A 70,969-nucleotide genomic window follows, 5' to 3' on the forward strand; every position below is an offset into this window, starting at 1 on the left:
CTTGTGCTGGAGGAAGATACCATCATTAGCTGAAAGTGATCCAGAGGTCCCAACCTGCATTTATCTATCGCCTTTTGGGATAATTTCCCCTTCTCCCTCCTCTGTATAAGAGAGGACTGAGGAAGTCCCCTGAATGGTTAACTACTACTCACTGATTTCCTTCTAAGAGATTTCAGTCGCACTAGTTCCCTTTTTGTATGTTAGGTTATAAAAGGCCATCAACCAGGGACGGACAAAAGTTAAACAGAACTTTATTCTCAGACATTATAAATAGCAAAGGGGTTCTTCTTTCAGTTTCCTTTTAACACTCAGAGAAGGTACCGGTATAACATAGGCCCTTTCCCCACTCACCTCTGTCCGAGGGTTGCTGCGAGCAATTCCCGGCGCGCGCAATTCCTGGCACGCGCCCAGGCTTCCCCACGACCCCGCGCGGGGTCATCAAAAGGCGCCTTTTGAAAAGGCGCCAGGAATTGCGCGCGCCCAGGGGGCGCAAGAGAAGCAGCGTTGGGGCGGCTGCGTTCTCACTGCCCCTGAAGTGGGGAGTTGCAGCTGTACCCCGCGCTACTTGAGGAGAGTAGCGCGGGGCTTAAGGTAAGTGGGGAAAGGGCCATAAATAACTACATAGAGACTTGTTACAGTCCATTTGCTCTTCTTAGATATAGTAAGTATATCAGCCTCAAGTATCAATCCAGGACAGGAGTGTCTGAGACTCTCTGCCTGACCACTTAGGTACAATCTGTACATCTGATAGAAGAGTACTAAAGGACAGTACTGAAATTCTTGGTTCCCGTAGAGAGTAGCTTCACCCCAGAAGTATCTCAAATCATGGACTTTCACCGAGATATATATATATTTTTGGCATTTGAGTGTTTTAATCTGACAAGTAAATAAATGTTTTTACTTAAATACGCTACATTCTCGAACAGATCAGAAGCTCCATACCTGTTTGCCATTTCAAACCTCATCTTGTCAGTGCAGCTTCCGCAAATATTCCTCCTTAGCATCCTCTACAGTAGAATCTTCTACAAAGTCTACGACGTGCAGTGGTGGGATTCAGCAGGTTCGCACCACTTCGGCAGAACTGGTTGTAAACAACCGGTTGTTAAATTATGTGAATCCCACCACTGATGACACGGCTATACATTTCATTTCATTTCATTTTATTTTATGATTTTACATTTTATGTTTTTATTACTATTGATTGTTTCCTGATTGCTTACTAGACCTATATGACAATCATTAAGTGCTGTACCTTATGATTCTTGACAAATGTATTTTCTTTTATGTACACTGAGAGCATATGCACCGGAGACAAATTCCTTGTGTGTCCAATCACACTTGGCCAATAAAGATTCTATTCTATTCTATTCTACATTTGAACACTATATTCTTACCAGGATATATCTCCATCGCCATCTTTATCATATTCATCAAATGGCTGCTTAGCATCTTCCACAATATAATGCTTGAAAGACTGCTGAATCCATGTACTTAGCTCAGCCTCTGAATCGAAGTCAGTTTTCTACACTGTCTAGAGCCCTTCAGGGGTTTGTACACCATCCAGAGCCCTACGGGGGTGGGGCGGTATATTAAATATGATTAAATAAATAATACTGGTTGTTGTGGGTTTTCTGGGCTGGGTGCCCGTGGTCTGGTAGATCTTGTTCCTAAAGTTTTGCCTGCATCTATGGCTGGCATCTTCAGAGGTGTACCACAGAGAGAAGTCTGGTAACATTCCAACATTCCTCCCCACATTCCAATCAGCTGTTACTATGCTGATGGTTTTGTGTGCATCAGGTGGATCCATCACATCTTCCATGAATATTTCTCAAAGAACTTTGCATGGTAAAATTGGACACCTACCGAAGTGATAACTCTAAAGTTAAAATGAGCCCAGCAGCACCTTCAAGACTAACAAAATTTGTACCAGCAGGAGCTTTCAAGAGTCAGCTCACCTCAAAAATTTATGCTAGGATAAATGTTGTTAGTCTTTAAGGGGCGACTAGGTTCCGATTTAACACTGAGCTGTGTTTGAGCTATCCCTTCGGAATGAATTCCAGGGCTGACACCTGTCAGATCTGCAGTTCCTAAGGGCAAAACTCTTGCTAAGTGGCATGGACTCAAATCAGATACACCCTTTTAAGACCAGGAAAGTTAATGGGCTTAGTAGAACGTAACTGTGTAGGACTGCAACCCTTTGTTTCCCCATGGTTTGTTATTTTTATTTCTCCCAAATAAAAACCAAGGTTTTCCTGCTTTGGCATGTAGGCCTGTTTTTTTTGTTTTAATAAGTAGGGGGTTGCACCTTTTAAGGGGAGAAGGGGAAGGATTTGAGGGCTCGTTGTGTTAGCTGGGATGTTTGAACTGTTCTTGAAAGCTGCCTTGAACCAAGATGAAAAGTGGGACATAACTGTTTTAATAAATAAGTAAAACCACGGAAGGAGGTTAATTCATATGCCAGGTATGCTGGGAAGAATCATGTGTTGTATCGCAAGGTATGCTGGGAAGAATCATGTGTTGTATCGCAAGGCTACTGATTATCCCCTATCAATAAATGATAGTTATTAGAGGGTGGGTGGGGCAGTTTTTATCTCAAAATTCCTCCCCACATTCAAATATTTCAATCATTGAAGAAATGCTGAGCTGGGTTACATTACAACTGCTTCAAATAATATGCCTAACCAAAAGACTTGGCTCAATGGTCTGGAATTACCACATTTCCTTTCTGGTTTTGGAAACCTTACTGGCTTTGCATATCTTGTGCTAGCTAGAAAGTAAACAACTCCTCCCCTTACTAATGCAAAACTTTTTAAAGGTCTCATGTTTTGGCTTTAAAGAAAACTTTTCGATACTTGAAATATTCTCCTTTAAGTTAGAGATTTTTTTTTCACGATCATGGCAGATCATATAAAAGTGCCTTTCACCAAAGGCAAAGGTTTGACGTAGCGGATCATTTTTATCTCCTGAAAGGATTGGAAAGTCAGGTTTGAAAAGACAGGGTGTTAGCCATGAGCTAACCAGCCTTTCGTCATTGGATGGAAAAGACATCTTTCTAGCTGGAAAAGGCTGACCTGTTCTGAAATTGTGTGTGAGTAAAGTTCCATCAGAGAGGCAGTGTGGCTAAGTGGTTAAGGTGTCGGACTAGGACAGTGGTGGCGAACCTATGGCACGGGTGCCAGAGGTGGCACTCAGAGCCCTCTCTGTGGGCACGCGTGCCCAGAGTTCATCATGTGGGCGGGGCGGAAAATCACACACACCCCACGCACACATCTAGGCTGGCCTGGGCACAATTCTTTACCTGGGAGTAAGCTCGGTTGCTGGCAATGGGGCTTGCTTCTGAGTAAACTCTCCTAGGGTCGTGATTCACCCATTTGAAACGTTTCATGGTTGCTTCACCAAGCTTACTCCCGAGTAATGCATGCCTCGGAGCCAACTGCCTTTTCTAAACTAAAACCTCAGCATTCAGGTTAAATTGCGGTGTTGGCACTTTGCGATAAATAAGTGGGTTTTGGGTTGCAGTTTGGGCACTTGGTCTCGAAAAGGTTCGCCATCACTGGACTAGGACTTGTGAAGTCCAGATTAGAAACCTCACTTGCACACACTCTCTCAGCCCTGTGATCAAGTCACCTGGCTTTATGTCTTCTCTGACGTGAAGGTCCTCTATGACATTTTCTCCATATCTGACGTATCTGGATGTCCAACCCCTTAGGAGAGAGAGCCTTTACCCTAGCTAGGTGTGTGGCCATGCTGTCTGCTGTTCTGGAAGGCAGATAAAAGATCACTTATTCTGAAAGATTATGTCCTTGTGCTACAGGTGAAGTTGAGATTATGGGTCATGTTTTCTTCCGCTGCCCTTTTTATAAGGAGATAGAGGCAAAGATTGTTCTCCCACTCCTCAACAAATTTCCAGCCTGTTCAGACAAGGTTCACTTAGAAAAACTGCTAGCCGACGAAAATCCCATATCTTGAGGCAGGTGGCAATTTTTTGTGCCTATGTAATTAAAACTTGTGGATAGCTGGGTTGTACTGCTTGTTATCGTTTAAGAGAGGTTTTTGGATTTAAATAGTTTTATTGATAAACTGTATTTTTCTTTTGTTTTTCTAAAGATTTTACAGCCAGTTTATAATTTCATTGTTTTTACAGTTCTCCTTGAATGTCTCCCATTTTATTATTCCAGAACTTGGTTTGTTTATCCAATGGTATTGGTCTGTGATGGTAAATAAATAAATACTAATATGCTCTCAGCCCTGACCCTCGCTAGTACTTGGATGGGAGACCTCCAAGGAATACCAGGTGATCGCAAACCACCTCCAAATGTCTCTTCCCTTGAAAACCCTACAGTGTCACCATAAGTCAGCTGTGACTCCACAGGAAAAAAGTACCTTCAAGTCATAGCTGCCTTATGGAGGTTCTCAAGGCAAGGGAGGTAATTTGCCATTGCCCTCCTCTACATAGCATCCCTGGACTTCTTTGGTGGACTTCTTCTCTTCTCTTTAGTGGACTTCTTCTCTTATCCAAATACTAACTAGGGCTGATCCTGCTTATAAATACAAAATACAAACTAGAACATTATGCCTACTGACCACAGATATAAATTACAAAGGAGGATTAAAGTGGACGTGCAGTTTTAATAAGTGACTGGTGCTCTTATGCAAACATTAATAGACATACGTAACAATAATAAAGATACAGCAAAAGAAAACTGGTGGCAGTTTGGCAACCAGAGAAAGGTTGCATTGAGGCACAAGAAGACATCTCTTAGCCCTTAATTATTCCCTGAGGAAAACATGTGCAGCAAAGATAACAGACATCTCTCATGCTCTGCTGCACAAAAGTTGTAAGACTTCAACAGCTCACAGCATGAGACATAAATAGTCCATTTAAAAAGTTGTTTTCATTGCTCCAGAACGCAGTCCACGGTTTGAAAGTTGCGTTTTCGTGAGGTCTCTTCAGTGGCGGACTGTCACTGCTGCTTACAACTTAGGACAGTGGTGGTGAACCTTTGGCACTCCAGATGTTATGGACTACAATCCCCATCAGCCCCTGCCAGCATGGCCAATTGGCCATGCTGGCAGGGGCTGATGGGAATTGTAGTCCATAACATCTGGAGTGCCAAGGGTTCACCACCACAGACTTAGGAGGTCCACAAATAATACATAAACATGGGAACGTATTTGTTTAAGTATAATGAAAGACATTAAAGATACTTTTTTGCTGCCCAAAGATAATATGAAACATTTGTTCAAAACAGACAAACACTTATTTGACTGCTGGAAGTAACTTACATTCTCTAAAACTGGCTTTACGATCACATGGAAGGCCACGGAGAGATGACAAGTGCCATCATGTGGCTGAGATGTGTCTCTGCACTGCTTGCCACAGACCTGTAACTTTATCAGAAAGTGTAGGAGTTCAGGAATTTTGTGAAATATTGCTCCATAATTTATCTTATAGTGGGTGGAAACAGATAATGTCATTATGATGCAAGATTCTGAGACCAAGTTATTCTAAAGTGAATTCTACAGCTGTAGCTGCCAGAGTGCCAGACACTCCTTTGAGTGTCGTGGGTTTGCTGGGTTGTTTGGCTGTGGTCTGATAGCTTTTGCTCCTCAGGTTTCACTTGCATCTATGGCTGGCATCTTCACAGACATAAAAATGGTGTGAGTGCAGCGTAACAAGCAGGGAAAGAAAAATGGAACACGTTGCACTCTGCTGCTCAATTATTTACTCAGTGTAAATATGCAAAAATCATGCATGAATCTAGCCAAACATAAGTGAATATAGTGCTAAAATCTTATATAGCTGTCCGTTCCTTCAGGCTTCACAGAACAGAGAATCTGAAGTGCATACAGAGACCCCATGCTAAACGTTGAATCTGACAAGGGTTGATGCACACAAATGGAAACATAATACTGTATAGATGTGTATATATGTATATCTTGTTGTAATACTGTTATGTAGGATTTTAGCACTATGTTCACTTATGTTGGGCTAGATTCAGGCATAATTTTTGCACATCTTCAGAGGCATGTCACAGTAAGATGCAGAGGTGTATCTAGGCAAACTGGAGCCCAGGGACAAAACCTAAGTTTGGTGCCCCCCCCCCCCAATATGGGCAGCCATCCTCCCCCACCATGACCAAACAATGATTTTTTTGCACCAGCTCACAAAACACCTCCCACCCCCAGCAAAACCTACATGGCTCTCTCCCCACCAACTCTCTTTCCTAATTTTGTCCTCACACCAACCCTATGAGGTAGGTTGTTAGCCTGAGAAACAGCTCCATGCCAGTGCAAGTGGGTATTAAGCATGTAAATCTCTCACAAATCACCTCCAGCAAAACATTTACCAAACAAATGTCAGCATAATCTCTCACAAAACACCTCCAGTGGAATCCACCCCCAAACAGCATCACTTTCAATGGTGTTTAAGACCAGATTCTCCTTTTACATCCACCTTAAAGAAAGAATCTGGGGTCCCCAGTTTAAACAACACTGAAAGTGATGCTGTTTTGGCGTGGATTCTCCCACACCCTGAAACAGCATCACTTTCAGTGTTTGAACTGGGGACTTTAGATTCTCCCTTTAAATCCATGCCGAAGGGGTTGGATTTAAAAGGAGAATCTGGGGAAATTTGGGGGGTGCCTGCTGTCAGGGGTGCAATTGTTCAGCTAGCAGCACCAAAACTTCAGGGTATCTTTAGGAGACACTCCTGATGATACCACCCAGGTTTGGTGAAGTTTGATTCAGGGGATCCAAAGTTATGGACCCTCAAAGGTGTAACCCCCATCTCTTATTAGCTCCCATTAGAAACAAGAGGGATGGGGGCACCCCTTTGGGAGTCCATAACTTCACCTAACTTGGGTCTCCTGAAAAATCCCTGAAATTTTGGCGCTGCTAGCCTAAAAACTGCACCCCCTGCAGGCCAAAAACTGAAAAAACACAAAAAATGCAAAAAACACAAATGAATCTGAAATGTTCTTGTAGCCCTCCACTGGGAGTAAGGCCTGACATGGGGTACCCTTAATGTCCCTTAGGCAAACTAAGGCTGACCACTGGTAAGATGTGTTTCTCTGCGTGGCACATCTTGCTATGACATGTCTCTAAGTATACCAGCCATAGACACGGACGAAACGTTAGGAGCAAAAACTACCAGACTACAGCCACGCAGCTCGGAAAATGCACAACAGCCAGTTGATTCTGACCATGAAAGTGTTCGACAACATATTGTCACTCCTTTGTCACAGGCGTTACTGATTCATGGAGATAAATCCTAGTAGGGTAGTTTAAGTAGTCTTGTAGCAAAATATGGATCTTGTGGCAGCTTGAAGACTAGAGCTTATATTGCAACATATGCTTTGTTGACTTGAGACCACTGAATTAGATGCACTTAATTGGATGTAACTAAAAGGTAAGAAGAAGAGGAGTTTGGATTTATACCTCATGTTTCTCTCCTGTAAAGCGACTCAAGGCAGCTTACATACTCCTTTCCCTTCCTCTGCCCACAAACAGATGCTTTGCGAGGTAGGTGGAGTTGAGAGAACCGTGACTAGCCCATAGTCACCCAGCAGACTTCATGCTGTTCCTCCAGCTGTCCGGGCCCTGCGAGACCTCAATGAGTTCCGCAGGGCCTGTAAGCTATTCCACCGGGCTTTTGGGGAGGCCAGCCGCTGATACCCCCCTTTTTTTTAACAACTGGGGCCCTGCGGTTCCCCTCTTAGAGGAGTTTTAGCTGTTAGACACCATCTGTTGTTTTGAAATGTTATATTATGATTGAACGCTGTCTTTTAATGTGCGCCAGTACTAAATGTTCGGTGTTTGTTTATTTATTTACCTGTTGTTTTTTGTTGTGAACCTCCCCGAGCACTTCGGGGGAGGGCGGTATATAAGTTTAATAATAAATAAATAAATAAAAATGTGTAGGAGTGGGCAACTAATCCAGTTTACCAGGTAAGAGTTCACCGCTCATGTGGAGGGGCGGGGAATCAGACCTGGTTCTCCAGATCCGAGTTCACCTGCTCTTAATCACAACACCATACTGGCTCTACAGCACTTGTGTACCTTTGTTTCTTGTAGGGTTGGCGTTTACTCACCCCCAGATAAAATCTCAGACCGCATTTAGAGGAACAAACCTTTCAGACGTTGTTCTGAGCCAAAGTCCAGAGATGTCTTAATTCCCTTTTATTGCACCATCTCTCTACTGTCACTGAGAGCAAGTGTGGTGCAGTGGTTAAGAGAATCAGGTTACTTATCTGGAAGACCCAGATTCGAATCACCACACGTGCCACGAAAGCTTACAGGGTGAGCTTGGGCCAGCCAGTCATCCTCAGTAATTTACCTCACAGGACTGTGGTTAGGAGTACAAAATGGAAGAGAGGAAAATGATGTTAGGCCCTTTGGGTCTCGATTGGGAAGAAAGGTGGGGTTTAAAGGAACTGAAGAAATTATGAAGAAATTCTACCATGCTATCCATGTACTCATTTCCATCCCTTGTAAACGGCTGCAAAAAAATAGCAGAAGAAACTCTTTATTTTGTATTGCAGAAGCACAAATGCGTCTTCTTGGCGTTCTGAATCTAATGTACTGGGGCCTGTATAGTCAGACCAGTGTTTCCCAACCTTTTTGATGTCGCGGTATCTGCAACCTCGCTCTTCATATCTCAGGGTTCCCTTGAGGTTCGTTTGATTTTTTTATTTTGCATTTTTTAGGGTTTTTTCTGTTTTTGGCTTGTAAGTGGGGACAGTGGTAAGCAGGGGGAGGGGAGGGAAAGCAACATTGACAGCCGTGTTGTTTGCCTAAATTCGGCATGGACTGGGGGGATTTAAAGGGAGAGCTCCCTTTAAATCTACCCCCCCCCAAATCCATGGCAAATTTAGGCAAATAAAACAATGCTGTTTTTCAGTGTTGTTTAAAGGGAGCCCATGAGGCTTCCAACCCCCCCCCCCTTCAAAATCCATTTTATTCTGGGGGGTGGGGGTGGCAGTAGCATTGTCAAGGTACCCCTGGGACGTGCTCATGGTACCCCAGGGTACCACAGAACCCTGGTTGGGAATCACTGAGACAGTTGAAATCGGAATGAATAAGCCCATGCCTGGAAATTCCAGGAGGGAGGAAAAAATACTCTGAAAGAACAGGAAATGCTGTGAAGGACGAAAGGGAAAGTACATGTTACAAGGCTGTTGAAGTGGATGTTTCAAGGATTTACATTGCAGGGGCGTTGAATTCATGTGTTTCAAGGATCGGATGTGACATAAATGTGACTTGGTTGGGCCGGCCTCTGGGGAAGTGGTGGGGGGACTGTTGTGGTTGGCCCTAGTACAGCACTGTGTGTGTGTGTGTGTGTGTGCGCGCGCCTGGACTGGCAAGCCCACAGCAGAGCGGGGTGACAGCCTTGAATAAGACTTGATTCTTCTAAGAACATAATGTTTGCTTGGACCTTCGGACTGCGGTGGTTAAGGCATGCAACGAATAAAATTTCTTTTCTGTCATCCAAGGCCTAAGTTTTACAAGTGTAGATGTTCGTGAAGAACGTGTTCAGGCATCTGTCCACAGAGAAAAGTAGTTCCAGGTTTGTTATGCAAGCGTGTGTACCCAGAAATTGCTATGGAATCCAGTCCAGATCTGGGTTTCACTGACTAGTATTGGTTTGTAGATGGGAGAGGCAGATTGCACGTGCTGCAGCAGGTGAGTAGGGGAAGGGCTTCATGTATACACACTCTTTTCTCCCTGCATTGTGGAAATTTGAAAAACCTGTACTACTCTTTCTGCCCCTTCCCTTTTTGAGTCGCTTACCTACACATAGTCAAGTGACTAATGGGAAGGCACGTTTTAAACAACGATTTCTGCTCCCCATCACCCTGCATGTACTTTCTAATAAGCAAGACTTCTGGCTGTGGGTCAGATTCAGGACAGCCAAACAATCAGACCTTTGTATTGTCGAAGGCTTTCATGGCCGGAATCACTGGGGTGTTGTGGGGTTTCCGGGCTGTATGGCTGTGATCCAGTAGCATTTTCTCCTGATGTTTTGCCTGCACCTGTGGCTGGCATCTATGCCCGAAAATGCCATTTATGCCAGCCACAAATGCAGGTGAAACGTCAGGAGAAAATGCTACTGGATCCCGGCCATACAGCCCAGAAATGCCACAACACCCCCTTCAGACCTTTCATGTGAAACAGACAAAAATATAAATACAGAGTTGTTTGTGGTGTGGTGGTGTGCAAATTGTGTATGGTGCCTGCCTACCCAATAAGACATCTACCAGCAAATAATCATGTTCTAGAACACTTTAAGCTACCGGTAACTATGCCTCATGTCTGACAGGAGCGATCATATGCAAATTTGTCACAGCCTCTCTGATATACAACATTTTAGTTGAAAAGAAGAGTTGTATAGAGTTAGTTGCAGGTAGCCTCTTTATTAGTTATCCAGGCCAGAATAAGAAAACAGGGTGCTCATCAGAATCTGGGACTAGAACAGTTGATGATGAAATAGAATCGGTATGAAGTCTACACTGTTTGTAGATGTAGTATTTTGCATGTTACAAGCACTAGGAATCAGGGATTAGACCAGCTTCCGTGAATGTGCATTTGACCTAGATATTTCCACAAATCCTTCAACATAAATACTTCTGTGATGCACTTGTGGTAAGCACCTCTTCTATGCTTAAGATTGTTCTTTACCCTACACTTGAATGAATGCCTGATGCTTACAAAATGTCCATCAGGCTGTGATTATTTTTCCTGCAAACTGATGACCTACGAAACTTGAAATGTCAGAAATTCAGGAGGAATTTATTTAATCCATTAGGTCCTCTTCTCTGTACACACTTCTTCTTTTAGCACCATAAACTGAAAGTCAGATGGAGTAAAACTCCAATGGGGACAATTCTGTGGTTTTGTGCACTGGTGTTACAATCTGATGGAGCCCCTATTGGCCAGGTGCAAGTAATTTAACCCTCGGGGTGACTTTCCAAGGGTTCGGTGTTCTCACTTATTGTTCTGCTTTTAGGTTTTGTAACCATTATACACTTCATTGGGGGCTTTGTGTCTGTGTTCACTGCTGTCAAGTTGCTTCTGACTTATAGAGGCCCTATGAGTTCGTGACCTCCAAAATGTCCTATGGTTCAGGTCTTGCAGACTGAGGGCCTTGGCTTCCTTGATTGAATCAATCCATCTCAGGTTGGGTCTTCTTCTTGTCCTGCTGCTTTAAAGTGTTTCTCACATTGTTGCCTTTTCTAGTGACTTTTGCGTTGTCTTTGCCTTTTTTTTTTTCTGTGTCGTTTCCCATCAGTGGGTAAAAGCCTGCTGGTTGTCTACGGCGCAGTTTCTGGAGCTCCATTTCTCAAAGCAGCTAGTCCTACATGCTACACCCAAAGAAAACATGCCCAGAAGTACTTTGGCTTTAGATAGACAAACCAAATGCAAGACCACCGTAATGTTTTCTCCCCTTGGGGAATGTCATTTTGCTTAGGCTTAAAAGCACTGAGTTCAAAATGCCAGATGGTTTGGAAAGCTAATGTTGTGATGTAAGCCATGTGGGGTTCCCATTGCAGAGAAAGGTGTAGCAGCAATGAAGCAAATAATATAAATAAATAATAGTTTCAGGGCAGGCGGTTCTCCTTTGGGGTGCGACTTCTTATATCCAGAAGACAGAACCGGCAGTGGCAAGTGGTTGGGAAGAAAACTTAGATAAAAGTTGCACAAGTAATGGAAAAAATATTTAGAGGCAAGTTGCTCCTCAGAGTCATTAATTAGCTTTATATAATCTAATAGCTTTGTGGTATATCAAATTATAAGTAATATTAGAAACTGACAATTCTGTTGTATCTGTTCATGCAGCGGCCCCATTGTGTTTCTTCTTTCTGGGCTTTGCCCTTCTTCACGTACCTTCCGACTGAACCAAATCACGCTGGATTGTCACCTTTGCCAAATTACAATCTTGGAATAATGACTCCAGAGAGGATTCTGAGCATTAACCTTTCTTCGGCAGAAGAAGCCATTTCTGAAAAGCGTTGTATTCAGCTTCAACGACATCTGCGCTCATAAAAGTCAGCTGAATCAGCCTTTCATTATGGTAAAATATGTTTGAGTCCTGAGTTGGAGGAAACAAAATATGGGGCGTTCTAGGGAAGAGTCCAAGGGGCTTACGTGTGTGTAAGGCACTGCAATTTATTCAACCAGGTGCCCCGGCTAAATTTGGAAGGCTAAATCCATTTTCTTGTTTTTCTCATTGTGCAGACAAGACACGCCCGCACACCCCATTATTTCCTCTGATTGTTATTTACTCTTTACCTGAGGAACATGGTATTTTGTTTTCCAATATTCAGGTTGGAACAAGATCCCTTCACACTAGCAATAGAAAAATAATAATTATAAACCCTCCTTCCAGTGCCTGGAGAGACATGTGTATTGCGTGTCAAGGAGAGGAGTGTGTCGGAGAGTAGTGGAGTCTCCTTCTTTGGAGGTTTTTAAACAGAGGCTGGATGAACATATGTTGGGAGTGCTTTGATTGTGTGTTCCTGCATGGCAGGGGGTTGGACTTAGTGGCCCTTGGGGTCCCTTCCAACTCTATAATTCTGTAAGGACTAGTGCCCATTAACAAGAAATCCTTCAATTAAAAATTATATATGGGCATATGTGTGTGTGACACAGAAAGTATAAGTCCTTTTTCTTACAAGAATGTTCACTTCGTGGCATGATCTTTCAGGAGGGATACATCCATCTAGTACAGGGGTCTGTGATTGGCCATGCTGGCAGGGGTTGACAGGATTTGTAGTCTATGAACATCTGGAGAGCCACAAGTTGCAGACCATAAGAACATAAGAAAGAGCCTGCTGGGTCAGACCAGAGTCCATCTAGTCCAGCACTCTGCTACTTGCAGTGGCCCACCAGGTGCCTTTGGGAGCTCACATGCAGGATGTGAAAGCAATGGCCTGCTGCTGCTGCTGCTGCTGAGCACCTGGTCTGCTAAGGCATTTGCCATCTCAGATATGTGGCAGCATATTCCAAACACCAATCACATGGTGTGTGTGTGTGTGTGTGTGTGTGTGTGTGTGTGTGTGTGTGTGTGTGAGAGAGAGAGAGAGAGAGAGAGAGAGAGAGAGAGAGAGAGAGAGAGAGAGAGAGAGAGAGATCTAGCACAGTGGACCTCTACAATATGGCTCTAAGATCTTTGATTTTCATCTCCCCCACTACATTAGTGGTGGTGGAAATTGCCGTCAAGTTGCAACCAATTAGTGGCAACGCTGTTGTGGGTTTCCAAGGCAGGAGATGTTCAAAGGTAGAAATGCTGAACTCGCTTGGTGGCTTCCCCATCCAAGTCCTAATCAAGGCCAACCCTATTCAGTTTCTGAAGCTGGGTTAGCCTAGTTCATCTAGGTCAGAGCCTCCACCCTAATTGCTCTCATTAATTAGTTGCCATTATACCTCACCCAGATTTATTATGCCAGCAGCAGACTCTTCATCTGGAATCTCCGTCTCCTCCACATGAAACCTGCTGGGTGACCTTGGGCCAGTCACAGTTCTCTCCGAACTCTCCCAGCCTCACAAAGTGCCTGTTATGGGGAGAGGAAGGGAAGGAGCTTGTAAGCCACATGGTAGAGAAAGAGGGCTTAAACACCCAGTCTTCTTCCTCTTCAGATTTCTAAACTCTTAAAATATAGTGTATACTTTTCAAAAGGAAACCTCTGCCATCCTCTGCCATGGAAGCCTGCCTTTCCCTGCCCCTGATCTGATGCATTACAGGAGTTCTGCCTGTGTTGTGATGCTGTCAGCCCGTATAATTATTTCACATAGGCTTAGCATTGAGAAGTCTGAGTTGATCCTGATGTAAATTGCTGTGCTTTAATCTCTTCTCTCGTGGACATTCTGTCTAAGAGGTAGATGTAGCTATTTAAGCAATATTTTAAGGCCTTTTGATCATGTTTGGAGATATTCTTCTGTTCCTGGAAGTTCTACAGTCTTAGCTTCTAAAAACAAAACTGCTGACATTTTTTTGTATTTAACAGACAACAATGTTTATACTTCAAAGCTGTTAATTGATGCTCAGCTGATTGTAGTAGCTTCGTTGTGTTGAATACCCAGTATTCATTACACGCTCTTTTTTATTCATAAATAATTATCGGTCTGGTGTTGACATCCAGTGAGGGCTGGTTCAAATCAAGCCAAAGGATATTAACTAGGTCAGTGACCAGGGATCACTGTTGGAGACATGGCCCCTGTGGATACCATGGTGCCTGCCGGTTTGATTCCTGGCACTGCAAAAACAAACAAACAAACAAACAAACAAACAAACAAACACAACCCAGCCCAACATTCTTCTGCTTCATTGGAACACAAGTTGCTTCAGAAGAGCCCCAGATGCATCACTTTTCCATGTTCAGGGAGGCAACACAGCCTCCTCCATCATAAGATGATGCATTTGGTAGTAGGCCCCTGCCCCAACCGGCAGTTCTTTTGCGATGGACCATGTTCCATATTTCTAAAAATGTCCACAAGGTTGGGGAGACTTCTATCCCAGTGCACTACAGGGGAGAAAAGGCATCTTTTTTCCTGGTTTGTCCAGTTATCCCTGAAGTGTAGTAAAAGTTAAAAGTGATGTGTGGTAGTCTTAAGCGAGAGGCAGTCCTACCCTTGATTGGAAGACCCGAGCACCCCAACCTAGACCCTTTTAAGTCTCCCTGAGGGAAGAAGGGAGTAACAGCAATGCTGGATTTAGAATGAAGGGAGGCTTTAGCTATTCCACTTGTGAGGTTCCTCCCAATCCCGCACCCTCATGACTAGAGGAAGATGGGGTCCCCAAAATGGGGTCCGCTTCAGTGAAGTCCTGGAAGGACAAAATCAATACAGTGTCATGATCCTCTAATGTTTTAGCTTGGGTCCTGCTATGTTTCTAGCTACTGGGAGATTCTGGCTCAAATGGCCTGGGAAAGTTTGTCTGTGCTTTGTTGTCTCATGCAACTGTAGGGGGGCGGAATGAAACCCCTTAGCCCAGTGGTTCTCAACCTTCCAAACGGCGTGACCCTTTAATACAGTTCCTCATGTTGTGGATAAAATTATTTGTGTCTTGGTTCCTGAGACCATCAGAAATATGTTCTCCGATGGTCTTAGGCGACCCTTGTGAAAGGCTCGTTTGACCCCCAAAGAGGTCACGACCCACAGGTTGAGAACTGCTGCCTTAGCCATTATTGCTGTCTGAGGAATGTGTGTGTGAATGCACGTGAACTCCCTTTTACACCCCTCCTTCTTCTTCCCTATAGGAAATGTGTGTATATGTATGTTTTCTCACGTTCAGAGAAGGGAAAGGGTGGGTCTGATCATCTGATGTGTCTGTGCGGGGGGAATATAATCTTTTGCTTGTAATCTTCTGGCCAGTTCCAACAATATGCCCATCAGCTGTTCATGTGCTTGTCATCAATAAAACAATAATTCTGCTTCTAAAGTTCTCATTCCTGTCAGTGAGCAAGTTTAGGGTTGTGACATATGGAAATCAACGTTCACACTGAGTTGTTGCCTTAAGGCAGTATGGAGTGCAAGCAAAATTACAGAAGGGTTGTTTGTAAAGGCCTATGATAGAGTCACCAAAATTACGGAAGGATTGTTTAGAGACTACAGGGTGTTACGACACCCTGTGTCGCAAAGGCCTATGACAGTGTCAAGGATACTACACACAACTTGGCCGGAGGCGGCCCAGATTTTGAGGCCCCAGGTGGCAGCCTGCCGAGTTTGTAGGTAAATCCGGCACTGAGCAACAGAAATATAACAAAATCTTCCTTCCTGACTGCAATCCTTAAAAGAAGCTGCTATTGTGTTTGCAAGATGGACATGCCTCCTGACCTAATTCGTGCCTGCTGGGGGGCCAGCTAATCTTGGGATTGGAAACCACCCTGAGGCAGGTCCCTGCGTGGATTTTTCACAGGTGGGAGGGGAGATGCATGTCGCAAGTCACAAAGTGGGACAGGTCCCGGCTCGCGACACGCATCTCCCCCTCCCACGTGTGAATGCACGACCTCGGGAGGGAGGAAGGCGGGGCCGGCATAGGCCGTCCTTCTTGGAAGAGGCGGCCATACCTGCCGAGCACCTCCCTCCCTGTCTGCCTCCCCCGGGCACAAGCGGACTGGGTCGGAGCCCGGGAGGTCGCTCGGCCATGGCGGTGTCTCGCGCAGAGCGCTGCGCTGCGCGGGTGCTGCGCCTGGTGTCGCGCGCTTTCGTGGCGCTGCTGGGGTTGGTGTCGCGCGCCCCCGCCCTGGCCACCCCTGCCCCCTTTTCGCCCGCTGGATGCCCCGGCTCGGCCCCGCGCAAGGCCCGCTGCGTCCCGCCGCCCTCCGACGAGCTGCTTTTCCTATCCGGGGTGGAACTAGCGCGGCGAATCCGGAGTAAAGCGGTAAGGGGCGCAGACTGGGTGGGCCTTTGGGAGAAGAGAAGCGGCATTGACCCGTTCTGCAGGGACCCTATAGGGAGACAGCGACTCCCTGAGGCTTCCGGGAAATGTAGTTTAGGAGCCGGCGGTGTCCTGCACTTTCCAGGTCGGGGAGGGGGGAAGAAATTCGGATTCTCGCCTGAAAAGTTGGTGTCGGTTGGTGGAGGATCCTCACAGGCCTGGATGGCTCAGGACAGTCTGATGTCTTTGGTTCAGGGGTATCCAGCCCTGCCCCTCCCAGGTGTTTATGGACTACGATTCCCATCGACCCCTACCAGCATGCCGATTGGCTGATGGGAATCGTAGTTCATAAACACCTTGGGAGGGCCAGAGTCCCATCCAAATACTAACCAGGGTCAAATGAAGCCAAAGGATATTAACTAGGACAGTGACCAGGGATCACTAACCTGGATACCTTTAAAAGGGGCTTGGACAGATTTATGGAGGAGAAGTTGATTCATCTTGATCCTCCTTGATCTGAGACTGCAAATGCCTTAGCAGACCAGGTGCTTGGGAGCAGCAGCAGCAGAAGGCCATTGCTTTCACATCCTGCATGTGAGCTCCCAAAGGCACCTGGTGGGCCACTGCAAGTAGCAGAGTGCTGGACTAGATGGACTCTGGTCTGATCCAGCAGACTAGTTCTTATGTTCTTACTGTTGGAGAAATGGCCCCTGTGGATACCTGGTGGGATTCATCAGACTCGCACCACTTCGGCAGAACCGGTTGCTAAAATGGTTCTTGTAAACAACCAGTTGTTAAATTATTTAACAAATACAAATACAATACCTTTAATGGCATATAAATTATTTAACTCCCACCATTGGTCAACCTTGCTTAGCTTCTGAAGCTAAGATCTAAAGCAGAGGTGTCCAATTGGCCATGCAGGCAGGGCTGATGGGAATGAGGCAGTGGTGGGATTCAGCAGGTTCGCACCACTTCGGCAGAACCGGTTGTTAAAATGGTGCTTGTAAACAACCAGTTGTTAAATTATTTGAACCCCACCACCGGAACCGGTAGTTAAATTATTTGAATCCCACCACTGGAATGAGGGCCAAGGTTGGACACCCCTGCTTTAGATCTCAGAAGCTAAGCAGGGTCGACCCTGGTTTGTATTTGGGTGGGAGATCAACAAGGAATACTAGGGTTGTGACACAAAAGACAGACTACATCTGAATGTCTCTTGCCTTGAAAACCCTACTGAGTCACCAGAAGTCATCTGTGGCTTGATGGCACTTTACAGTCACATGTTACAGACCTGCTGAGCTGAGGCAGAATGTCTTTCTCACTGCCTTTGAACTGAATGATCGAAACCATTCCTGAGCTAGGGTTGCCAACCTGTAGGTTGGGCCTGGAGTTCTAGAATTACAGTGATATCAAGGCTACTGATTCAGTTCCCTTGTAGGGAAGGGCATCACCAGTTATCTCCTTCCCCAGTCAGTGTGGTATAGAGGTTAAGAGCAGCAGATTCTAACCTGGAGACCTGGGTTCAATTTCCCGTTCCTCCACAAGAAAACTACTGGATAACCTTGGGCCAGACACAGTTCTCTCAGAACTCTCTTGCAAGGTGTCTGTTCTGGTGAGGGGGAAGGGAAGCTGATTGTAAGCCACTTTAAAAGTAGAGAAAAAGCAGGGTACAAATTCTTCTTCAGTCACCACCCCCAAGAATTTGAGACAACAGTTGGCAACCCTACATTCCTTCCTTCTATCTTGAAATGGAATTCCTATGGCAGGTCACCGCTTTCTAACGTTTTGGACTTGCTACACTTTCAAGATTAAGATTGCCTTGGATAAGTGAACATTGCTAATAGTATGTTTAGGGTGGTAAAGAAATCCAGTCCATAGTATCCTTATCTGTGATTGATCTCTGTTTACATAGATTAGTTCTCAGGGAGAAATTAGCAGCTTTAGAGGATCAACTTTATGGATTAACATCCCTCCTGATCTCCTTTCCTCCTTAGGCACCACCCCCAAATCTATAGGAATTTCCCTTCCTTCAATTGGCATCTTGAGTCCCTAGAGAGCAATTGCCAGTTGGTGTAGAAATACTTGATAGCATTTTCTGACTCAGTATAAGTTTGCTTCATATGTTCAATCTGTAGTATCTTTAACTGAAGCAGGTGCTGGGAAAGATCTCTTGCTGCTAATGTAGGCGTCAATAAGTTAACAATAACAACAACAGTTTTTATTTCCTATAAGGTAGCTTCATACATTCAGCCATGTTCTTTGTACATGGCTTCTCAGCAATTTTGATAAGGCTCTTGACCGTTCTGCATGCTGTTTTCCATTTCTGGAGCCTTGCAAAAATTAAACATTACATACTTCTTAATTTTCAATAATGTATTTTGCAGCATTCACAACTGAATTTTTGTTCTCATTCCTTGTGGAATAAGGCCTTCTTAGAGCAGTGGTGGCGAGCCTATGGCACTGCAATTCCAGGGGCTGATGGGAATTGTAGTCTATGAGCATCTGGAGTGCCATAGGTTCGCCACCACGGGCTTAGAGGAACCTCAGCAAAAGATCTTGTTTTGTAGAAACTTTAATTGGCTGTTCCAAACTTGTTTAATTGTACTATAAACTTGTATTGATATCAGTTATTTTGCTTAAACGTCTTTCTTGATCAGCTGTCTGGATATTTATCCTACCTCATTACTTTGTTTCTTTGTCCCCCCCCCCCCCCCCCCGGAAGACTGGCACCTACTACTTTTCTCATGGTACGTTAAGTGTAATGACTAATACTACACCCAGACAGTTACCATTGTGAAACATTTCTGACAGGATTTGTGCCAAATCTTTCTCTGCCTCAACTCCTCCTGCCCTTCCATTGTGTAATTTTCCCTATACACACACTCGAGATGATTTCTTTTGCCCCTATCTGAAGAAGTGAGCTCTGACTCACGAAACCTGACATTGACATAAACGTCGTTAGTTTCTTAAGGGGCCATTATAATTTAGTTTCATCTCGCCATTCCCACTTTTTCTCAACTCTCCTGGATCAGTCATCATTTTGGGGCTCTGTTGCTAAGGGAACGTTTGTGAAAGGCTCAATAGGCATGTTCTGACACTCACTTTGTTCCCTTCAGATGTGGACAAAGCCATCTGTAATCCATAGGAAATTCATTATGAATGGAGTTTGCCTGTATGTGGGGGTGAGGGGAGGGAAGCGCGTTCAGTTTCAAAACCGGGCGTTTGAAGATAAAAGAGACTCTGGGAAGCTGCAAAGGGCTTTATTGCTTTTAATGATAGGGTAAAGTTGTATTGTGGGATAAAATGCATAGTGTTGTCTTGCTTCTCGTATCCCGTTTGCCATACTGGAAGAAACGGAGCAGGATGATGCTGGGATCTAATTGAAAACTGGCATGACTCTCCTGTTCCTTCCAACTCCTTTAATAATTGAAACAACGCGTAGACTTTAATATAAGACTACAGTGTGTTTGAAGTACTCCACAAACAATTCCCGCACAGCTAAGGTAGATCAGTGTTCTTTCCATATTGCGGGCAGGTGGCTGAGAATGAGAGCACGCCTAAAACAACCATTCACAGCAGAGGAAAGATTCAGAAGAGGAGCTCTCTGGCGCATGGCTCGGCCTCTCAACGGCTTGCTGCATCAGGTTGCCAGATCCCCCTGGCCACCAGCAGGGGAATATGGTGGGAGGGTTTCCAGATCCAGGTTATAAAACTCTAGTGCGGTGGTTCTCAACCTTCCAAATGCCGCGACCCTTTAATACAGCTCCTCATGTTGTGGTGACCCCCAGCCATAAAATTATTTGTGTCACGGTTCCGAAGACCATCGGAAATATGTGTTTTCAGATGGTCTTAGGCGACCCCTGTGAAAGGGTCGTTCTACCCAGAGGTGGGATCCAGCAGGTTCCTCGTGTGTTCCCCGGCGAGTAGGTTACCACCACTGTGCGTGCCGCAGGGTGCTACTAAATTGCGATTTTGCCACGCATTTTTGCCTTAGTTACGCCCCTCCTCTCAGCAGTAGCGCGCAGAACTTGAAGCAGTCTAGCAGGAGGTCCACCGGTGTGCGTGGCAGCCTGCGCCTGCGTGCATTCGTTTCCCGCCCAAGGACCAGCACAGTGGCTGTGTCCTTGCCACAGCTCCGCCCAGGAATGCCCCGCCCCCGTAATGCCCCGCCCAGCGCCATTGGCGCTACGCCACAGTTTGAATCCCACCACCTTGGGAACCTGTTACTAAAATTTTTGGATCCCACCACTGGTTCTACCCCCAAAAGGTTTGCGACCCACAGGTTGAGAACCGCTGCTCTAGGAGATTTGGGGGGATGACAGGGACCTTAATGAAGTATGACGCCATAGAGTCCACCCTCCAAAGCAGTCATTTCCTCCAGAGAAGCTGATCACTATATTGTTGAAGGCTTTTCACGGCCGGATTCGACTGGTTGCGGTGGGTTTTCCAGGCTGTGTGGCCATGGTCTGGTGGAACAAGATCCACCAGAACACGGCCACACCGCCCGGAAAACCCACCACAACCAGCTGGTCTCTATAGTTTGGAGCTGACCTGTAATTCCGAGGGATCCCCAGGTCCCACCTGGAGGCTGGCATCTTCAGTTTTATGTGAGATGCTGGTGTGATATTTTAACGGGGACATTGCGATGGGAGTGTGCCAGCGGTCTTCCTTGTTTTGCTCCATTGCCCCTGCAAATATCTGTTGTCCACCGTTCAGTGTGAAAACTGGCAATCGTTTTTGCCGCTAACTCTGAACAAGCACCAGCCGTTCAGTTCACCTTGCCCCAGGTGTCTTTGTGAGTGCTTAAGGTGTGATGACAAATAACAGCATTTTCTGGCAGCTCTCCTAGGCCTCCTTGTCATGTTCAGTTTGTCACTCACCTAGAGTTGGATTGGGAAACACCTAGAGTTTTTGGATGCGAAGCCTGTGGAAGGCAGGCTTTGGGGAGGGGGAGACTTCAGCGGGGTCTAATGCCATAGAGTCTCCCTTCCAAAACAGCCATTTTCTCTGTCACTTGGAGATCAGGAGATCTCCAGGTAAACTGATCCCTGTCACCTGGAGCTTGGGAACCTTACACTCATCCCATGCCTGATTTCACAATTGAGACTCTGACCTGGAATAAAGAGACTAATAAAAACTTGGTTCCATGTACAAGAAGAGAGGGATCTAGAATCTCTTTTGTTTATGAAATGTGTCCAGTTGCTTCCCAGCATCCAGCATGCTTTGAGGCCAGATAAGAGGCCATCACTTTTACAAAATGTAGGCTTTGCAGCTGTGACTCCCACCAGGTGGAATCACCTGTCTGACAAGGTCAGGAAAACTTCTAGGCTTCCTTCTTTCCACAGGGTGTGTAACAAATCACCAGGAGGGTATTTCTATAAAAGGAATTAGGTGTAGTTTTAACCTCTGGGTGAAAAAGAAAAGGATTTTTTGCTTTGCTCATCAGCTGTTTGGTGTTGCTTTGTAACTTTGTAATCAAGCTTTATTGTGTTGTCTTGTTGTACATACTGTGGTATTTTTATTGTTGTCCATTTTTCATCATGTTTTATTGCATTGTTTGTTGTTAATACATCACATCATTTTTGCATTTCCCCCTTGATCTTACAGTGAAGGTATTGCCTTTATTACAGTTTTAAAATTACAAAATCTGCATTGTGTCTCAGCCGCAAAGACAAACAATAAATTAATGACTTAGATAAATTCTTATGAGGACTGCAAGTATAAAAAGATTCTACTCTCAGCTCTGTACAGTGCGAGTATTCATAGTCCTTCTAATTACTCTGTTATTCCAAACATTTAGCGTTTGTATAGATAATACCAGAGCTGATGAGGGGAGGGGAGTGGAGGGTGGGGGTGGGGGCGAAAAATGGACAACTACACAATAAAAATACTACAGTATATACAACAAGACAATGCAGTAAAGCTTGATTACAACATTACAAAGCAACCCCAAACAATAGATAATGAGCAATGCAAAAATTCCTCTTTTTTTCCATCCAGAGGTTAAAACTACACCCAATTCCCTTTATAAAAATACCCTCCTGATGATTGGCCATGCTGGCAGGGGCTGATGGGAATTGTAGTTCATGAATATCTGGAGTGCCATCGGTTGGCCACCCCTTAGATGCTGAAGCTGTTTTATGCAGGAATGCTGCAAATAGTACCTCCTCTTTCTGTTTCACAGCAGCATTCCAAATACAACTATAGGAATGTTGCTGGTGAAATCATGTATCTCCTGTACATACACGGGAAACTTCTAAGTAGTTTCCAAACACAGCAAGTTGTAACTTTCCAGAACCTATCGGACTGGCACATTGCATTCCTAGAAATGCAAAATTGCTGGAGATGTTGAAGCCGTGAAAAGCAAGAAAAAAAACCTGGGGAAAATTGATATTTATTAATGTTTTTTATTTTTGAATTTATATCCCACCCAGTCCCTGAAGGGCTCAGGACGGGTTACAACAAGCTTAGAACATTAAAATATGGCTCTTAGCTCAAACTGGCTGAACACATCATTAGCAGCCAGCGACCGATGCTGGAAAATTATACCCTTCTCACAGTCAATGGGAGGCAAACCTTTTCTTGCCCGAAGTATATATGCAGTACTTTCTAACCAACAAACTTATTTTGCTATTTCAGCAACATAAAATGTCAGTCACAACTGAGCATATAACACTGTACTGTCTACTTTACTTAACAGAATTTAGGTTTTGCAACAAACCTCTGAATATATCTAATATTAGAGAATTGCCGTATGCTGTAACCATTGCTACCTTAGCACACCTTACCCTTCATTTTTGCCATCTAAGAGGCAGAGAAAATAAAAGTTGAAAATAGAAAACAATGTTTGTAATAGAGAAAAGAAAACACATTCTTTGGACAGAAATGTCTCACACAGTCACAATAACACTAGCAGCAGGTTGGGATGTCAAATTTTGTAACTGAAAAAAAATGGAAATCTTCATTAATGTTTTGCTGATCGTTTCACATTAAAAAAACCTGTACATTGCATGTTTAAAGTGAATAACACCTTGCTTGTGCACTCCAACACACGCCAGCTGGGTGACCTTGGGCTACTCACAGCTCTTCAGAGTTCTCTCAGCCCCACCTACCTCACAGGGTGTTTGTTGTGGGGGGGAAGGGAAAGGAGATTGTAAGCCCCTTTGAATCTCGTTACACAAGAGAAGGGAGGGGGGGTATAAATCCAAACTCTTTCTTTCTTATTTATTTATTTATTTATTTATTTAATCATTCAAGTATTTATTTAATCATTCAATTATTTATTCAATTATTTATTTATTTATTTATTTAATCATTCAATTATTTATTTATTTATTTATTTAATCATGCAATTATTTATTTATTCATTTATTTATTTATTTAATCATTCGATTATTCAATTATTTATTCAATTATTTATTCAATTATTTATTTATTTATTTATTTATTTATTTATATTTTGTTTATATTTTATAACGCTTCCATCCCCAGTGTAATCGCATGTACAACACATAAACTTTCAATACAAATATAAATAAAATTAAAACCCCGGAAAACAAAGTAGTAAAACAAATGTAAAGTCCACGAACCCCTTGTTTTTAAATCCTCCACAGGAGGGAGGGAACGGCGAGTCCCATTTGGTGGAAAAAAGCCCAGATGGCTGAGGGCCGGTGGGGGCACTCTTCAGCTGCTGGTTCCCTCCAAAATTCGGCGGGCCTGGAACAACTCACCTTCACAGGCCCCGGGCGGAACTCACCAAGGTCCCGCAGGGCCTGGACAGTTGGAGGAAGAGCGTTCCACCAGGCCGGGGCCAGAGCCGTGAAGGCCCTGGCCCGTGTGGAGGCCAGCCGCAACAGGTCTTCTTGTTGTTGTTCTTAAAATATGTTGCTCATTTTAAAGGAGAAAAAATTCCACGTGAGACCTTTTCCCCTTTCAGAGCATCTACAGGATTTTTATCAAGCACAACACATCTGCCGAAGTGCTTCTTGCTGCTTGACCATTGAGGTTATTCAGGAGAGCGATCTGATCTTTATGCATTTTCATCTTGTACAATTTTGCCTTCCTTATCTTACGGGAAGTGAACTGTCCTATTCAGGAGTTGTAAGCCTCCTCCCACAATTTCCTTCTTGTGGCTGGTTTCCATAAGCCTGTCAGGAAGTGAAAATGAGAGATCCTTGCTAACATCTTCCTGCGTTTGTGGTATGCTTCGATGGCTGTGTGAAGAGGAATGTGGTGTAAACAGAACGGAAACTGAGCCTGTTCATCAAAACCACCCACAGGATGCTGTTGATTGTTGGGAGGAGAGACCGTTTTCCTGGCAGACATTTTACCATGAACACAAGAGCTGACTTTTGAGAACACCCTCTGGGACCTAGGGATCGTCTCAAAGCAGATGAAGGCTTAAGGAAGCTAGTGCCAAGCTACAAGGGAGCAGTGATGGATAACAGTGAGAGCATGAGCTACTGGCCTCTTCCTGAAGTCCATTCTTATCAGCATCTCCACCTTCCCTATCTCTCCACTCATCCCATTGAGGGTGTGTTTGTGTAAAGTGCTGTTAAGTTACAGCTGATGCACAGTATTTTCAAAGCAAGAGACATTCAGAGGTCTGCCGTTGCCTGCCTCCGTGTGGGATGGGAGAGTTCTGAGAGAACTGTAACTGGCCCAAAATCACCCAGCAGGTTTCATGTGGAGGAGTGGGGGAATCAAACCTGTTTCTCCAAATTAGAGTCCAACACCCTTAACCGCTACACCTTCTTGCTTGGTGTTGTCAACCTTTGCCTAAATGCTCAGAATGTAGATTTAGTTATTACTTGGTTTTATTGGCACACTGCATTTTGAGCCAGGTATTCAAGTTGGTGGGGTAGGAGTCATATGTTTCCCTCACCAAACAGTGACACATATGGTAAGATACACTGAAAAATAACGTCTGGCTCCTGGCTGAATGGGGGTCTGCGCCTAGCTCTCCCAGGGCTGCCTCCAGCACTTTTTATCTGCTATATCACATCTTTTATTTGATAAAAAACAAAGTATTAAAAAAAATGCTGCCACTCTCTAAACTAGCCAGCCAGGTAGGGAGAAAAATATATATTTCATCCTTTTCTGATCCCCTGCAGGTGACGTGTGTAAATGTCATAGAAACTTTCATTGGGAGGATCAAAGAAGTCAACCCACTGATAAATGCCGTTGTCAAGGACAGGTGAGCCAGGAAAGAAAAATCAGTCTTCTGTCCAACAGGTTTGGCGTTTGGGAAGATGTGTGGGTGGGTGATTTGTTCGCGGTTATTTCTGGCTTTGAACTATTTTGTTGGCACACTCCCTTGTCTGAAAAATGCTTCTGAGCACTCTGATGGTCACACTTTGTGCAGCAGCTCAGTCCGCCCCTTTCGTACCATTCACGTAACACTTCTCGGGCATTTTGCTGACGTTGAACATTCTGCTTTCAAACTAAGAACATGAACATTCTATTGCTGGATCAGAAAGAAAATTAAGAACAAGAGAAGGGCCCTACCGCGGGTCATCGAATCCAACATCCTGTCTCATGCAGTGGCCAACAAACCACGTACAGTGGGGTGTTGTGGGGTTTCTGGGCTGTACGGCTGTGTTCCAGCCCGGAAACCCCACCACACCCCTGTGATTCCGGCCGTGGAAACCTTCGACAATACATTAAACCATGTACAGTTAACAGTTTTTATTAATCACACTTATGTCAGGTGGCTCATTTTGGCTGCATAGCTCCAGTTTTTCCATTTTCATTGCATTTTGCAACAAACTCTGTGCAGCAAAACACTGACGATGGATAATATGACAAGCATGGTTATAAAAACTGTTAGTGGAAATCGTGAGGGCCAGATTAAGCCCATGGGCTGTATGTTTGGCACCCATGGCGTAAGAGGTACATTTTCCCCTTCAAACAGCGCCACACTTCTTTTCTGCCAAAAACTTCTAAAGCTCTGATCCAGTGTTTCAGCCAAGAACTGGTGCAGAACCACACACCTCCTTTGCTACAAAGCTGGGTATGTAATCCTGTGTTTTGAATTCTTTTTTTGTTGGAGATCAGGAGCTGCTCTCTTTGCCATTCAGAGAATGGGTCTGAAGATGGGGCCGGAGTGTGGTGACTGCATCAAAGGAAAGCCCCATTGGCTCTGGCCCCCTTTGACTTGCCTTCCTGCCTCACTGCTGACTGAACCTGAAGAAGAAGCGTGTCAGGATGGTGGGAGTGGGAGAGACTGGTGGCGGTGCAGTAGTGGGACTGCGGCTCAATGATAACCAGAGGTGGGATCCAGCAGGTTCTCACAGGTTCCCAAGAGTAGGTTACTAATTATTTGTGTGTGCCGAGAGGGGGTTACCAATTGGTGATTTTGCCATGTGGTTTTTGCCTTAGTTATGCCCCTCCTCTCAGCAGTAGCGCGCAGAACTTGAAGCAGTCTAGCAGGAGGTGCACCAGCGTGCATGGCAGCCTGCGCCTGCGTGCATTCGTTTCCTGCCCAAGGACCGGCACAGTGGCTGCGTCCTTGCCACAGCCCTGCCCAGGAATGCCCCGCCCCCGGAATGCCTGGCCATGCCCCCGTTGTGCCCCGCCCATCCCTATTGGCGCTACGCCACAGTTTGAATCCCACCACCATGGGAACCTGTTACTAAAATTTTTGGATCCCACCACTGGTGATAACGCATCTCCTTTTCATGCAGAAGGTCCCAAATTCAATCCAGTTGAAAGGACCAGGTAGCAGGTGGTGTGAAACACCTCTCCCTGAAGCCCTGGGGACCTTGATGGATGGATGCTCTGATTCAGTGTAAGGAAGCTAAGCTTGGAGAAGCAGGTTGAAGTTCAGCTGGGGACTGACTACTTCTCTTTCTCTTCCTGTTCTCATCCAACCATTTGCTGTCAGGTTCGAGGCAGCCCTGCAGGAGGCTCATCAGGTGGACAAGCTGCTATCTGAAGGCCATGACAGTGAAGAGTCACTGCGGGAAAAGTTCCCTTACTTGGGGGTTCCTGTCACCATCAAAGAGGCCTTTGCGCTACAAGGTACATTATTTTATATAGCCTTCTTCACATACCATTTGACATCCACCTGCAGCCTTTCCTGTCTTGCTTCCATCCTCTCATCTCACCTTACTAGTGACTCACCTTCTTTTATGAGTGTTAGAGGGAGGAGCCTGGCTGGTGGAACTCACCTTTCTTCTCCTTGTTATTTGCATTTCTTAGATCAATGTATCATAGTTCTTAATTTCCTACTACATGTTTATCCCGCCCTTCCTTCAGGGAGCTCAAAGTGTGTCCACAATTCTCTTTTCCTTTCTTATGTTTTTTTTCCCCGTGTGTCAGGTGAAGGGAGCACAAAACTCAGCAATGAGGGTGGAGCTTCAGTAGCCAATAGGAGCTGAGTGTTGGGTAGTGGAGTCAGTTGAGATGGAACAGTTGAATTTTGTCAGGAGATGACAGTTGAGGGAGCTGACCACACTAAGGCCCTTTCCGCACGGGCATGAGCGGGGGTGCGTCGGCATAAACAATGCCGACGCACTCACACACACACACCCCAGACCGTTCACACGGACGGTCTCGGTAGCAGTGCAGGCGGCGGCGCGGCCTTTGCACATGCTGCGCCACCCCTGAATGCTGTACCTCGTCTCCTGGCTTCCGGTGGGTTGCAGAAGCCAGGGGCCCCCCCCCCCCCCCCCCGCAGGCTGGAGCATTGGCTCTGGAGTTCATTTTCGCCATCCCTGGGGCACTCTATTCCGCCTGTGCAGAAAGAGTCTAGGAGAGATGGATAAACTCGTGCCTTGGGAAAAGGAGTTTTCATTAAAACTACAGTCCTCAAAACACCTTCCAGGAAGTAAGCCTCATAGAATAAAATGGATCCTACTTCTGAGTAGATCTCCTCAGAACTGCTCCTCTAGTTAGTTTATACCAGAGGAGTCCAACTTTAGTGCTTTAGGTGTTCATGGACTACAATTCCCATCATCCACCGCTGGATGGGAATTAGGGGCTGATGGGAATTGTAGTCCATGAACATCTGAAGCAACTGACCATGCCAGCAGGGGCTGATGGGAATTGTAGTCCATGAACATCTGAAGCGCCAGAGTTGGATACCTCTGCTTTGTATGTTCCAGGGAACTAAGTAGAAAACATGCTGCTGAGTGACAGAGGCTATATTGTGTAATTTATGAATCAAGGATATTCAGGGAAGACATTTCCTGGCATCAATAGTTGTTGTTTTTAACTGATGACACCTATTATAATGATCTTGGTTTAGTTTATTTTGCATAAAATAAAGCTTGATCTGTTTTTCTTTTCAAGAAAAATCTTCCTGCCTTTCTGCCACCTTTCTACACCTTGGCCATAATCGTAGACAAGATCTTTATCCAAGCTGAAGACTACTCCAAGAACTATATTCCTGCTGATTATCCTTAGTGGGTGGGGACATAGACAGGAGTCACACTTGAGAGTTAGTCTGGAGAGAGTGTTTATATAAAAGGATGCATCTGAGGAATGTCACATCTCACAAGAAGCCTGTGAAGTAGGTAAGATTGAGAGTGGGCAACTGGTCCAAGACTGTCCGTCAAGCTTCATAGCATAATGACAGTTTGAACCCAAGCCTCCCTGATCCGGGTCCAGCAGCTTGACTACTGCATCACATCACAGTGGGTCCTGCGTTACTTTCTTCCTAAGCCTTTTTTGTGGCACTTTCATCCCTAAACTTTGTCACACACATCCTTGATCTCTTCACCTGTGCTCTGCATCTTCCTAATTCCACTCCTGCCTTGTTTGCATGAGGTTATTTGCCACACTGGCATTCCTGTGTTTGCGTTTGGTTAGTGTGTTTGCTGGCTATTTGCTGCTCCAGCCTTTCTCTCATCTCCTTGCACGTTCTTCTTTTTGAATGCTTTGGAAGATCCCTCCAATTTTACTGGCTTGACCAGGATGAATGTTGATAATCTTGGCTTTTTAAAAAAAAATAACATTTTTTTCAAGTGTGCAGTGACCTGTGTTCGGTCATTCCAAGCCATCTGACAACAATTTGGTTATGACAGTTGCATTATATTAATTGATTTTTAAAAATTATTTTATTTTATTATACTTATCTCCCATACATCAATGAACAGAACATACAGAGAACATTCCATGCATCAATTATCATACATCCAGTTCAATTTTTAAAAAGATGGGGGGGGAAAGAAAAAAGGACCCATACCGTTACAGTTTGTTATATTTGCTGCTCCTAATAATATATTCATAAATTTGTGCCTATTACTGTCCAGTTTATTTGCACAGTAGTCTTTTGCTCAATGAGCCATGTGGCGTAGTGATTTAGTGCTTGCACTGCCACACGGTCAGGAGTTCGAGCCCCCTGTGGGTCAGATATCTTGGCAGCTGGCTCATGGTCAACTCAGCCAGCCATCCATTCCTTGGTCGGTAAATGAGTACGTAGCACATAGCTAGGAGGTAAAGAATAGCCGGGGAAAGCAATGGCAAACTACCCCACAAAAACAGCTTGCCTATGAAATCACTTCTTGCAGTGGTACTCCAGGGTCGGACACGACTGAAGGGGAAACTTTTACCTTTTGCTCGGATATATCTTAAGATACTTTCCCCCACTCCTTTGGTTTATTTCTATTTTAATACATAATAATTGGGAATCAGATTTCCGCAAACATCTCCTGGACATTACTTTCCTCTTCACTGAAATTTCCGCAGAGTCATTAACTATATTGAAATGAATATAGTCATTATTTATAATCTAGAACTAATTTTTTTTTAAGTAGCATGGCCACACTTCTCCAAAAATTTGTTTGTGGTCACATGTCCCAGTAATTGCATGTTCATTCTGTTCACTTTGGAGTGTACAGTTCTCATGCAAAGAGTGGCGAAGGACATGCTTTTGAAACTCAGCACCCCTTTCACAAATCTTGTGTTCCCAGTCCTAAAATGAGCAGAAATACAGGTATATTTGATGGCCAAAAACTTAGGGCATTTATTTTCAGGCTTTTCTGGCCTCATGATCTCCTTCCCTGAAACCCCACTTCGGGGGTTGGGCGGTCTATCAAGACCAATGAATGAATGAATGAATGAATGAATGAATGAATGAATGAATGAATGAATGAATGAATGAATGAATGAATGAATGAATGAATGAATGAATGAATGAATGAATGAATGAATGATGGCTGGAATTTGAATTATTTGATTCACAGTGTTTTATCCATAATGCAATACATACGCAGACTTCTTTGCAGTAACCTTCAAAACATAAGTACTTAAAAAGAGTCCTGCTGGATGAGATTTGGGGCCTGTCTAATCCAGCATCCTATTTCACATAGCAGCCAAGAAGTTGCCCTGGAGAGCCAGCAAATAGGGCAAAGAGACCAAGGTGTTCCTGCTTCCTAGCACTGGATTTCAACATCTTTTTGCCTGCCCATTATCCTAACCAAGTCCATTATTGGATCAGTTTGCACACTGGAGTTAATGAGCCTGAAATTCCTGAAAACTTGGAAATGCCTTAACTGTTTGTCACCAGCATCTAAATTTGGGTCTTCTTTACGCTTGATAAGGAGCAAGAGTTATTTTGGAACTGCCTTTGTCCTATCAAGGACTCGGAAATGAGTTGCAATGGAAAACCTTTAATGGCTGTTGTAGGTATAGTACATCGAGTCTACGTACTCCTATTCTAAGTGGAAGAAGAACATATTTTACCAGGAACTCAGCAAACACTTTTTTAGAACTGTATGATCTTTCCCTCTAGTAATATTTTTTAACTTTGGCTGTAAATGCATTTCACCATGCCTAATTACTGCACAGTTACAACAGCTTCCTTGATTATAATGCAGCCCTTTGTTTGAATTACTGTAGAATGCTCCTGTTATAATTGGCAATAATTTTATATTGAAGACTTGCACGTTGTAGAATAGGCAAGGTGTAATTATACCTGAAACTCTCTTTAAAATATCCCTGTATTGCACAGCTTTCCAATGACTACCAGATTTTTTGCATCCATCCGTCCGTCCGTCCGCCCATCCGTATTGCCAGTTTTTTTATGACTTTCTTAAATAGCAGTTCTGTATTCTTTTGTTTCTGTTTTTCTGTCTTGAAGAGGTCTTAATCAGTGCTTCCATGGCAGAACGGGGATTCAAACCGAGGTCCAACACCCTAGCCATTTTACCACACTGGCTTCCTCTGGAGTGCAGAATGGAAGATGTCAAATCTTGCGTTTTCAAAGGTCCCGCCCACCACAGTCTGTACTCCTTCTGTTAGCGCCTCTCAGTCCCCATTTCCCCTGCTGTGCTACTGAGAGGCTTTTAAAAATTGTAATAAACATTAGTTGTGGTTCTGTCATAGCAAAGCTCCACAGTGAAAAGGGCTAGAGAGTGTCTTTAAAAAAAACCTGAGAATTCAGAGGAACTAGTAAAAATAGACAGTTATAACATTATTTCATTAACTGTACAATACTTGGTGTAGTGCAGGGGTCTGCAACCTATGGCTCTCCAGATGTTCATGGACTACAATTCCCATCAGCCCCTGTCAGCATGGCCAATTGACCATGCTGGCAGGGGCTGATGGGATTTGTAGTCCATGAACACCTGGAGAGCCGCAGGTTGCAGACCCCTGATGTAGTGATTAACAGTGGCGGACTCTGATTTGGAGGACTGGGTTCGATTTCCCACTAGTCCACATGAAACCTGCTAAGTGACTTTGGGTCAGTCACGGATCTCTCTGAACACTCTCAGCGTGTGTGGGGACAGGCAGTGGCAAACCACTTCTGAACATCTCTTGCTTGAAAACCACTGTAAGTCAGCTATCACTTAACAGCGCTTTCCTCTACCACAGAACCATCAGAGACAAAGATTTGTGCCTTACGCAGAATCTGAGAACAGTGGTGATATATCTGTAACCTGCTGTACTAAATGCCAGTTTTAGGCAGTGGTGGAATTAAGTGTAGAACTCTTGTTACCTTTTTTTGGAGACAGCTACTTCTGCGGGCTTCAGTCTTCTTCATCTGTGGGTCTCAGCCAATGCATAATCTTGGCAGCTCTGCCTCATTTTACTTTTTGCTTCTCTTGTCGTGGTAGGGATGCCCAACACCGCTGGCCTGGTTAACCGCCGCCACATAATCTCTACCACTGATGCCACAGTAGTGTCACGGTTGAAGCAAGCTGGCGCCATCCCACTTGGTGTGACCAACTGCAGCGAACTGTGCATGTGGTATGAGTCAAGCAACCTCCTCTATGGCCGATCGAACAACCCATATGACCTGCAGTGCATCGTGGGAGGCAGTTCAGGTGAGTGGGGTGGCCCCCTTGGGAAGCCTGTGCTTGGGTTTGCTGGATGAGCTGCAGTTTAATCAAGTCTCCTGAGAGTTGACTGAGTATGGGGCAGGTGAGACTGTGCGATGGGTCACACATAGGATGATACAGGTAGGATACAAAAAGCAAATTCAAAACAATCCCCAACGAAAATAATAATAGAGAATCTCTGCTATCCTTTAGGGTGTATAATTTCTGGTAAAAACTTGGCCACCAATTCACAAACTGCAAGATCAGAATTATTTCGCAAGTATAAGAACTTTTGAGTATCTGATATCCTGTCACAGTTCAAGAGAAGAGCATTTCCATATTTTCCCCTCATTCCCTCATATTTAGTGCAATGGAAGAGGGAATGGGCTAAACTTTCCAGTTGATTTGAGTGACAGGAGCAGAATCTCATTGCACCCTCTATTTTTTGAAATCTACCATACAGCAGTGCTGAAGGCTGAACATTGAACTGAGCCATTGATATGGCTCTCCTAAGGCCAGGGTTCAGCATTAGGCAGATATAATCTGCTATGTACCCCTGTTTGAATGGTATCAAGGAGCTAAGGGGTGAACATGCTGCTGCAAATAGGTTTTGAGATTCTGTTTCTAGTAATCTTTTTTCCAAACTGTTGTAGGCTTCAGCAAGGGGCAACATACCCAAAGATTCAATAGAAATGCGAGGGGTGATGAAGACCAGAAGGTTCTGTGTACCAGAAAAGTTCTTAAAGGACTCAAATGTGAAATGCTTGACTGTTTATCTCATGTATCAGGGGGCATACATTGAAAATGCTGGGGGGAAGAATTAGGACTAATCAAAGGAAACACGTCTTCATGCAATGTGTAACTAGTATTTGGAATATGCTGCCACCGGAGGTGGTGGTGGCCACTAACCTGGATAGCTTTAAAAGGGGGTTGGACAGATTTATGGAGGAGAAGTCGATCTATGGCTACCAACGTTGATCCTCCTTCATCTGAGATTGCAAATGCCTCAGCAGACCAGGTGCTCAGGAGCAGCAGCAGAAGGCCATTGCTTTCACATCCTGCAGGTGAGCTCCCAAAGGCACCTGGTGGGCCACTGCGAGTAGCAGAGTGCTGGACTAGATGGACTCTGGTCTGATCCAGCAGGCTAGTTCTTATGTTTTTATATGTAGTGTGCCTCTAAAACTGGCCTCCCTGTCAGAGCCCTGGAGAATAGGAAATTAACACTGGCGTTTTAAAAGGGGTCCAGAAGATGTCTATCAAATTACAGTCCAGTTTGCTTTATGTCTGTTTTGGATAAGTCAGCAGAAACTTACTGAAGATAGAAATGTTAAGCACGGGGTAGAACAAAACCTGCTGCGGGTAGATCAGCCTGGCTTTAACAAAGCACAGTCCTGCCTTATTAACCATTTTGAGTTCTTCAGAAGGGTTAACGATTAAGTGAAATAAGCAGTGCAGTCCCACAAGGATTAGATGGGTCATGCTTAGATGCTATTCAGTTTGATCTGGGGAGTGAGTGAGTGAGTGGTGTAGTGGCCAAGTTGGCAAGTGATACCACAATTCGTCAAAATGGTAAAAACCCAAAAAAGGTTGTAAAGAACTCCAAGAAAGTCTCTCCAGATTTGGTGAGTGGGCAAGCATATGGAAAATGGAGTTCAATGGGGCTGATCCAATCATCCTTTGGAGAACCTTCCTCCAGGTAAGCTGGAGGAAAAGCCCCTTATATTAGAGACCTTCTCTTTATGCTGGAAGAAGTCTTCAAAGCTTGGCCAGTAGAATGGTCGGAGAGGGGTAGGATCCACCACGGTGCAGTTAAGCACAAAAAGAGGCATGTTGGAGTAAAAAGTCTTGGTATATGTATTCCACCATCCATGGATTTCACACATGCTTCTCCCTCTCCTACTTCAGTTCCCTGACACACACACACCCCCACCCCCCCACCCCCCCACCCCCACACACAGCCCCCGTTTTATTCCTGGATCCATAGACCTCAGGAACAGCATGGAATCAAAGTAATGGTGACATCATCCTTGCATATGGGGCTGGAACTACAGAACCTTTGGACATGTCCTCCGGTATTGCCCACTCTATAAAAACCTTCCATCTCAGTATGTTGCTCGCATCCTGCCAGCTTTACCTGGAAGAACCAAAGAATCTTGCATTTCTTTGCTGCTTGCAGACTCCTCCTAGGAGAGAACAACCCACGTTGCCAAATATTTTGGGTTTGGGTTTTGTATGGAAATAAATGTTGACCGACATTAAGCTTGCATGTGCACGAGATAATTGGGAAAGCAGATTCTGCGTGCAGTGGTTGCTCCATTTTTGTCGTGTGCTGCTCCATCAGTCTGGGCCTTGCTTCCTTACAGGGGGAGAGGGCTGCATCCTGGGAGCTGCCGGCTCGGTGATTGGCGTCGGCTCAGATATCGGAGGCAGCATCCGGATGCCCGCCTTCTTCAACGGCGTCTTTGGACACAAGCCCACTACAGGTAGCCAATAGTCAGTTCTCAGTGAACATTCTTTTAAGGAACAGAGAAGTTCCTCTTTATGCTCTAATCTTAAGCAGTGAGACCCATTTGCTTTTGTTCAAGAGCCTGAAGTTTGTTTTTTTTAAAAAAAGGTTGTTTGTTAGACTCTACTTGCACTCTTTTGCCAGGGAAGTTGCGTCAGAATCGTGTGGTTACACTTGTTTCTGTTCTCACAAGGTTGTTAGGTTGACACAGCATCCCCTAGCATGCTTCCGGGCTGAGCAAGGGTTTGAATGCAGAACTACCTGTGCTGAATCTTGTGTTCTAATCTCTATCATATTCAGAATTCATATTCAGAGGCCTTTATTAGGCATATACAGCACAGGGACAAAGAAGTAAACCCAGTAAAGGACAGTGTGAGTAATGTGAACAGAAGCCAAGGGAACCTAATCCAAACAGCGCAGCAGAAATTTGACTACATTTTTGCATTGGTAGGAAGGTCATTGAAAATGCTGGGGGGAAGAATTAGGACTAATAAAAGGAAACACTTCTTCACGCAACGTGTGATTGGTGTTTGGAATATGCTGCCACAGGAGGTGGTGATGGCCACTAACCTGGATAGCTTTAAAAGGGGCTTGGACAGATTGATGGAGGAGAAGTCGATTTGTGGCTACCAATCTTGATCCTCTTTGATCTGAGATTGCAAATGCCTTAACAGTCCAGGTGCTCGGGAGCAACAGCCGCAGAAGGCCATTGCTTTCACATCCTGCCTGTGAGCTCCCAAAGGCCACTGCGAGTAGCAGAGAGCTGGACTAGATGGACTCTGGTCTGATCCAGCTGGCTTGATCTTATGTTCTTATGTCTGAGAACCCGACAGAAGTGAAGGCAGAGAAGTCGGGCCTACAGCTGTTGTACTTGGGCAGAAGAGCAAGGTGTGTTCAAGGGAGTCAGTATAAGAAGGGCGGAAAGAGCAGTGTCTACTCATCCCTGTCCAGTGCTGGATCTCAGCATTTACTTAGATCCGAAGGCCCTAGTCTGTGGGGTTCTCTGATACTCAGCTTCACAGTTCAGCGGATCCTAGACATTTTCATGGAGGACCTATCCTGTGTTCTAAGTACAACTTTTGTAGCAGTGGCCTTTTTTGAAATTGTGTCCAGGTTAAGCTTGCAGTTGTACCCAAAGAAGTCCTGAAATAGCTGAACTTTTCTGCCGGTAACAGGTGAATCCTGTCTAGTTCTCCTCTTCCCCTCAAGAACGATGCTGTGACTTCTTGCCAGAGAATGCCAGTCAAACTATGTTCGAAAGGTTATACTTGGTTGCAGAAAAATAATCTCTGCACCTTTGTGTCTAGGCATCGTTCCCAATGAGGGCCAGTTCCCTAGCGCCGTGGGCATACGTACAGATTTTCTGTGCACGGGGCCCATGTGTCGATACGCAGAAGATCTGGAGCCTGCGTTGAGGATCATGGCTGGACCAGGAGTTGAAAAGTAGGTAATCCCTCACCACTGTTTCCTGTGTAGAGAAATCCCAATATCACTTCGAGGATGTACAAAGTTCATTTTGGTACCTGGCGTTGATAATGTTGGCACTTTTTGCCATTTTATTGCAGAAAGCCTCAAGGTGAGGGCACACTTCTCATTGGTGTGGGACCTTTCGATAGGGTGTTCCACTAGAAACAGCGATAATAACTAGATGTCTATTGTAAAGACACCGACATTAATGGCGCTGGAATCTGCCTTGCTAAATTGTGCATGAAATTTGACAGAGTGATTTAGAATGGTTTGCTAGCACTTGGTCAGGCAGGAGTGTTTAGAAATGCTTTGAGGAGGAGAAGTAGCGTGATTGATTACATTATGCTCCTCTGTACTAAGAAACCAAGTTAAAATCTTCGTTGTGGAAGACCGCACAGACAGCAATAATTTCCCCCTGATTTTACCCATTAATTCTTTTTATCCATTGAGTTCCCCACAGGAATCCCTTGCTGCTGGATCTGAGCAGGTCATTTCACCTTGGTTTTTGTAGTCACAAGTTGTTGTTAGGAAATTTCAGCAGTTAATTAGCTCTAGTGTTTGAAGAGCTCAATCTAGAACTGATAGACCTAGATAAAGCCCCAGAGATTATTCAAGCATATGAAAATCTAATAGTCAGTTGGAGAAGTTGACATCACAATCCAGGTCACTGGCAAACCATTTAGCACCTTGTGGAAATGTGAGCTGAGCAGCAGTGGCGTAGTGGTTAAGAGCAGGTGTACTCTAATCTGGAGGAACTGGGTTTGATTCCCTGCTCTGCCACTTGACGTGTGGAGGCTTATCTGGGGAATTCAGATTAGCCTGTGTACTCCAACACCAGGTGTCCTTGGGCTAGTCACCGTTCTTCTGAGCTCTCTCAGCCCCACCTACCTCACAGGGTGTTTGTTATTGGGGGGGGAAGGGAAAGGAGATTGTTAGCCCCTTTGTGTCTCCTTACAGGAGAGACTCTTCTTCTTGTTGTTGTTCTTTAAGGAAAGTCAGTGCAGAAGACTCCTCCCTGCTAATCTGTTGTTTCCTTTTTGTTCCTGCCCAGATTGAAGCTGAATGAAAAGGTATCCCTGGAGAAAGTAAAATTCTACTTTATGGAGCATGACGGGGGTTCCCCTTTTGTTTCCCCGGTGGACAAAGAAATTCTTGAAGCTCAGCAGAAGGTAACAGGGAGGTCATATGGGGTTATTCGAACACTGGCGCCCAGTCATTCCAACGGGGTGCCTAGGCAGAAGTTTAAATAAATGGTTACTCAGCCTTGGTGAATTTATTCTCCGTATGCTCTTACGTACCTTTCACATTTTGGGTTCTGTGCTGGCCTGAAGCTGAAGAGGTAACAGATGGGAAGATGTGAACAGACTGAGGGTCTGCTGTGCCCTGTGACTTTTCGCTATAGGAAATCCAAAGTGGTGAACTTGAGGGAGGTCCTGGACCACACCATCTTCTGAACTACGGGACCAACAAAAGGAAGCAATTAATTACTGAAGGAGAGATGGGCTTGTGGGATTCGCTGCTATGGGATGTGGAAATGACTGTTAGTTTAGGTGGGCTTGAAAGGGAGCTAGAGAAATCCATGGGTGACTGGTTCCTTCATGGGGGAAAGGGCTGTGGCTCAGTTGTAGAGTACCTGCTTGGTATGCACAGGGCCTCAGGCTGGTTCAATCCCCGGCATCTCCAGTTAAAAGGATCAAGTAGGTGATGTAAAAGATCTATACCTGAGACCAGTGGTGGGATCCAAAAATTTTAGTAACAGGTTCCCATGGTGGTGGGATTCAAACTGTGGCGTAGTGCCAATGGGGATGGGTGGGGCACGACAGGGGCATGGCTGGGCATTCCAGGGGGCGGGGCATTCCTGGGCGGGGCTGTGGCAAGGACGCAGCCACTGCACCGGTCCTTGGGTGGGAAACGAATGCACGCAGGCGCAGGCTGCCACGCACGCCAGTGCACCTCCTGCTAGACTGCTTCAAGTTCTGTGCGCTACTGCTGAGAGGAGGGGCGTAACTAAGGCAAAAATCACGTGGCAAAATCACCAATTAGTAACCCCCTCTCGGCACACACAAATAATGAGTAACCTACTCTCGGGAACCTGTGAGAACCTGCTGGATCCCACCTCTGCCTGAGACCCTGGAGAACTACCGCCAATCTGAGTAGATAGTACTGATAAGCATAAGCATAAGCATAAGCATTTTATTGTCATTGTGCACGCACAACGAAATTTACAGCAGCATTCCTCGATGCACACAATTTCAGACTCATACAATTTCAGACTCATGCAATTTCAGACTCATACATCATCATCCTCCACCCATCCCTACATAGCCCCAAATACATCAATATGAAGCAGCGGAGTTTAGCATAGCCACAGCTCTAGAGTAGAAGCTGTCTCTAAGCCTCTTTGTCCTAGTTCTGAGGGCCCTGTATCGTCTGCCAGATGGTAGCAGTTTAAAAAGAGAGTGTGCTGGATGAGACGGGTCCCTTAGAATATTTTGGGCTTTATTTAGACTTCGGGCATTATAGATTTCTTCCAAGGAGGGGAGAGGGCAGCCGATAATCCTTTGTGCAGTATTGATCACCCTTTGGAGCGCCTTCCTATTCGCCACTGTGCAACTGGAGAACCATACACAGATGCAGTAGGTTAGGACACTCTCTATAGCACAGCGGTAAAAGGACACCAGAAGTTTTCCATCTAGTTGTTGCTTCCTTAAAAGTCTCAGAAAGTACAGTCTTTGCTGGGCTTTCTTAACCACCGCGGTAGTCTGTACTCCCCAGGTCAAATCCTCTTTAATCATAACGCCCAGGAATTTAAAACTAGCCACCCGCTCCACTTGATCTCCATTTATAGTCAAGGGCTGAATTTCTGAGCTATTCCTTCTATAGTCCACTATGAGCTCCTTTGTCTTGTTAGTGTTAAGAACCAGGTTATTTTCCCTGCACCATGAGAGCAGTCGGTCCACTTCATTCCGATAGGCAGACTCATCCCCTCCAGAGATGAGCCCCACCACCGTTGTGTCATCAGCAAATTTGATAATGGTGTTACTATGATAGACAGGAGTACAATCATATGTATAAAGGGTGAACAGTAAAGGGCTCAACACACAGCCCTGTGGCGTTCCCATATTTAGAGTAAGAACTGAGGAAACCCGATTTCCCAGTCTAACCCTCTGGGAACGTCCAGACAAGAAGTCCCTAATCCACAAACAGATTGAATGTGAGAGTCCAAGATCCACAAGTTTTGTCACCAGTCTTTGTGGCGAGATTGTATTAAATGCGGAACTAAAGTCCGCAAAGAGCATTCGCACATAATTCCCCTGCTGTTCCAGATGCGTCAAAGCTGTGTGGAGGCTAATGGCAATGGCGTCCTCCGTAGATCTATTAGTCCGATATGCGAACTGATGTTTATCAAATGTATCTGGAAGGCAAGAACTAATATGCCTATGGACCAGTTTTTCAAAACACTTCATGATGATGGGGGTGAGTGCCACTGGTCTATAATCCTGAAGATTGTCAGCAGGAAATCTCTTTGGTAGTGGAACAATGGTGGAAGCTTTCAAACAAGATGGAATGGTGGACTGGGATAAAGATCGATTAAAGATCCCAGTAAAAACACCAGCCAGTTGGTTAGCGCATTCCTTTAACACCCGACCGGGAATACCATCCGGTCCAGCAGCCTTCCTTGGATTCACAGCCCTCAAAACTTGCCTCACCTCATGTTCCTCCACAGTGAGGTGTGAGCTGCAATCACCTGGTGGCTGTGTGTCATCTCCTTCTGATAGACCTGTTTCAAAGCGGGCAAAAAAGTGATTTAGCTCCTCCGCCAGAGAAGAATCCCCATCCACAGAAATGTCATTGTTTGGTTTATGGTTGGTAATTTGTTGAATTCCCTGCCACACCTGCCTCATGTTGTTATTATTAAAATAATCTTCAATTTTTCTCTTATAACTCATCTTGGCTTGTCGAATGCCTCTCTTGAGACTGGCTCTCGCCGCACTATACTTTGCCTCATCACCAGATCTGAAAGCAATATTCCTGTCATGCAAAAGTCGCTGAACCTCCCTTGTCATCCAGGGTTTATGGTTGGAGTAAATCCGGATGCGCTTATACACAGTAAGAGTGTCTGTGCAGTGGGTGATATAACTCAGAACAGCAGTGGTATACTCCTCCAGATCTGGGTGGTAGAAAACATCCCAATTTGTTGTCTCAAAACAATCTTGAAGTAGTTTAGAGGCATCATCAGGCCAGGATTTTACAGTCTTTATTACAGGCAACACCCGCCTCCCAAGTGGAATATATGCTGGTGCCAGAAACAGTGATAAATGGTCTGACTGACCCAAGTGTGGTAACTGTATCACCTTGTAGGCATCCTTGATGTTGGTATACACTTTATCCAATGTATTGGCTCCTCTAGTGGGGCACCTGACATGCTGGTAGAGTTTAGGGAGCACTGTTTTTAAATTAGTATGATTAAAGTCTCCTCCTATAATGAGCACAGCATCAGGATGCTTTTTCTGCTGGTTTTCAACAATGTTATACAGAGAGCTCAAAGCTATGGCAGCATTAGCATCAGGTGGAATGTATACTGCAATGATGATAACCACACTAAACTCCCGTGGCAGATATATGGGTCTGCATCTAATAGTCATACTTTCCAAATCCCTTGAGCAGTGACCCCCTGTGATGCTTGCATTAGTGCACCAGCTTTTGTTCACATAGAGATTTAAACCCCCTCCTTTATGCTTCCCAGAATCTTTACTACTTCTGTCCTGCCGGAAAGAAGTGAAACCAGATAGTTCAACTGCTGAATCGGGAATGTGTGAGTGAAGCCAGGTTTCTGTAATTAATAAAACACAGCTGTTCTTGCCAAATCTGCTCTTCACAATTTGTAGCCTTAATTCATCCATTTTGTTGCTAAGAGATCGTGCATTAGTAAGAAAAATGCTTGGAAGTGCAGACTTGAAACTACACCTTCCCAGCTTAGTAAAAACACCAGCCCGGCGCCCTCTCTTCCTCCTTCTATCCCGCCTTCGTCTCAACCTCCTACCAGGAATTGTAATCCAGGGTTCCCCCGGGGTCCTAGCTGCCTCTGCCGGTATATTGTGAAGACATATGAAATCTTCCGTAATAGCCATTTCACATTTCAGTCCAATTTGTATTAAGACTTGCCGACTATAAAAACTCCTTGCTCCACGTAGCATGTTTAAGAAGCACAAAAACACAGCACAAAAACACAAAACACAAAACATCCACACTACATCGAGGGAAAGCAACCAGATCCAGATGTATCAAAGGTCTGATTCGGTATAAGGCAGATCAGCATGATGAACTCTTGGCTGTGATAAGTAAACATGGAGGTTTCAGAGGCAAGTCAACCTTTGGAGCTTGGAGATGACTTGCCAAGTGATGAGCCCCATATAAAATAATCTCCTTTCAAGTATGAGTCAGCCCTGTCCTGTCAGCAGCCCAAAGCTGAGGGGCTGGCTGCCTTCCTCTGCCTCCAGTGGAGCTGGGTCAGGATTATTTTGCTCTGTCCTTTCTAGCACAGCGGGAAGGAGCAGCTCAAAACACCTTTTACAGCATTGTTTTCCTTTGATGGCAATATTGCCATAAGCTTCTTGGGTTTTTTTTAAAAATCATTTACAAATGTTCAGACACTGGTCAAGTGTTACAGGGATACAGTACTAAGCAGAAAGGCTCATTCCGCACATGCAAAATAATGCACTTCCAAACTGCTTTCAGTGCTCTTTGAAGCTGTGCGGAATAGCAAAATCCATTTGCAAACAGTTGTGAAAGTGGTTTGAAAACGCATTATTTTGCGTGTGCGGAAGGGGCCAAAGTTTTGTCCATTGGTTGAATCAGTCCAGGTCCATAAACCGATCAACTCAATGAATGCAGCAAAAGGCTAAACCAGGGGTAGGGAACCTGCGGCTCTCCAGATGTTCAGGAACTACAATTCCCATCAGCCCCTACCAGCATGGCCAATTGGAACATCTGAATTTTTGGCTTTTGGGAGAGGCACAGGAGGGGAAACACCCCCCCCCCTTTAAAGCCCGTACACAAAGTTGGCAATTAGGCTTTTTAATTTAACCCCCCCCCCCTCTCCCCCACTGTAAACTTACCTTAGCTGATGCTCTGCCGGACTTACAGGTGGGTTCTGCTGGGCTGACAGATATGCCCCCCACCCTTGCTGGGTTATTGTGGAAGGAAAAATCTCCTGGGTTTTGCTGAGCATCCTGGGGTAGGAAGCAGGGACACATTGGATTGGCTTGCAGTCTGGGATGGCAAAAAATTCTCCCGCACCTTCAGCTACCTGGCATTGTTTGGTTGGACTTGGGTTCTGTTAGGCTGCCAGAGTGTGCATGGGTTTTGCTGAGCCCCTTCACATTGGATTGGCTGGTGGCTTTGTCTGGGTTGGCAAACGTGCCTTCTGTTTTGACTTTCTTGAGATGCGTTTCTGTTTTTGGTTCTGTTTTTTCAGACAGTGGTTCTGTTAGGCTTTGCAGTGCATTGGTTTGTCATTCTGCTGGGCTGGATTCTGGCATGATTCAGCTGGACTTGTGCTGGCGCTTGGGGTAGGAGGCAGGGGCCAGTTCTTGCTCTCAGACATGCCTCTCTGCTGTTTGCCTGGAGGTGAAAAATTGGAACCAGTGAAAAGGCAGAGGCTTGCGAAACCTCTTTGTTCCATTTGCATTGTGGGCTAGGGGGCTGTTTTTCAAAGTAGGGGCACCCGAACTGCAGCACAGTGCTGGTGAGTCTCAACATTTGGGTTGGGAGTCCAATTATATGAGCACCCGAATGGAAGAAAACTGGGTGCCCCAAAAATTGAACCTTCATCTTCCATTGGAAACACCATTGGCTAGATGGGGGTGCATAAAATTGGACCCCGCTGACCCAAACTTCACCAGACCAAGGGGGTCCTTCTAAGGAGAGTCACCTGCAGTTATGCTGCAAATTTGGTGCCTCTACCTTAAAAACATCCCCTCAGAGCCCTCCCCCCCCCGCAATCCTCGTAGACTTTAATAGAGTAGAAAGTTTTCAGACAGCCAAGAAGAAGAAGAAGAAGAAGAAGAAGAAGAAGAAGAAGAGGAGGAGGAGGAGGAGGAGGAGGAGGAGGAGGACAGGAGGAGCAGGAGGAGCAGGAGGAGTTTGGATTTATATCCCCCCTTTCTCTCCTGCAGGAGACTCAAAGGGGCTGACAATCTCCTTGCCCTTCCCCACTCACAACAAACACCCTGTGAAGCATGTGGGGCTGAGAGAGCTCCAAGAAGCTGTGACTAGCCCAAGGTCACCCAGCTGGCGTGTGTGGGAGTGTACAGGCTAATCTGAATTCCCCAGATAAGCCTCCACAGCTCAGGCGGCAGAGCTGGGAATCAAACCCGGTTCCTCCAGATTAGATACACGAGCTCTTAACCTCCTACGCCACTGCTGCTCCAAAAGAAAAAGTTGAAAAGGTGGGGAAAAACCCAGGGATTATTGGGGAAGGGGGCCTTTTCCAAAAATGTTCAGGTCCAATAAATCCAAATTTGAAAAATGTAAAAAAAAAAATTATACACCTCTAATTGTGAACTTTAGACCACTGTTCGCCACCAGCTGGTAGGTTCCATCAGACCAGAGGAAAGTCAGTTTTCCATTTTGTTTAAAGAGAAAATATTGCGAGCTTTCTGAAACATTACTTAGCCAAGTGCAATTATTCTTTACAAAATAACCACGGTTAATTCGTTTGTCTGTGTTTCTATATACAGGGGCTTGTATGTGGATACTCAATGTATATATCTTTTAACGTATTTTAACTGCTTTAGTTAATTGATAAACATTTTACTGTAATTTATAATGCCAACAAAGGCTTCTGTCTGTCAAAGAGGAATTCCAAATGATTTCATCTCTATGTCCTCCGAGCAGAGGATTCCTGGAGGCCATTTGTGAACTAGTGTGACACATTTTTCAGAGAATATGCATCTTTTAACACTAGAGATCTGGTAGCAGTAAAGAAGAGAATACCCCCTCACATGCCCAGGATTCCTTTCCATTGCTGCTGAAAAGCCACAACCTTTTTGCAGTGGCATATCTACCTAGGGACAAGGGGTACCCCATGTCCCCGGGCCCCACTCTTCTGGTCACATGGGGGGCACAAAATCAACCCTCCACGTGACCAGGAAGTCCTGCTGCCTCATCGTTTTTGCGTACCTCGACCCTGTCCATGTCAGTCGAGGCACGCAAAAACAATGAGGCAGCAGGACTTCCTGCTGCCTCCAAGCACCCTCAACCCGCCCCCTGGACTCCCCCTCCCTTCCTCCCCCCTGCCAGCTGGGCTCCCAGCCAGCAGCCTGCAGTGTTTTCTGACCTCTCCTCTGGGCAGGCCAGAAGAGACTGCAGTCCCACCCCTTCCTGCTCCCCAAGTCCCAGCCCCAGTGCTTATAAAAGCAGGTCTCTGAGGCCGGGACTGCAGTCTCTTCTGGCCTGCCTGGAGGGGAGGTCAGAAGAGACTGCAGGCTACCGGCTGGGAGCCCAGCTGGCAGGGGGAGTCTGGGGCAGGAGGGAGGTGGGCATCCTAGACCTTGCCCATGTCGAGGGCACCGGCAGTGGGGGATGTCCCAGAGGCCTGGGGGGGCGTCCCGGAGACAATTTGTCTCCAAGCGCCATTTACCCCCGGTATGCCTCTGCCTTTTTGTATGCTTCTGGGACCTAGAGGAAGGGCCTCCCAGACGGAAAGCTTGCCTTTGCCTGTTTCAGGCCCGGGACTTTTCCATTTCTGAAATTAACCCTTGTTCAGCTGTATTCGTTCTTTGCCTGCTGCCTGCCCCGATACTCGAAAATCATCCTCTTTGGCAAAAAGTGTTATCTGCCTCGATGACCTTTATCCCACAGGGTCCCTTTCCCTGCCTGAATCACAGTTTCTATTGAAGGGCAGGTAGTGATCTGACACCTCTTCTCTCCCCCCTGTTTTCAGGTGATAGAAAATCTGGAGGCTAAACTGGGAGTTGAAGTTCATCACTTGGCAATTAGCAAAATGAAGTATTCGTTCCAGATCTGGGCGACCTTGATGTCTGTAAATTCTTCCAGCGATGGACAGGTGAGTATCCTGCAGTCCAGAGACACCCCAAGCACGGGCCTCCTGGACTTCTCCAGGAGTGGTTCTGGAGGCGTCTTGTTCCCCTTGGGCAGACCTGGGCATTATACGGCCCACGGGCCACATCCGGCCCGCCGGATGACCCTGACTGGCCCGCCTGCCGTGCTGGGGAGCGAGGCGCCTATGAAAGCCCCGCAGAAGCCGGTTGCCTTGGCTGCCGGCTTCTGCGGGGCTTTCAAAAGCGCCTCGCCCCCTGCCTTTTGTCCTGGCCCTCCACAATATTTTCTATTTCTTATGCGGCCCTATGGCAAAAATAATTGCCCACCCCTGCCCTTGGGGCATCTCCACCCTGCCCCATAGCGCAGGCAGCTCCTCAACATCCCTGTCTTCATCAGCCTAGGACAGTGGTGGTGAACCTTTGGCACTCCAGATGTTATGGACTACAATTCCCATCAGGGCTGATGGGAATTGTAGTCCATAACATCTGGAGTGCCAAAGGTTCGCCACCACGGACCTAGGAAGTGGCCGCCTGCCCTCTGGCAGGAAAGTACTCAGCGGTCTCACACCTTGTGGGACTATCCTTCCTAGTAGCAATGGCAAAGTGTGGAAAGGGGAAGGCATTTCCTCCAGGGCTGCCAGAGAGGAAGTGACAGGAGACTGCTGGTAGCCCGCAGCCAAAGCAGAGCAAGAAGGCAGGAGCACCTCACAAGGAGCCCATTGGGCATCAAGGGAACATTTTCCCCAGCCAAAGCCAAGAAAGGCAGGAGCACCTCACTGAGCATCAGAGGAATATGTTTGCTAGGGGAAGGTGGAAGCTAGGAATCCTGAGAGTGAGAGCAGACAACAAAGTCAGGAAGGGCAAGGGATTGGACGAGGGGGATGGAAGTTCCTCCTCTAGAGAGAGAAGGATCATGAGATGAATACATCCATTGGTGAAGTCATAAGCGTGTGGGTGGGTGGGTGGGTGGGTGAGTGGAGCAACTTCCCTTTAAATGGAGAACAGAGCCAAGACCAAGAAGGAGATGGGCTGGCGAGGTTGTGTGGCACGAAGAACCTGCCCGGCAGAGATTGGGAGCTGAGTCACTTTTGGCTACTTCCACCCATTTGGAGACCACTGAAGCACAGAAAGATCTAGCTTAAGCCCGGCTGCAAGGCCTGTAACAGGACATGCCCAGGAAAGCGCCTCAGACACGCACTCCCCTTGCAGTGGAGAGACACTGGCCCTGTGCTGTTGGTGACAACAAACCCTTGAGTCAGTGGTTTTTCACATGTTCAGAGAGCCTTTCCCAGATCCGCTTGCTAGAGCACATACAGCTCACAAGAAGCCTTTGGCAGGTCTGTAGAACCTCACTGTCATCCCAGATGTACCATATACACAGATGCCCATTGTAGCAAGTCAGTTGTGACGGGCAGCCTGTCTGTCAGCGACACTTGTCTTCCACTGCTGGTCTGGTTCAGTTGTGGATCGCATGTGTTGCTTGCAGAAGGTCCCAGGTTCAGATTTCAGCAGGTAAAATCAAAGGATCTTGGAGACCAAGTACAGGAAAGACTTTTTGTTGAAGCAGTGGATTTACTCGGAGTAGACCACCTTGCAGGATGCAATGTAGACAAGAACTGACAGACACACAGTCACCAGTGCAGTCCTATTTATTGCTATCTACTGACAAAGTGCCTCGCCAGACCACAGGTGTTTTCAGGCACACATCGCTCTGTTGTCTGTGCTACCTATATACATATGTGGTACCAAACAGGTGCCCTTACCTTATCAGGTTTTGCACACGGTACAGGTTGTGCACTCAGTCTTAATTATGCACACGGCACCTGCTAGAAGGAGGGTCCAGCTGTCATTTAGATTTTGCTCATCTAAACACACGTTCTGACAATTTTCTCTGCCTGAGCCACTGCCAGTCAGTAGACTCATTTATGATTTGGCTTGGTATAAGGCAGTTTTATGTATCCATGTTAAACTGCGGGCATTTTCCACCAAGACGTTTTCATTTGCTTGGGTTTTCATTACTGCAGTACTATTTGACCTCCCATCTTTCCCACACCTGGTTTGATGCAATCTTTTTTTTGGGAAGATCACAGTCAAATTGACTTTGCATGTCATAGGAAGGTGCACATTTTTTCCCAGTCATGTCTGTCGCCACCATTTTCTATACTTAAATCCCTGTGTCAGCCATTCCCTGTCACCTTTTCTGGAGAGCTTTCCAGAGGGTACTACAATATTCTAGTTTTCAGGTTTTTTAAAAAAAAATTCTCTAGCCTTTCTGGTTGCTGAGTTATAATGGAAAAGGTATTGGCTGCAGATTACAGCTGCAGCCGAAGAAGAAGAGGAGGAGGAGGAGGAGGAGGAAGAAGAGGAGGAGGAGGAGGAGTTTGGATTTATATCCCACATTTCTCTCCCAGAAGGAGACTCAAGGTGACTTACAAACTCCTTTCCCTTCCTCTCCCCACAACAGACACCTGGTGAGGTAGGTGGGGCTAAGAGAGCTCTGAAGAACTGTGACTAGCCCAAGGTCACCCAGCAGGATTGTAGGAGTGCAGAAACGCATCTGGTTCACCAGATAAGCCTCTGCCACTCAGGTGGAGGAGCGGGGAATCAAACCCAGTTCTCCAGATTAGAATCCACCTGCTCTTAACCATTACACCACGCTGGCTCTCAGCAGGATTAGAATCCACCTGCTCTTTACCACTACACAACACAGGCTAGATTGGTGTTTGGAATATGCTGCCACAGGAGGTGGTGATGGCCACTAACCTGGATAGCTTTAAAAGGGGCTTGGACAGATTTATGGAGGAGAAGTCGATTTATGACTACCAATCTTGATCCTCCTTGATCTGAGATGGCAAATGCCTTAACAGACCAGGTGATCGGGAGCAACAGCCGCAGAAGGCCATTGCTTTCACATCCTGCAGGTGAGCTCCCAAAGGCACCTGGTGGGCCACTGCGAGTAGTAGAGAGCTGGACTAGATGGACTCTGGTCTGATCCAGCTGGCTTGTTCTTATGTTCTTATGTTCTTAGATACTTAGTATTTTGCAGGGGAGATGAAAGCTGGGAAAAGTTCTCTGGCGGCACAGCAGGTAATGCCAGCTACAGAGGACTGAAGCTAGGGAAGTGCAGGGGAAGCTCTCCTTGGCATTCTCTGGCCACTGCAAATCTGTCTGCCTGAGCCGCAATTAGAGCTGCACAGAGAATCATCTTCAGGGGGAAGGAGTTCTAGTAAGATTCCCAGGAACCCAAAGGTTACCTGCAACACGAGTCGCAAACCACCGGCTTAGGCTTTTCATTGTCTGATTCCACAGCTCATGCCTCACCACGAGATGTTTGCCGTGGTGCTCAGCCACACGAGAGAGGCCACGGTCTTTCTTTACGAAGTCAACTTAGAGAAAATACCGCTGATGGGGGTGCAAGCAGGAAGTGCTTTGAGATTCCCTCTCCCTCCCATGTCTCACTGTGTGTTACTTTCAGAAAATTCCAAACTTCACGGACCTGCTCGGAGACCACGGGAAGCCCGTGTGGCCGTCTTGGGAGCTCTTGAAATGGCTAGTGGGGAGGTCTTCACATACCTTTCCAGCCATTGGTAATGTTGCATTTCACTAAGGGGTCGTTTGATGGGAGCATTGATACGAATGTCCATTTTGCCATTGGTGGCCACCTAACTTTAGATTGGTAGTGATTCTATCCTGTAGTAATATTCATGAACCAAAGGTGGCGCCATATCCTTGGAGATACCCTGTTTCCCCGAATATAAGACATCCCCGGAAAATAAGACGTAGTAGAGGTTTTGCTGAAGTGCGAAATATAAGGCATCCCCCAAAAGTAAGACGTAGCAAAGTTTTTGTTTGGAAGCATGCCTGACGAACAGAATACAGAAATATAAGACGTCCCCTGAAAATAAGGCATAGCGCATCTTTGGGAGCAAAAATTAATATAAGACACTGTCTTATATTCGGGGAAACACGGTAGGACTGTTACACTTACTGTCTAGGCTTTCCATGGTAGGGAACTTGTGTCTGTCTTTAGGTGACACAACATGGTCAAGTGAAGCCAAGGTTGGACACAATCAGAGCTTGCAGCTCCACTCATGCCCCCTCCCCCATCTTTTGTGGAACTTGATTAAGGAGTCTTGCTTTGGATCATTTATTTATTTGGAGATTTATACCTTGCAGCTTACAAGATCGCTCTCCCCTCCTCCACTTTATTCTTACAACCACCACCCTGTGGAGTAGGTTGTGTTGAGAAGGAGTCCCCTAACCCAAAATCACCCTGAGAGCTTCCATTGCAGAGAGGAGACTTGAACCTGGGTCTCCCGGATCTTAGTGCAGTCAGGACACCACACGGGAGACTTGCTTGTAAAGAAGAAAGCCCCAAGAGGAAAGTGGCTAGGGAGCCAGAACTTGTCTGACTTCCCCTCCCACCCATGGGAGAGTCATCTAGTAAGCTAAAATAATATCTGATGTGTCTATTCGTTCTGCTAGCAGCGGATACATAAATACATAAAGCCTCTTTATACTGGATCAGACCTTTGGTCTATCAAAAACATCATTATCAATTCAGACAAACAGTGGCTCTCCAAGGTCTTTCACATCACTTTGGCTGTTTCCGCATGGGCGGAATACAGCGTCCTAGGGACTCTAAAAACAGCGTCCCCGGGGAGAAGTTCACACGGCGCAGCAGCAGCGATGCAAAGCTGCTGTTTCCAAACCTCGCTCTCTGAGCGAGGTTTTTCGGAAACAGCGGCTTCCAACCGCTGCAGTGCGAACGGCAGCAGCTGGAAGGCACCATTTCCTCCCCCCCTTTCCCGAACGCCTTACCATCCCTCCGGCCTTCCGGCACGTCGCCCAGGCCAGGGGACATGCCCCCCCCCCGCCCTGCGACTCCAGAGCTGTTGCACAGGGCAGGAGGGCGTGTCCCCTGCCCTGGGTGACGCGCCGGAAGGTTGGAGGGACGGTAAGGCGTTCGGGGGATGGCGCAGCCTCCGCAAAGGCTGTGCCATCTTCCCTGCCCCTACCGGGACCGTCCATGCGAACGGTCCCGGGGGGGGGGGTGTGCGTCGGTGTTGTTTACACCGACGCACCCCTGTAGCGTGGCCATGCGGAAATGGCCTTTGTTCCAGATCTTTTAACTGGAGGTGCCAAAGGTTGAACCTGAAACCTTCTGCATGCAAAACAGACGCTCTGCCACTGAGTCGTGGCCCTTCCCCAACAATGGAAACTTCCTGAACTCCTTTTATCATGCAAAGCCCCTGCCATTAATTGCAAGGAATCTGGATCAAGGCCATTATTATCAAACTGTTGCATACGCATCCTTGGATCTAGTAGCACACTATATTATAAATGCTTTGCCTTGAACTATTTGTCCTCCTTTAATCGACCTGTGAATTCCTTCTTCTCAGCACTAGGGATGAGTGAAAGGCTTGTGAACTGGAACCCTAAGGCGAAAACCAAGGCGGAAGGCATGGCCCGCAGTCTGCAGGAAGAGATGGCTGATTTGTTAAAGGACGACGGTGTCTTCCTGTACCCTCCTCACCCTGTAGTAGCTCCCAGGCATCATGAGCCTCTGGGGATGCCCTTCAATTTTGCCTACACAGGTAAGGAATTCCTCTTTATTTGTGTGGCTTTAGCAGTGTTCTCAACAGGCTGTTGAGCCTTTGAACTGCGTCCTCGGCATCTTTAAACAGAGCACTGTAAATGGGGCTTATATGAATCTGGCACATGTAGCGGGATGTCACCCTTCAGAACATGGTGTAGTGATTAAGACTGGTGGACTCTAATCTGGAAAACCGGGTTTGATTCCCCGCTCCTCCACATGAGCGGCTGACCTGGATCTGTTTCTCCGCTCCTACAGATGAGGTCTGCTGGGTGACTTTGGCCTAGTCACAGTTTGTTCAGAACTCTCCCAACCCCACCTACCTCACAAGGTGTCTGTTGTGGGGGGAGGAAGGGAAAGGAGTTTGTAAGCCACTTTGAGACTCCTTACAGGAGAGGAAAGTGGGGTATGAATCCTAACTCTTCTTCTTCTTCACCTCCCTTTTCTCTTTCTCTCCCTGAGCCTTGCAGATTTGGCAAACATGTTTTCACCTTTGCCAGGACAAACCCAGCCTCCAAACTCCTGTTCCAAGCCATGTTATTCATAATTCTGCTCAATCACACGATACTGGCATCTGGAGTTCAGATGATGCAACTTTACACTGGGGGGCTTAGTGTTTCTAACCCAGCCCCTAGTCACGAAACGCTGTGGCTCATTCCGCACATGCAGGAATGTACTTTCAGGCTACTTTCAGGTATGCTCACAGAAGCTGTAGAGATAGCAAAATCCACTTTCAAACAGTTGTGAAAGTGGTTTGAAAACGCATTATTTTGCGTGTGCAGAAGGAGCCTTTGTTTATGCCCAGAATCCTATGAATGCTTGGGCATTCATTTCATTTCATTTTAACCTTTAATGGCATATAAATTGTTAGCATATTTCCATTTAAAAGAGAAAACTTTAAAAATATTTAAATACGGGTGTTTAAAATGCTTTCCAAGAATTTAGCCACTGCCAAGGTGATCGATGGATTACAGTCACTTAGCAGAAAGCGAGTGGTCTGGAACTTGGAGTGCTCAAGTCTTGGAAGCAGCAGAGGGTGAATTAAAATCATGCGCAAGTTACTGCTTGGGCATTCACAGCAAGTGTGGTGTGGTGGTGGAATGTTGGACTAGGTCCAGGGTCTGCAACCTGCGCTCTCCAGATGTTCATGGACTACAATTGGCCATGCTGGCAGGGGCTGATGGGAATTGTCGTCCATGAACATCTGGAGAGCGCAGGTTGCAGACCCCTGGACTAGGATCAGGAAGACCCAGGGCCGACTCCCCACTCTGGCATGGAAACTTGCTGGGTTGCCTTCGGCCAGTCTCACACTCTACAGCCTAACCATAGAGTCTTTTCAAGAATGAAACGGAGGGGAGGAGAATGCTGTAAGCTTATCCCCATTGGGGACAATGGCAGGATGTAAATAAAGGAAATAAATATCTTTCTACCAGCCCATCAGCAATGCACTCACCTCCCAAAACCATGTCTTAGCAAGTTTCAGAATTCCATAAAATATTTCGTAGGCAGCAGTGGAGTAAAATCCGACAGGTTGTTTTGTGTATTAGAGATGTGCCTCGAGTCTGCTTCTCAGCGGTCTCCTCTCTCTCTCTCTTTTCTAGCCATCTTCAACATACTTGGCTTCCCGGTGACCCAGTGCCCACTGGGCTTGAGCAAAGAAGGCCTTCCGCTGGGCATCCAAGTGGTGGCCGGCCGTCACAATGACCACTTGACCCTGGCCATGGCGCGGTACTTGGAACAGGAGTTTGGAGGCTGGGTTTGTCCTGGCAAAGGTTAACATCGCTTGCGCGGGAGCCAGAGGTAGCGGGATCATGAAGGCCACACCACCTGTGACAGATCTAGCAACAGGAACTGTGCCTGAAGTAGAAGGTATCTTAGATGCAGGAGCCAGCCTACCATTTCAGGCACTCCTTCCAATATGGTGGCGGGCAAGCTGCCCTTTTCCTTTTTCTCCCTTCCCCAGTTGTATCTGATGTGAAACGGTTAGGGGGAAAGGATGTGCTACAGTCAGATTTTTGGATCTCGGCTGGAGAGAGTCCTGTTTGAGCGAATACAGCCTTGTTTACCTTTTTATTTTTATTTTTTGTCTTGAAGAAGGTATCAATACAACCTCTGCTGCTCCCCGCCCCCCTGCTTTAAGGACCCAACCAGATCTAGGACCATTAGAGGTCTGCTGTGAAGGCTTATTTGTGGGAGATTTGGGGACCTCCAGGTTTTGGCAACTTGAACGGAACATGGGCGGCAATGAAGCCACTTTCCCTGGGCTCAGCTGGGCTTGAATGTTTCCACTTCTCAACACTGGCTGCCTGCTTGACTGTAGGGTTTTGTAAAGCTCAGGGTTGGGGCAGGCAAATGTGCAGAGCAGCTGTTGACTCCCACAAGGCATATGCTGATAAGTTAGGGTAATCTCCTTGGGGGGGGCATGGTGCAGTGCCCGTTCTTTTCCACAGCAGTGGGGCAGGATCTGCCGGGCTCCAAGATATAGTTTGTATTGGTGCAGGAGTTTCTTTTTCCTCCTGATGCTCACTGGTTGTGGGACCTCTTGGCATCATTCCATTCTCTTAACCGGGGACACCAAAAAACACGCCGTCCTGTAGACTCTAACCTATGCCACTCCATTGGTATAAAAGAGAATCTAATAACGTCTCTAGCGTTGTCTTCATTCCTAACAGCTGGCGCCTGTGGCCAGATTCTAGAGCTGCTAGTCTTCAGGAAGTTAGGGACCAAGATGTGTTTATTTTGATCAGAGACTCCGAGGTGAACCGTGTAAGGAGGTAACTAAATGGGAGATGCTGTTTTTCAAGAATGATACACTTCAGTGTGGAAAAAATGAAAAATTTTTTAAAAATACTGTATAATAAAAAAAAAACCCTGTGTAACTTATTCCAGAATCTTGGCTGTGTTCATTTGTTCTGTTCAGAATGATAGTCTTGTACTATCTTAAGATGCATTCAGTTGGTATATACATGCCCAGAGTTTCAAGCGGAAGAAAGGTCTGTGTGGGGTAGGATGGGATTGAGGATTATTATACTGAGGAACCAAATGACCGCATTTCCACGGGGCATAAGTGCATATAGCATAAGCCCATCCAGCAAATTGGCACATGTGTTTCATTTGCATAAATATGATTTTCATAGAAAGCAGCGAGCGTTGAATTAATTTTGATGTAAAGAACTGTGTAAGGAGCAGCAGTGGTGTAGGAGGTTAAGAGCTTGTGTATCTAATCTGGAGGAACCGGGTTTGATTCCCAGCTCTGCCGCCTGAGCTGTGGAGGCTTATCTGGGGAATTCAGATTAGCCTGTGCACTCCCACACACGCCAGCTGGGTGACCTTGGGCTAGTCACAGCTTCTCGGAGCTCTCTCAGCCCCACCTACCTCACAGGGTGTTTGTTGTGAGAGGGGAAAGGCCAGGAGATTGTCAGCCCCTTTGAGTCTCCTACAGGAGAGAAAGGGGGGATATAAATCCAAACTCCTCCTCCTCCTCCTCCTCTTCTTCTTCTTCTTCTTCTTCTTCTTCTTCTTCTTCTTCTTCTTCTTCTTCTTCTTCTTCTTCTTCTTCTTCTTCTTCTTCTTCTTCTTCTTCTTCTTCTTCTTCTTCTTCTTCTTCTTCTTCTTCTTCTTCTTCTTCTTCTTCTTCTTCTTCTTCTTCTCCGTTTATGGATGCTTTTGCTGTGGTCCGCACTACTAACAGCTCAACAGCCCAATCCTGAGTGGGTCGGTGGGCAAGAACAGCACCGCTCCAGCAATGCCCTGCCCCCTCCAAAGGGCTTTCCTGCGTTATGGGAAGCCTGAAAAAGTAGAAACAAATAAAGCCGCAAAACTCCCCCATGAGGGGAATAGAGATACGCCACAAAAATCTCCTAGACCTTAGTCTGACCCTCTAACTACTACACATACCGGCTATTATCATCACAACCTCCCTTTCACCCAATCCGAACCAGTGTTTTTTTCCCCTCCAGTCCAAACTGTACATTTCCCCACCCCCTGCTTTGACAGATTATGTGCCTTGATGTATTGATTGCATTGAAGCTCCATGTTTCTTCTGCTATGAACCTCAGGAAGACTTACGATAAATCTCCGCAGAAAGGTCTTGTATATGTACTGACCAGGTCAGACCTGGTTAGCTTCAGAAAGGTTATACACATCCAGCCCCTAAACTGGTATCTTGATGTAAACTTCCAAGCGTGTATTCTGAGGTAGGCTGGAGAAAAGAACCACCAGATTAGCGTCCATATTTTGCCCTGATCAACAGGCAGAAGGCATCAAAGCAAAATGGAAGGGCCACTCTGCATAACAGAAAAACCACAACCCATACCTTGTATGATTTATTTAAAACAAATAGCATGCCTGGCAGTGTCCAAATTTTGGCAAGGAGCGAATTGCTTTCAGAAAGCTAAAACTGTCCCAGAGAAAGACACTGAGGAAATAGCAACACCATAATGAGTACACCTGAAGCAAGGTGGTAGAAATAGCCAGACTAACCTGGGGTGTTGATAGATGAGCCTAAGACTGTGGTGGCGAACCTATGGCACTCCAGATGTTCATGGACTACAATTCCCATCATGGAGCAGCAGTGGCGTAGGAGGTTAAGAGCTCGTGTATCTATTCTGGAGGAACCGGGTTTGATTCCCAGCTCTGCCGCTTGAGCTGTGGAGGCTTATCTGGGGAATTCAGATTAGCCTGTACACTCCCACACACGCCAGCTGGGTGACCTTGGGCTAGTCACAGCTTCTCAGAGCTCTCTCAGCCCCACCTCCCCCCCCCCCACCCCCCCCCCCCCCCACCCCCCCCCCCCCCCCCCCCCCCCCCCCCCCCCCCCCCCCCCCCCCACCCCCCCCCCCCCCCACCCCCCCCCCCCCCCCCCCCCCCCCCACCCACCACCCCCCCACCCACCACCCCCCCCCCCCCCACCCCCCCCCCCCCCACCGCCCCCCCCACCACCCCCCCCCCCCCCCACCCCCCCCCCCCCCCAACGCCCCCCCCCCCCACCCCCCCCCCCCCCCACCCCCCAGGCCCAATACCCCCCCCCCCCCCACCCCCCACCCCCCCCCCCCCCCCCCCCACCCCCACCCCCCCCCCCCCCCCCCCCACACACCCCCCCCCCCCCCCCACCCCCACCCCCCCCCCCCCCCACCCCCCCCCCCCCCCACCCCCCCCCCCCCCCACCCCCCCCCCCCCCCCCCCCCCCCCCCCCCCCCCCCCCCCCCCCCCCACCCCCCCCCCCCCCCACCCCCCCCCCCCCCCACCCCCCCCCCCCCCCACCCCCCCCCCCCCCCACCCCCCCCCCCCCCCACCCCCCCCCCCCCCCACCCCCCCCCCCCCCCACCCCCCCCCCCCCCCACCCCCCCCCCCCCCCACCCCCCCCCCCCCCCACCCCCCCCCCCCCCCACCCCCCCCCCCCCCCACCCCCCCCCCCCCCCACCCCCCCCCCCCCCCACCCCCCCCCCCCCCCACCCCCCCCCCCCCCCACCCCCCCCCCCCCCCACCCCCCCCCCCCCCCACCCCCCCCCCCCCCCACCCCCCCCCCCCCCCACCCCCCCCCCCCCCCACCCCCCCCCCCCCCCACCCCCCCCCCCCCCCACCCCCCCCCCCCCCCACCCCCCCCCCCCCCCACCCCCCCCCCCCCCCACCCCCCCCCCCCCCCACCCCCCCCCCCCCCCACCCCCCCCCCCCCCCACCCCCCCCCCCCCCCACCCCCCCCCCCCCCCACCCCCCCCCCCCCCCACCCCCCCCCCCCCCCACCCCCCCCCCCCCCCACCCCCCCCCCCCCCCACCCCCCCCCCCCCCCACCCCCCCCCCCCCCCACCCCCCCCCCCCCCCACCCCCCCCCCCCCCCACCCCCCCCCCCCCCCACCCCCCCCCCCCCCCACCCCCCCCCCCCCCCACCCCCCCCCCCCCCCACCCCCCCCCCCCCCCACCCCCCCCCCCCCCCACCCCCCCCCCCCCCCACCCCCCCCCCCCCCCACCCCCCCCCCCCCCCACCCCCCCCCCCCCCCACCCCCCCCCCCCCCCACCCCCCCCCCCCCCCACCCCCCCCCCCCCCCACCCCCCCCCCCCCCCACCCCCCCCCCCCCCCACCCCCCCCCCCCCCCACCCCCCCCCCCCCCCACCCCCCCCCCCCCCCACCCCCCCCCCCCCCCACCCCCCCCCCCCCCCACCCCCCCCCCCCCCCACCCCCCCCCCCCCCCACCCCCCCCCCCCCCCACCCCCCCCCCCCCCCACCCCCCCCCCCCCCCACCCCCCCCCCCCCCCACCCCCCCCCCCCCCCACCCCCCCCCCCCCCCACCCCCCCCCCCCCCCACCCCCCCCCCCCCCCACCCCCCCCCCCCCCCACCCCCCCCCCCCCCCACCCCCCCCCCCCCCCACCCCCCCCCCCCCCCACCCCCCCCCCCCCCCACCCCCCCCCCCCCCCACCCCCCCCCCCCCCCACCCCCCCCCCCCCCCACCCCCCCCCCCCCCCACCCCCCCCCCCCCCCACCCCCCCCCCCCCCCACCCCCCCCCCCCCCCACCCCCCCCCCCCCCCACCCCCCCCCCCCCCCACCCCCCCCCCCCCCCACCCCCCCCCCCCCCCACCCCCCCCCCCCCCCACCCCCCCCCCCCCCCACCCCCCCCCCCCCCCACCCCCCCCCCCCCCCACCCCCCCCCCCCCCCACCCCCCCCCCCCCCCACCCCCCCCCCCCCCCACCCCCCCCCCCCCCCACCCCCCCCCCCCCCCACCCCCCCCCCCCCCCACCCCCCCCCCCCCCCACCCCCCCCCCCCCCCACCCCCCCCCCCCCCCACCCCCCCCCCCCCCCACCCCCCCCCCCCCCCACCCCCCCCCCCCCCCACCCCCCCCCCCCCCCACCCCCCCCCCCCCCCACCCCCCCCCCCCCCCACCCCCCCCCCCCCCCACCCCCCCCCCCCCCCACCCCCCCCCCCCCCCACCCCCCCCCCCCCCCACCCCCCCCCCCCCCCACCCCCCCCCCCCCCCACCCCCCCCCCCCCCCACCCCCCCCCCCCCCCACCCCCCCCCCCCCCCACCCCCCCCCCCCCCCACCCCCCCCCCCCCCCACCCCCCCCCCCCCCCACCCCCCCCCCCCCCCACCCCCCCCCCCCCCCACCCCCCCCCCCCCCCACCCCCCCCCCCCCCCACCCCCCCCCCCCCCCACCCCCCCCCCCCCCCACCCCCCCCCCCCCCCACCCCCCCCCCCCCCCACCCCCCCCCCCCCCCACCCCCCCCCCCCCCCACCCCCCCCCCCCCCCACCCCCCCCCCCCCCCACCCCCCCCCCCCCCCACCCCCCCCCCCCCCCACCCCCCCCCCCCCCCACCCCCCCCCCCCCCCACCCCCCCCCCCCCCCACCCCCCCCCCCCCCCACCCCCCCCCCCCCCCACCCCCCCCCCCCCCCACCCCCCCCCCCCCCCACCCCCCCCCCCCCCCACCCCCCCCCCCCCCCACCCCCCCCCCCCCCCACCCCCCCCCCCCCCCACCCCCCCCCCCCCCCACCCCCCCCCCCCCCCACCCCCCCCCCCCCCCACCCCCCCCCCCCCCCACCCCCCCCCCCCCCCACCCCCCCCCCCCCCCACCCCCCCCCCCCCCCACCCCCCCCCCCCCCCACCCCCCCCCCCCCCCACCCCCCCCCCCCCCCACCCCCCCCCCCCCCCACCCCCCCCCCCCCCCACCCCCCCCCCCCCCCACCCCCCCCCCCCCCCACCCCCCCCCCCCCCCACCCCCCCCCCCCCCCACCCCCCCCCCCCCCCACCCCCCCCCCCCCCCACCCCCCCCCCCCCCCACCCCCCCCCCCCCCCACCCCCCCCCCCCCCCACCCCCCCCCCCCCCCACCCCCCCCCCCCCCCACCCCCCCCCCCCCCCACCCCCCCCCCCCCCCACCCCCCCCCCCCCCCACCCCCCCCCCCCCCCACCCCCCCCCCCCCCCACCCCCCCCCCCCCCCACCCCCCCCCCCCCCCACCCCCCCCCCCCCCCACCCCCCCCCCCCCCCACCCCCCCCCCCCCCCACCCCCCCCCCCCCCCACCCCCCCCCCCCCCCACCCCCCCCCCCCCCCACCCCCCCCCCCCCCCACCCCCCCCCCCCCCCACCCCCCCCCCCCCCCACCCCCCCCCCCCCCCACCCCCCCCCCCCCCCACCCCCCCCCCCCCCCACCCCCCCCCCCCCCCACCCCCCCCCCCCCCCACCCCCCCCCCCCCCCACCCCCCCCCCCCCCCACCCCCCCCCCCCCCCACCCCCCCCCCCCCCCACCCCCCCCCCCCCCCACCCCCCCCCCCCCCCACCCCCCCCCCCCCCCACCCCCCCCCCCCCCCACCCCCCCCCCCCCCCACCCCCCCCCCCCCCCACCCCCCCCCCCCCCCACCCCCCCCCCCCCCCACCCCCCCCCCCCCCCACCCCCCCCCCCCCCCACCCCCCCCCCCCCCCACCCCCCCCCCCCCCCACCCCCCCCCCCCCCCACCCCCCCCCCCCCCCACCCCCCCCCCCCCCCACCCCCCCCCCCCCCCACCCCCCCCCCCCCCCACCCCCCCCCCCCCCCACCCCCCCCCCCCCCCACCCCCCCCCCCCCCCACCCCCCCCCCCCCCCACCCCCCCCCCCCCCCACCCCCCCCCCCCCCCACCCCCCCCCCCCCCCACCCCCCCCCCCCCCCACCCCCCCCCCCCCCCACCCCCCCCCCCCCCCACCCCCCCCCCCCCCCACCCCCCCCCCCCCCCACCCCCCCCCCCCCCCACCCCCCCCCCCCCCCACCCCCCCCCCCCCCCACCCCCCCCCCCCCCCACCCCCCCCCCCCCCCACCCCCCCCCCCCCCCACCCCCCCCCCCCCCCACCCCCCCCCCCCCCCACCCCCCCCCCCCCCCACCCCCCCCCCCCCCCACCCCCCCCCCCCCCCACCCCCCCCCCCCCCCACCCCCCCCCCCCCCCACCCCCCCCCCCCCCCACCCCCCCCCCCCCCCACCCCCCCCCCCCCCCACCCCCCCCCCCCCCCACCCCCCCCCCCCCCCACCCCCCCCCCCCCCCACCCCCCCCCCCCCCCACCCCCCCCCCCCCCCACCCCCCCCCCCCCCCACCCCCCCCCCCCCCCACCCCCCCCCCCCCCCACCCCCCCCCCCCCCCACCCCCCCCCCCCCCCACCCCCCCCCCCCCCCACCCCCCCCCCCCCCCACCCCCCCCCCCCCCCACCCCCCCCCCCCCCCACCCCCCCCCCCCCCCACCCCCCCCCCCCCCCACCCCCCCCCCCCCCCACCCCCCCCCCCCCCCACCCCCCCCCCCCCCCACCCCCCCCCCCCCCCACCCCCCCCCCCCCCCACCCCCCCCCCCCCCCACCCCCCCCCCCCCCCACCCCCCCCCCCCCCCACCCCCCCCCCCCCCCACCCCCCCCCCCCCCCACCCCCCCCCCCCCCCACCCCCCCCCCCCCCCACCCCCCCCCCCCCCCACCCCCCCCCCCCCCCACCCCCCCCCCCCCCCACCCCCCCCCCCCCCCACCCCCCCCCCCCCCCACCCCCCCCCCCCCCCACCCCCCCCCCCCCCCACCCCCCCCCCCCCCCACCCCCCCCCCCCCCCACCCCCCCCCCCCCCCACCCCCCCCCCCCCCCACCCCCCCCCCCCCCCACCCCCCCCCCCCCCCACCCCCCCCCCCCCCCACCCCCCCCCCCCCCCACCCCCCCCCCCCCCCACCCCCCCCCCCCCCCACCCCCCCCCCCCCCCACCCCCCCCCCCCCCCACCCCCCCCCCCCCCCACCCCCCCCCCCCCCCACCCCCCCCCCCCCCCACCCCCCCCCCCCCCCACCCCCCCCCCCCCCCACCCCCCCCCCCCCCCACCCCCCCCCCCCCCCACCCCCCCCCCCCCCCACCCCCCCCCCCCCCCACCCCCCCCCCCCCCCACCCCCCCCCCCCCCCACCCCCCCCCCCCCCCACCCCCCCCCCCCCCCACCCCCCCCCCCCCCCACCCCCCCCCCCCCCCACCCCCCCCCCCCCCCACCCCCCCCCCCCCCCACCCCCCCCCCCCCCCACCCCCCCCCCCCCCCACCCCCCCCCCCCCCCACCCCCCCCCCCCCCCACCCCCCCCCCCCCCCACCCCCCCCCCCCCCCACCCCCCCCCCCCCCCACCCCCCCCCCCCCCCACCCCCCCCCCCCCCCACCCCCCCCCCCCCCCACCCCCCCCCCCCCCCACCCCCCCCCCCCCCCACCCCCCCCCCCCCCCACCCCCCCCCCCCCCCACCCCCCCCCCCCCCCACCCCCCCCCCCCCCCACCCCCCCCCCCCCCCACCCCCCCCCCCCCCCACCCCCCCCCCCCCCCACCCCCCCCCCCCCCCACCCCCCCCCCCCCCCACCCCCCCCCCCCCCCACCCCCCCCCCCCCCCACCCCCCCCCCCCCCCACCCCCCCCCCCCCCCACCCCCCCCCCCCCCCACCCCCCCCCCCCCCCACCCCCCCCCCCCCCCACCCCCCCCCCCCCCCACCCCCCCCCCCCCCCACCCCCCCCCCCCCCCACCCCCCCCCCCCCCCACCCCCCCCCCCCCCCACCCCCCCCCCCCCCCACCCCCCCCCCCCCCCACCCCCCCCCCCCCCCACCCCCCCCCCCCCCCACCCCCCCCCCCCCCCACCCCCCCCCCCCCCCACCCCCCCCCCCCCCCACCCCCCCCCCCCCCCACCCCCCCCCCCCCCCACCCCCCCCCCCCCCCACCCCCCCCCCCCCCCACCCCCCCCCCCCCCCACCCCCCCCCCCCCCCACCCCCCCCCCCCCCCACCCCCCCCCCCCCCCACCCCCCCCCCCCCCCACCCCCCCCCCCCCCCACCCCCCCCCCCCCCCACCCCCCCCCCCCCCCACCCCCCCCCCCCCCCACCCCCCCCCCCCCCCACCCCCCCCCCCCCCCACCCCCCCCCCCCCCCACCCCCCCCCCCCCCCACCCCCCCCCCCCCCCACCCCCCCCCCCCCCCACCCCCCCCCCCCCCCACCCCCCCCCCCCCCCACCCCCCCCCCCCCCCACCCCCCCCCCCCCCCACCCCCCCCCCCCCCCACCCCCCCCCCCCCCCACCCCCCCCCCCCCCCACCCCCCCCCCCCCCCACCCCCCCCCCCCCCCACCCCCCCCCCCCCCCACCCCCCCCCCCCCCCACCCCCCCCCCCCCCCACCCCCCCCCCCCCCCACCCCCCCCCCCCCCCACCCCCCCCCCCCCCCACCCCCCCCCCCCCCCACCCCCCCCCCCCCCCACCCCCCCCCCCCCCCACCCCCCCCCCCCCCCACCCCCCCCCCCCCCCACCCCCCCCCCCCCCCACCCCCCCCCCCCCCCACCCCCCCCCCCCCCCACCCCCCCCCCCCCCCACCCCCCCCCCCCCCCACCCCCCCCCCCCCCCACCCCCCCCCCCCCCCACCCCCCCCCCCCCCCACCCCCCCCCCCCCCCACCCCCCCCCCCCCCCACCCCCCCCCCCCCCCACCCCCCCCCCCCCCCACCCCCCCCCCCCCCCACCCCCCCCCCCCCCCACCCCCCCCCCCCCCCACCCCCCCCCCCCCCCACCCCCCCCCCCCCCCACCCCCCCCCCCCCCCACCCCCCCCCCCCCCCACCCCCCCCCCCCCCCACCCCCCCCCCCCCCCACCCCCCCCCCCCCCCACCCCCCCCCCCCCCCACCCCCCCCCCCCCCCACCCCCCCCCCCCCCCACCCCCCCCCCCCCCCACCCCCCCCCCCCCCCACCCCCCCCCCCCCCCACCCCCCCCCCCCCCCACCCCCCCCCCCCCCCACCCCCCCCCCCCCCCACCCCCCCCCCCCCCCACCCCCCCCCCCCCCCACCCCCCCCCCCCCCCACCCCCCCCCCCCCCCACCCCCCCCCCCCCCCACCCCCCCCCCCCCCCACCCCCCCCCCCCCCCACCCCCCCCCCCCCCCACCCCCCCCCCCCCCCACCCCCCCCCCCCCCCACCCCCCCCCCCCCCCACCCCCCCCCCCCCCCACCCCCCCCCCCCCCCACCCCCCCCCCCCCCCACCCCCCCCCCCCCCCACCCCCCCCCCCCCCCACCCCCCCCCCCCCCCACCCCCCCCCCCCCCCACCCCCCCCCCCCCCCACCCCCCCCCCCCCCCACCCCCCCCCCCCCCCACCCCCCCCCCCCCCCACCCCCCCCCCCCCCCACCCCCCCCCCCCCCCACCCCCCCCCCCCCCCACCCCCCCCCCCCCCCACCCCCCCCCCCCCCCACCCCCCCCCCCCCCCACCCCCCCCCCCCCCCACCCCCCCCCCCCCCCACCCCCCCCCCCCCCCACCCCCCCCCCCCCCCACCCCCCCCCCCCCCCACCCCCCCCCCCCCCCACCCCCCCCCCCCCCCACCCCCCCCCCCCCCCACCCCCCCCCCCCCCCACCCCCCCCCCCCCCCACCCCCCCCCCCCCCCACCCCCCCCCCCCCCCACCCCCCCCCCCCCCCACCCCCCCCCCCCCCCACCCCCCCCCCCCCCCACCCCCCCCCCCCCCCACCCCCCCCCCCCCCCACCCCCCCCCCCCCCCACCCCCCCCCCCCCCCACCCCCCCCCCCCCCCACCCCCCCCCCCCCCCACCCCCCCCCCCCCCCACCCCCCCCCCCCCCCACCCCCCCCCCCCCCCACCCCCCCCCCCCCCCACCCCCCCCCCCCCCCACCCCCCCCCCCCCCCACCCCCCCCCCCCCCCACCCCCCCCCCCCCCCACCCCCCCCCCCCCCCACCCCCCCCCCCCCCCACCCCCCCCCCCCCCCACCCCCCCCCCCCCCCACCCCCCCCCCCCCCCACCCCCCCCCCCCCCCACCCCCCCCCCCCCCCACCCCCCCCCCCCCCCACCCCCCCCCCCCCCCACCCCCCCCCCCCCCCACCCCCCCCCCCCCCCACCCCCCCCCCCCCCCACCCCCCCCCCCCCCCACCCCCCCCCCCCCCCACCCCCCCCCCCCCCCACCCCCCCCCCCCCCCACCCCCCCCCCCCCCCACCCCCCCCCCCCCCCACCCCCCCCCCCCCCCACCCCCCCCCCCCCCCACCCCCCCCCCCCCCCACCCCCCCCCCCCCCCACCCCCCCCCCCCCCCACCCCCCCCCCCCCCCACCCCCCCCCCCCCCCACCCCCCCCCCCCCCCACCCCCCCCCCCCCCCACCCCCCCCCCCCCCCACCCCCCCCCCCCCCCACCCCCCCCCCCCCCCACCCCCCCCCCCCCCCACCCCCCCCCCCCCCCACCCCCCCCCCCCCCCACCCCCCCCCCCCCCCACCCCCCCCCCCCCCCACCCCCCCCCCCCCCCACCCCCCCCCCCCCCCACCCCCCCCCCCCCCCACCCCCCCCCCCCCCCACCCCCCCCCCCCCCCACCCCCCCCCCCCCCCACCCCCCCCCCCCCCCACCCCCCCCCCCCCCCACCCCCCCCCCCCCCCACCCCCCCCCCCCCCCACCCCCCCCCCCCCCCACCCCCCCCCCCCCCCACCCCCCCCCCCCCCCACCCCCCCCCCCCCCCACCCCCCCCCCCCCCCACCCCCCCCCCCCCCCACCCCCCCCCCCCCCCACCCCCCCCCCCCCCCACCCCCCCCCCCCCCCACCCCCCCCCCCCCCCACCCCCCCCCCCCCCCACCCCCCCCCCCCCCCACCCCCCCCCCCCCCCACCCCCCCCCCCCCCCACCCCCCCCCCCCCCCACCCCCCCCCCCCCCCACCCCCCCCCCCCCCCACCCCCCCCCCCCCCCACCCCCCCCCCCCCCCACCCCCCCCCCCCCCCACCCCCCCCCCCCCCCACCCCCCCCCCCCCCCACCCCCCCCCCCCCCCACCCCCCCCCCCCCCCACCCCCCCCCCCCCCCACCCCCCCCCCCCCCCACCCCCCCCCCCCCCCACCCCCCCCCCCCCCCACCCCCCCCCCCCCCCACCCCCCCCCCCCCCCACCCCCCCCCCCCCCCACCCCCCCCCCCCCCCACCCCCCCCCCCCCCCACCCCCCCCCCCCCCCACCCCCCCCCCCCCCCACCCCCCCCCCCCCCCACCCCCCCCCCCCCCCACCCCCCCCCCCCCCCACCCCCCCCCCCCCCCACCCCCCCCCCCCCCCACCCCCCCCCCCCCCCACCCCCCCCCCCCCCCACCCCCCCCCCCCCCCACCCCCCCCCCCCCCCACCCCCCCCCCCCCCCACCCCCCCCCCCCCCCACCCCCCCCCCCCCCCACCCCCCCCCCCCCCCACCCCCCCCCCCCCCCACCCCCCCCCCCCCCCACCCCCCCCCCCCCCCACCCCCCCCCCCCCCCACCCCCCCCCCCCCCCACCCCCCCCCCCCCCCACCCCCCCCCCCCCCCACCCCCCCCCCCCCCCACCCCCCCCCCCCCCCACCCCCCCCCCCCCCCACCCCCCCCCCCCCCCACCCCCCCCCCCCCCCACCCCCCCCCCCCCCCACCCCCCCCCCCCCCCACCCCCCCCCCCCCCCACCCCCCCCCCCCCCCACCCCCCCCCCCCCCCACCCCCCCCCCCCCCCACCCCCCCCCCCCCCCACCCCCCCCCCCCCCCACCCCCCCCCCCCCCCACCCCCCCCCCCCCCCACCCCCCCCCCCCCCCACCCCCCCCCCCCCCCACCCCCCCCCCCCCCCACCCCCCCCCCCCCCCACCCCCCCCCCCCCCCACCCCCCCCCCCCCCCACCCCCCCCCCCCCCCACCCCCCCCCCCCCCCACCCCCCCCCCCCCCCACCCCCCCCCCCCCCCACCCCCCCCCCCCCCCACCCCCCCCCCCCCCCACCCCCCCCCCCCCCCACCCCCCCCCCCCCCCACCCCCCCCCCCCCCCACCCCCCCCCCCCCCCACCCCCCCCCCCCCCCACCCCCCCCCCCCCCCACCCCCCCCCCCCCCCACCCCCCCCCCCCCCCACCCCCCCCCCCCCCCACCCCCCCCCCCCCCCACCCCCCCCCCCCCCCACCCCCCCCCCCCCCCACCCCCCCCCCCCCCCACCCCCCCCCCCCCCCACCCCCCCCCCCCCCCACCCCCCCCCCCCCCCACCCCCCCCCCCCCCCACCCCCCCCCCCCCCCACCCCCCCCCCCCCCCACCCCCCCCCCCCCCCACCCCCCCCCCCCCCCACCCCCCCCCCCCCCCACCCCCCCCCCCCCCCACCCCCCCCCCCCCCCACCCCCCCCCCCCCCCACCCCCCCCCCCCCCCACCCCCCCCCCCCCCCACCCCCCCCCCCCCCCACCCCCCCCCCCCCCCACCCCCCCCCCCCCCCACCCCCCCCCCCCCCCACCCCCCCCCCCCCCCACCCCCCCCCCCCCCCACCCCCCCCCCCCCCCACCCCCCCCCCCCCCCACCCCCCCCCCCCCCCACCCCCCCCCCCCCCCACCCCCCCCCCCCCCCACCCCCCCCCCCCCCCACCCCCCCCCCCCCCCACCCCCCCCCCCCCCCACCCCCCCCCCCCCCCACCCCCCCCCCCCCCCACCCCCCCCCCCCCCCACCCCCCCCCCCCCCCACCCCCCCCCCCCCCCACCCCCCCCCCCCCCCACCCCCCCCCCCCCCCACCCCCCCCCCCCCCCACCCCCCCCCCCCCCCACCCCCCCCCCCCCCCACCCCCCCCCCCCCCCACCCCCCCCCCCCCCCACCCCCCCCCCCCCCCACCCCCCCCCCCCCCCACCCCCCCCCCCCCCCACCCCCCCCCCCCCCCACCCCCCCCCCCCCCCACCCCCCCCCCCCCCCACCCCCCCCCCCCCCCACCCCCCCCCCCCCCCACCCCCCCCCCCCCCCACCCCCCCCCCCCCCCACCCCCCCCCCCCCCCACCCCCCCCCCCCCCCACCCCCCCCCCCCCCCACCCCCCCCCCCCCCCACCCCCCCCCCCCCCCACCCCCCCCCCCCCCCACCCCCCCCCCCCCCCACCCCCCCCCCCCCCCACCCCCCCCCCCCCCCACCCCCCCCCCCCCCCACCCCCCCCCCCCCCCACCCCCCCCCCCCCCCACCCCCCCCCCCCCCCACCCCCCCCCCCCCCCACCCCCCCCCCCCCCCACCCCCCCCCCCCCCCACCCCCCCCCCCCCCCACCCCCCCCCCCCCCCACCCCCCCCCCCCCCCACCCCCCCCCCCCCCCACCCCCCCCCCCCCCCACCCCCCCCCCCCCCCACCCCCCCCCCCCCCCACCCCCCCCCCCCCCCACCCCCCCCCCCCCCCACCCCCCCCCCCCCCCACCCCCCCCCCCCCCCACCCCCCCCCCCCCCCACCCCCCCCCCCCCCCACCCCCCCCCCCCCCCACCCCCCCCCCCCCCCACCCCCCCCCCCCCCCACCCCCCCCCCCCCCCACCCCCCCCCCCCCCCACCCCCCCCCCCCCCCACCCCCCCCCCCCCCCACCCCCCCCCCCCCCCACCCCCCCCCCCCCCCACCCCCCCCCCCCCCCACCCCCCCCCCCCCCCACCCCCCCCCCCCCCCACCCCCCCCCCCCCCCACCCCCCCCCCCCCCCACCCCCCCCCCCCCCCACCCCCCCCCCCCCCCACCCCCCCCCCCCCCCACCCCCCCCCCCCCCCACCCCCCCCCCCCCCCACCCCCCCCCCCCCCCACCCCCCCCCCCCCCCACCCCCCCCCCCCCCCACCCCCCCCCCCCCCCACCCCCCCCCCCCCCCACCCCCCCCCCCCCCCACCCCCCCCCCCCCCCACCCCCCCCCCCCCCCACCCCCCCCCCCCCCCACCCCCCCCCCCCCCCACCCCCCCCCCCCCCCACCCCCCCCCCCCCCCACCCCCCCCCCCCCCCACCCCCCCCCCCCCCCACCCCCCCCCCCCCCCACCCCCCCCCCCCCCCACCCCCCCCCCCCCCCACCCCCCCCCCCCCCCACCCCCCCCCCCCCCCACCCCCCCCCCCCCCCACCCCCCCCCCCCCCCACCCCCCCCCCCCCCCACCCCCCCCCCCCCCCACCCCCCCCCCCCCCCACCCCCCCCCCCCCCCACCCCCCCCCCCCCCCACCCCCCCCCCCCCCCACCCCCCCCCCCCCCCACCCCCCCCCCCCCCCACCCCCCCCCCCCCCCACCCCCCCCCCCCCCCACCCCCCCCCCCCCCCACCCCCCCCCCCCCCCACCCCCCCCCCCCCCCACCCCCCCCCCCCCCCACCCCCCCCCCCCCCCACCCCCCCCCCCCCCCACCCCCCCCCCCCCCCACCCCCCCCCCCCCCCACCCCCCCCCCCCCCCACCCCCCCCCCCCCCCACCCCCCCCCCCCCCCACCCCCCCCCCCCCCCACCCCCCCCCCCCCCCACCCCCCCCCCCCCCCACCCCCCCCCCCCCCCACCCCCCCCCCCCCCCACCCCCCCCCCCCCCCACCCCCCCCCCCCCCCACCCCCCCCCCCCCCCACCCCCCCCCCCCCCCACCCCCCCCCCCCCCCACCCCCCCCCCCCCCCACCCCCCCCCCCCCCCACCCCCCCCCCCCCCCACCCCCCCCCCCCCCCACCCCCCCCCCCCCCCACCCCCCCCCCCCCCCACCCCCCCCCCCCCCCACCCCCCCCCCCCCCCACCCCCCCCCCCCCCCACCCCCCCCCCCCCCCACCCCCCCCCCCCCCCACCCCCCCCCCCCCCCACCCCCCCCCCCCCCCACCCCCCCCCCCCCCCACCCCCCCCCCCCCCCACCCCCCCCCCCCCCCACCCCCCCCCCCCCCCACCCCCCCCCCCCCCCACCCCCCCCCCCCCCCACCCCCCCCCCCCCCCACCCCCCCCCCCCCCCACCCCCCCCCCCCCCCACCCCCCCCCCCCCCCACCCCCCCCCCCCCCCACCCCCCCCCCCCCCCACCCCCCCCCCCCCCCACCCCCCCCCCCCCCCACCCCCCCCCCCCCCCACCCCCCCCCCCCCCCACCCCCCCCCCCCCCCACCCCCCCCCCCCCCCACCCCCCCCCCCCCCCACCCCCCCCCCCCCCCACCCCCCCCCCCCCCCACCCCCCCCCCCCCCCACCCCCCCCCCCCCCCACCCCCCCCCCCCCCCACCCCCCCCCCCCCCCACCCCCCCCCCCCCCCACCCCCCCCCCCCCCCACCCCCCCCCCCCCCCACCCCCCCCCCCCCCCACCCCCCCCCCCCCCCACCCCCCCCCCCCCCCACCCCCCCCCCCCCCCACCCCCCCCCCCCCCCACCCCCCCCCCCCCCCACCCCCCCCCCCCCCCACCCCCCCCCCCCCCCACCCCCCCCCCCCCCCACCCCCCCCCCCCCCCACCCCCCCCCCCCCCCACCCCCCCCCCCCCCCACCCCCCCCCCCCCCCACCCCCCCCCCCCCCCACCCCCCCCCCCCCCCACCCCCCCCCCCCCCCACCCCCCCCCCCCCCCACCCCCCCCCCCCCCCACCCCCCCCCCCCCCCACCCCCCCCCCCCCCCACCCCCCCCCCCCCCCACCCCCCCCCCCCCCCACCCCCCCCCCCCCCCACCCCCCCCCCCCCCCACCCCCCCCCCCCCCCACCCCCCCCCCCCCCCACCCCCCCCCCCCCCCACCCCCCCCCCCCCCCACCCCCCCCCCCCCCCACCCCCCCCCCCCCCCACCCCCCCCCCCCCCCACCCCCCCCCCCCCCCACCCCCCCCCCCCCCCACCCCCCCCCCCCCCCACCCCCCCCCCCCCCCACCCCCCCCCCCCCCCACCCCCCCCCCCCCCCACCCCCCCCCCCCCCCACCCCCCCCCCCCCCCACCCCCCCCCCCCCCCACCCCCCCCCCCCCCCACCCCCCCCCCCCCCCACCCCCCCCCCCCCCCACCCCCCCCCCCCCCCACCCCCCCCCCCCCCCACCCCCCCCCCCCCCCACCCCCCCCCCCCCCCACCCCCCCCCCCCCCCACCCCCCCCCCCCCCCACCCCCCCCCCCCCCCACCCCCCCCCCCCCCCACCCCCCCCCCCCCCCACCCCCCCCCCCCCCCACCCCCCCCCCCCCCCACCCCCCCCCCCCCCCACCCCCCCCCCCCCCCACCCCCCCCCCCCCCCACCCCCCCCCCCCCCCACCCCCCCCCCCCCCCACCCCCCCCCCCCCCCACCCCCCCCCCCCCCCACCCCCCCCCCCCCCCACCCCCCCCCCCCCCCACCCCCCCCCCCCCCCACCCCCCCCCCCCCCCACCCCCCCCCCCCCCCACCCCCCCCCCCCCCCACCCCCCCCCCCCCCCACCCCCCCCCCCCCCCACCCCCCCCCCCCCCCACCCCCCCCCCCCCCCACCCCCCCCCCCCCCCACCCCCCCCCCCCCCCACCCCCCCCCCCCCCCACCCCCCCCCCCCCCCACCCCCCCCCCCCCCCACCCCCCCCCCCCCCCACCCCCCCCCCCCCCCACCCCCCCCCCCCCCCACCCCCCCCCCCCCCCACCCCCCCCCCCCCCCACCCCCCCCCCCCCCCACCCCCCCCCCCCCCCACCCCCCCCCCCCCCCACCCCCCCCCCCCCCCACCCCCCCCCCCCCCCACCCCCCCCCCCCCCCACCCCCCCCCCCCCCCACCCCCCCCCCCCCCCACCCCCCCCCCCCCCCACCCCCCCCCCCCCCCACCCCCCCCCCCCCCCACCCCCCCCCCCCCCCACCCCCCCCCCCCCCCACCCCCCCCCCCCCCCACCCCCCCCCCCCCCCACCCCCCCCCCCCCCCACCCCCCCCCCCCCCCACCCCCCCCCCCCCCCACCCCCCCCCCCCCCCACCCCCCCCCCCCCCCACCCCCCCCCCCCCCCACCCCCCCCCCCCCCCACCCCCCCCCCCCCCCACCCCCCCCCCCCCCCACCCCCCCCCCCCCCCACCCCCCCCCCCCCCCACCCCCCCCCCCCCCCACCCCCCCCCCCC

At 56.0% G+C, this 70,969-nt stretch overlaps 1 protein-coding gene across 1 annotated transcript; it reads left to right on the forward strand.

The window, feature by feature from the left end:
• The first annotated feature begins 16,031 nt into the window (after positions 1-16,031).
• Positions 16,032-54,163, forward strand: FAAH2 (fatty acid amide hydrolase 2). The gene is made up of 11 exons (XM_048514826.1): positions 16,032-16,381; positions 25,495-25,577; positions 27,267-27,403; positions 32,443-32,652; positions 35,010-35,129; positions 36,460-36,595; positions 37,671-37,788; positions 45,567-45,689; positions 49,160-49,271; positions 51,087-51,281; positions 52,882-54,163. Exons 1-11 carry the CDS (start codon positions 16,145-16,147, stop codon positions 53,055-53,057), a joined length of 1,647 nt encoding a protein of 548 aa, XP_048370783.1. The 5' UTR covers positions 16,032-16,144; the 3' UTR covers positions 53,058-54,163.
• The last annotated feature ends 16,806 nt before the right edge of the window (positions 54,164-70,969 follow it).

This window comes from Sphaerodactylus townsendi, linkage group LG13 (genome assembly GCF_021028975.2).
Source record: "Sphaerodactylus townsendi isolate TG3544 linkage group LG13, MPM_Stown_v2.3, whole genome shotgun sequence".
Classification (NCBI taxonomy): domain Eukaryota; kingdom Metazoa; phylum Chordata; class Lepidosauria; order Squamata; family Sphaerodactylidae; genus Sphaerodactylus; species Sphaerodactylus townsendi.

Bases quoted from the DNA above. Each gene is read 5' to 3' on its own strand.
- FAAH2 (XM_048514826.1), top strand. From the start codon at position 16,145: ATGGCGGTGTCTCGCGCAGAGCGCTGCGCTGCGCGGGTGCTGCGCCTG. The intron at 49,272-51,086 runs GTAATGTTGCAT...CCTTCTTCTCAG, and splicing joins ACATACCTTTCCAGCCATTG to CACTAGGGATGAGTGAAAGG. The intron at 51,282-52,881 runs GTAAGGAATTCC...TCTCTTTTCTAG, and splicing joins CTTCAATTTTGCCTACACAG to CCATCTTCAACATACTTGGC.